At 39.9% G+C, this 72089-nt stretch overlaps 1 long non-coding RNA gene across 1 annotated transcript; it reads right to left on the reverse strand.

Annotated features, from left to right (window-relative positions):
* Positions 1 to 29912: 29912 nt before the first annotated feature.
* On the reverse strand, positions 29913 to 55789 carry LOC138741708 (uncharacterized). The gene is made up of 3 exons (XR_011343688.1): positions 55671 to 55789; positions 35466 to 35522; positions 29913 to 29997 (listed from the first exon to the last, which is right to left on the reverse strand). It is a non-coding gene; the product is annotated as an uncharacterized lncRNA (long non-coding RNA).
* Positions 55790 to 72089: the final 16300 nt, after the last annotated feature.

Genomic DNA, 72089 nt, shown 5'->3' on the forward strand with positions numbered 1-72089 from the left:
GTGAAGAGAAATTACCTTCATGTTGCTGGAAGTCACCCTACAGGATCTATCCAGGAACCAGCACACAGGCAGAATACCAATGCCTCCATGTTCTAATTCTGGAGAGATTCTACAGGTATTGGGTGGAAAGTTTACTGATTGGTTGCATCACTGCATGGTTTGGAAACTTGGGTACAATAGTGACAAATCTAGCCAAGTCTATCATGAGCAGGAAGGCAGCCAACAGCATGAAGAAGTCACATCAGCCTGGTCACAATCTCTTCTCACTCCTACTTTCGGACTGGTTTCCTCCCACCTTTCAAAATGTACAGGGGTCTGTAGGTCAATTGGGTGTATGGGCCAAAATGGCCTATTGCCATCCCTCATGTCTAAATTCACTGATGACACCACAGTAGTTGGCTGGTTTTTTTTATATATAAAAGTTGTGGGGGGGGGCGGAAATAGTCAGCATTCAGGAGGGAGATTGAAAGCCTGGATGAATGCTACACTAACAACCACCTTGTATTCAATTTCACCAAAACCAAAGAGCTGATTGTTGACTTCAGAAAGGGAAAACCAAAGCTGTACAGTCCAGAGATTATTGGGGGAAAATCAGAGGTGGAGAGGGTGAGCAAATTTAAGTTCTTGGCAGTAACTAACCTGAAGGATCTTTTCTTGTCCAAACACATTAATAGCATCATGAAGGAAGCACATCAGTGTCTCTATTTCCTCAAGAATTTGCAGAGGTTTGATATGACAGCTAAGTTTGGCAACCGGCTGCAACATGGTCTGGTATGGGGACACCAATAACACTGAGCAAAAATCCCAGTGAAAGGTAGTGGACACAGCCCAGAATAATGCAGGCAAAACTCTCCCCTCCATCAAGAACATCTGCAGGAGACACTGCTGTCAGAGCTGCAGCAATCAAGGATCCACATGACCCAGCAAAAATTCTGTTCTAACTGCTACCATCAGGAAAGAGTTATAGGTGCCACTGCTCCACAACCGTTCAGGAACGCCTGCTACCCGTCCACTGCTCCACAACCGTTCAGGAACGCCTGCTACCCGTCCACTGCTCCACAACCGTTCAGGAACGCCTGCTACCCGTCCACTGCTCCACAACCGTTCAGGAACGCCTGCTACCTGTCCACTGCTCCACAACCGTTCAGGAACGCCTGCTACCCGTCCACTGCTCCACAACCGTTCAGGAACGCCTGCTACCCGTCCACTGCTCCACAACCGTTCAGGAACGCCTGCTACCCGTCCACTGCTCCACAACCGTTCAGGAACGCCTGCTACCCGTCCACTGCTCCACAACCGTTCAGGAACGGCTGCTACCCGTCTACTGCTCCACAACCTTTTGGAATAACTGCTACCCGGATTCATTTAAGGATTCTTGCACTTTGATTTTTTTTCCTCTCTGCATTCCATAGATGGTTTATATTTATTTGTTTAAATGGGTATGCAACTTCTTGGAGTACAGTTTTTTTTTGCACTACTAATAAGTGGCAAGTCTGGAGTGGACCTGGGCTGAGCAGGGAACAAAGTGTCAGTGCTTCACATGGGGAGCAGTTGCCAGTCCAACTGCAATCAGCTCAGTACAGGCTTTAAACACCATGTTACAAGAGCTGAATCTGGTTTATTTAAAAATCTTGCAACTACAGGGTCTGGCCCAAAATGGCAACATCAGTGATCAGCAACAGCCACAAGGGATATAGATCCAGAGAAGCAGAGGACCAGAAGACTAGGAAATCAAACACCCCCAGCTTTACACCAATGCAAGAGACCAATGAAGCTCAGAGGTTGAAGAACTTGTAGGTTCTTAGTGACTCAAGACACAGTACCTGCTTTGGATGTGGGCTGCTGGAGACTGGCTGGAAGGATAACAGGTATCAGAAATGGATTGCAAGAGGGTACTGGAGGATTCCTAATGCGTCAGAGGTGTGCATCTGAAGTTCAGTTTAATAATGGTTTGGATTGAAAGCTGGGTGGCTGCAGAGACTGTGGGAGAGCTAGAGGTGAATCCATGGACACTCCGTGACCTTTTTGGGGCAGTGGAGGGTGGGGGTGGGGGGTGAAAGAGGAAGAAAGAAAGAGCAAGACACTCTTTTGCTTCTCTCTCTCTCATTGCAAAGAGTGCTGGGCAATTTTTGTTGATAGAAAAAATGTCTGCCTTACAGTAGATAAAAGGAAATTTGATGCAATATCACATTGTTTTATTAAAAATCTTAAATCATTTAAAAAAGAATCTCAGGATTTTACATATTATACATTTACTCTGACAAATCTGAACATGGCTTGGAAGGAGAAAAGAATGTATCAATATGGTCAAATAAAGAAATCCAGAAGGAAGGTTGGTCAGTGAAGAACTGGAGAAAAATTATTCAAGCACTATGTTATATGTCTTTTGCTACAACAAAATGAGGCCATCTTGCTGCAATGTAGAAAGGGTGGCTGTGATTAATGTATACAAGATGGGTAAGCTTTTAAACAAAGCTATTGTGTGCAATTTTCAATTCTGGCTCAAGATGGAAAATCCTGTGATGTTAATTGATAGTGCAGCCAAATTCTGAAACTCACTATTTGCCATTTTGAGCGCAATACAATTTTAGCCATTGACAAAGACCAAATACAGAGGCAATGCCCACTTTTGAAGAATGTTCTCTGGAGAACAAAACATCTTAAGTGATTTACAACAGCCATTGCTCATTCACTCTGTTCAAATGAACAAAAGGTAGCCATGAAGAATAGATTTGAGGTCATTAATACACAACTTATTGGGAATGATATGTTACTGTTTCGTCTGGATTGACAAACAGAATCTATTGTACTTGTGCAATTAAAACCATTTAATGTAAATGATCAGCTTTGATAAATCATATTCCTAAGCATGCTGGTACAGAAGTAAAACAATAATTTAACAAAACACTTCCATAGCACTTTCAATACAAAACATTTCAAAATACTTAATTCAAGTTACAGTTCAAAATTTGAAACAATGCACCAAAAGAGCTATTAGGACAATGATCCAAAGAGAGACTCAGAAGTCAAACCAACTGTAGAGCAATTCCAATAGACCAATCACTTGTATTTGAGATTCTTCAATTAAAATCACAGTACAAGATAAAACTTATCAGATGTTTGCAAAAATGTATAGCTGAATACTTTATATAAAAGAAAACTAAAATAGCTTATTTTTATATAAAAGTTATATAGATCTCCAGCAGGGCCAGAATTTGTTACCCATTTCCAGTACATGAGAACAGGGGCACATCATCTATTTGAACCATCACAATTGGTCCATCTTTAGCAAGCTCTGCAATATTGTGCAGGAAGTTAGATTCAAATCCCAATGATACTGAAGGACCTCTTTTGTATTCTTGCTCCGATGATCTTTCTGCCTTGATTTACTAGGCAGTGATGGTTTAGTGTTCAGCAGACTTTATAAAATAATTTTTTTGTGGGGGGGAAATGGGGAAGTTAGAAGACTTGACAGATGGCACACACTGCAGGTACAGGGTGCTGGGTAGGGAATGCTCAGGATTGTGCAATTGATGCTAATCAAGCAGGTTGCTTTGCCGTGCTGGAGTGGTTGTACCTCCAGTCAGGCAGGAAGGTGGGAACTAAGGCACTTTAAAAAAAAAAAAAAAAAAATGACAAAAACCTCAGGAAAGATAGGCAAGTCCCCATTGTAGATTAGTGAGACTCAGTACAAAGGCTACCTGAAAACTGTGATTTCAGACTTGATAGAAAACTACTGGCCAACCTGTGGAAATAGGTAGGCTTGCTTGCCAATGTTTTTGAGCCCTGGACCACTAACAAACAGCAGCTGAAGGCAAAGAAAAAAAGACTACATAGCTATTAAGTCTTCATTTTCACTGGAAGGAGGGGAAAACCAATATCCATGCCCCATCGTACAACCAGACGTACTCAGACAGCTACATTGGTCAGACCACTTCACTTGCAGGCCTAATACCACACTCCTGAAACAAACACCTGCAACTCCTTATCTTCAACCTACTGGTTACATTTTACTATATCTGCATCAAACTTCTCAATGTTGGAAAATTACAGCTTTGAGGTCTGCAGCTGATACCCTCACTGCATTTATGTTGAGGTCTTGTATGGTATAGTTAAGTCATGAAATTCTTAGCATTGGGCCATGATCTGAAGAAAGCCCATGAGGGAAAATTATAACCTCACTGAAGCAGTGGTTATGGTTGTCTAATAATGACCGATAGCAATGCCACAATATTAGTCTTGCTATGATTGGAATGAGCAAATAAGTTTTGATTCAAACATTGGGAATCTGTTGTTTATTCCAACATTTGCTGCTTTGCATTTCAGTAATATTCAATATTATTTTTTTTAAAACAATATTTAGCTCATGCAAAAATGTTTTCCTTTTTAAAAAAGTTTCATATCTTGTCTATTCTTGGATGTCAATCAATAGGCAGCCATCCAACCAGTTTGATAAAAATAAAATGAATTAATGCAGACTAATCACTGGATATTCCTGGGGTTGGATTAATGGTGATGTAGATTGCAGGTACACATGATTGAACTTTAGAACAAGGTCAGTCTTTTGAGCTAATGTTGAAGTGATAAAAATCCTGCAGGTTCAATGTAATGATTTTAATTTAGAAATCAGTGTGAACTGTTTTGATCAAGGGATTGTATCCAAACAATCTAGACTGGAAGGCTGGCGTTGAAGTGTGTCAGCTCTTGTCTGAGTGGCAACATGGATATATTCCAGCTTGTCTATTATAGCAACAGGTCTACAGTGGATGCAATCTCACCTGGATAGTAAAGATCAGAATGCTCTTCATTGCAAACAGTACAGCATTTAATGCCATCATCCCCTCAAAACTGATCAGCAAACTCCAAGATCAGGGACTCAACACCTCACTGTCTAATTAGATCCTGGATTTCCTCACCTCCAGGCTATAATTAGTGAAGATTGTTAAAAATATCTCCACAATCTCCATCAATACCAAGCTGCATTATTAAGTCCCTACTCTACACCTACAGCTCAGTACGAAATAACACGATCTACAAATTTGCTGGCAATACCATGGTAGTGGGCTCTATAAAAAAGGTGGTGAGCCAACATAGAAGATGGAGATTGAAAACTTGGCTGAATGACACACTAACAACAACCTTGCACTCTATGTCACCCAAACGAAGAAGCTGATTGTTGACTTCGGGAAGAGAAAGCCAGGGGTATACAATCCGGTGATCATTGGGGAATCAGAGATGGACAGGGTAAGCAAATTTAAGCTCTCATGAGTCACTTTTTCCAGGATATTTCCTGGACCCAACACACTAATTGCATTGTGAAGAAACCATGTCAGCACCTTTACTTCCTGAGGAGTTTGCAGAGGTTTAGTATGACACCAGAAACCCTGGCAAATTTTTACAGAAGTGAGGTGGAAAGTGTGCTCTCCTGCTGCATCATACTTTGGTATGGAGACACCAATACCCCTGAGCATAAACCCCCCCAAAAGGGAACAAACACAGCTAGGAAATCACAGGCAAGACCCTGCCCACTACTGAGAATATCTATAGGGAACACTGCTGTAAGAGAGCAGCAGCAATCTTCAAGGATCCACAGCACTCAGCACATGCTGCCACAAGATTTATAGGTGCCACAAGACTCACACCATCAGGTTCAGGAACACCTGCTCCCCCTCCACCATCAGACTCCTTAACAACAAACTCAATAAAAGACTCTTAAGGACTCTTACTTGTTCACTTTCTTTTTATTCTCTCTGTATTGCAGTTTACAGTTCTTTGTTTATATGTATATGCTATGTAGTTTTTTTTGCTCTACCAAAAAGTGGTGATTTCACTTGCCCACGGGGAAAAAAAAAATCCCAGGGTTGTATGTTATGTCAGGAATGTACTCTGTTAATAAATATGAAAAGCCTAATAGCTCAAATACCATGAGATTGTTAGATCTCAGAAGGTCAGCAGCTCAGGCCTGGTCAGTACTTGGAGGGGAGACTGCCTGGGAACATCAGATGATATAGGTTCCTGTGAGGGCCACTGGACAAAGTGGCAACTCTCTCTCAGCCTTATGGTTGGCAAAAGTCAGAATGTCATCCATGTTATATTCTAAATAAAGTATTACATAACTATAATGGAACCTTTACCTCAATCTGAACGTGGAATCAAACAGATTCAAAAAAGCTCAGAACCAACTTCTTGACAAGCTGAAAATTATTTGCTTTTAATCCTTGATTCTTAATCAACCACTGTGGTGATACACCACTAGCCTACTGCAGGAGGTGACAACTGTACCTGCAAAATGATCACTGGAAAACAGACAACACCTGGCCGGCTGTCAATCAGTCGACCTGAATGAACCAAACCCCACCCAGCAAGCTGCCAATCATCCACCCAGGATAATAAGCCACATCTGGCCCCTCTCGAGGTCAGTCACTTGGCAGCAGAGACTTTCAGCTGAATAAAGCCTGTTGTTTAGTCTTTGAATCTTGTATGTTTACTGTCATGACAGTGCATCACAACCACACATTAAAATTTAGCTCAAGCTTGGAGTAATACCTGGAATCATGGAGCTCAGCACTGGCAAGGTAGTTCACAAGTTATCCCAAGTAATTGAATTACACTTGTTCCTCTTCAATCATTCCCCACTATAAAAGTAGAACCCAAGGTTTAAACAGTATTTTTTTCATTTCTATCATTGCAGAAACTTTCAACATTGAAATGCTGAGCTTGTTTCTGTTGCTGTAAGTAATTATCCCTTTGAAATGTAACCATGAAAGCTAATCAAACAAAAGGTCATTGTAATGCAATTAATTCATATCCTGTCACGGAGATGCAAAATATCAAAAAAGGAATTAAACCAATTATTCCTACATTAGTGAACCTTGAAAAGCCAAGAATAGATGATTATAAAATACCAGCAAGATATTAAATCTTCATTTCAATTATTTCAACAGATGTGGGATAAGTTTTGAATTATTCAGGTGGTTGATCACCAACCTATCAGGTCCTTGCATTTTTGGAATTATCTGGACAGGTCTCACTCTGTGGTTCTTTGTCAATTTTAAAAAGCTTCCTTAAAACCGAAAGACACATCTGTTCAGTAACCAAGCATTTTAAAAAAATGAATGTATTTATATAAATATACATACACACATATATAAATATATACACATAAATAAATATACACATAAATACACATATACAAACAAATAAATATTTATAAATACAAATATACACAAATATATGTAACCAAGTGTTTTTTAATTTATTTTGCCATCTCTCGGGACGCATCCAGACATCCAGAGAGAGAATTATTTTTATATATATATATATATATATATATATATATATATATATATATATATAAATAAAAACACACATACACATTTAATTTCAACCCCAATTACTGAACACAATTGCTTAGAAAATTATAGAAATAGTAAAACAATTGAATGCCCCATTTCGTGATCTCACAGCAGTATCTCTTGTTGCAGGAACAAGACTAATGGCAATGCAAAACAAATGAAAATCAATCACTTTTCTTAGGTCTAAAAGATTGATTTATGCCAAGCAGAAAGAGAATAGCAATTGTACACTGCACATTGAGGTTATTTTGGAAATATTAAAACAATGCAAATACATCTGAACATTAGAAATTATACACCATCTGCTAACACATCTCAACTCTCATGCATACATCTTTCAATTTGCCCCAAAAAACCCAGTGCTATATAAATTAATGGTCAATTATTTTGGTCATTCACCACTGGCAAGGTAGTTCAAATAATGTTCTGGAGCTACATGTGGCACATCTTAATGCATACCTCCTTGAGATATTACACCTTGGTGCTAGTATCATCAAGACTTCCATGAAGTAGCAAGATGAAGTGTAGGCATAATGTTATAATCACCATCTCATTTCTTGGAGACAATTTAGGATTATCACAGAACTCAATTTTCCCTTGTCAGTGAGGCTACTCGCATTGTCAGAGGCTCTGGAATATGGACAATTATGAGCTGTTAACCAGGCCACATTTAACCGACTGGAGGACCACAAGGTTGCGCTGTGACCTCATGAATACAATTTCAGGCACCAGTTATGGATTTGAAGCTCAGCATTTCAATGTTGAAAGTTTCTGCAATGATAGGAATGAAAAAAATACTGTTTAAACCTTGGGTTCTACTTTTATACTGGGGAATGATTGAAGAGGAACAAGTGTAATTCAATTACTTGGGATAACTTGTGAACTACCTTGCCAGTGCTGAGTTCCATGATCTATGACCTCTTGTTGGCTAACCTGTCATCCTCCTCCTGCCTCTTCCTCTCCTTCAGCACTTACATATTGTTCTGTAATCACAGCATCTGAAGACACTCCTGTTTAACATGCTGACCAATATTGTTGGGGCAAGGAAAAGTGTGAGCACCATTAAACCTCCTTCACACAACTCATTTCTTGTGTCACAAGATTTTCTAATTTACAAATTGCATATCTACAAGTATATAATTTTGCCATTTCTGATCATCAATCCACACTTCTTGCACTTCTTTCAGATATACACACCCTGATCATCAACCCCCAGTTCTTTCACTTCTGTTCTTTTAGATATCCATACCCTCCTATTATCATAGTATCAAAATGCAATGATTTATCACTCTAAACAGCTGCACTACAAGACCGAACACTATTCCATGCAACAAATCACCATCAATTGTCATCCACAACACTGAATATTTTAATATATGATCATAGACATCAAGCCTGAAGACCCAACCCTTCTTTCAGTTGACTGAAGTAATAGGCACATAATAGGCACAATTTTAAGTCAGTCATAAAATTTAAAATGTGTTGCAAGAATCATGTGGCAGCAGCAAACTGATGGACAAGTACACAAGAAACTAATAAAATGTATTTAAGGAGAAAGTGTCAAATAAAAACACACTACATTCACAGATTCAAGGATGATATTTACAGATAGAGCAAACATTTTAATGAACAGATTTCCAAACATGAAAGCTATTTGTCCTTGCACGTTTTCTGAAAGTAATTGATTTGCTGTATGCCCAAATTTAAGTGTAATAATGTTTGATATCAAACAACACAATAAAGGAACATTATTACACTAAGTTCTCAGCTGTTAACTAAATACAACCAATTAATCACCATGATTGATTCAGCTATATCATCTCAGATAATTTTCTCTATCAAGAGAAAATGAATATCAGTATTAAATTTGACACAACACTTATGCTCAGATTTGGGTTTATACACAGAAAGGTAAAATTGAAATGTTTCTGAATATTTACAAAGTTAAATTGTTGATTTTTTTTTTAAGTTTTTTTTAATTCCTTCCATCAAACTTTCAGAAGCTGTCTGGTCAAAGAAGGGGACTGATCTTTACATTCAATGGCAGATTAATGATTAGACTGAGTAAGCTTAAGTCTAGCAGTCCAGACAGGAGTAGGAACCTCAAGTTCTACAATTCTTTCAACCCCAAAAGTTCAATTCCCTCCCCAGCATTTATTGGCCCCCTTTCAACACCCTGGAATTTTTCAACCTTTGAAAGCCCCATCAACTGTCCCAATACAAGTTATTTTACATCACTTTATTATATTCAACAGTGTGTGTGTTGGAGTTGTGGAAAGCCTTACTAAAGATCAGCCAAAGGGCCAGGTGGTAGTTATCAGAAACAAATCAGCAATACAGATCATGACCTGACCATCCAAGCACAGTATGAAGGCATATTCCAACATTAAAATATATCACAGTATTATCAATGTACCACACTCCTCTATTTAACCTCAGAAACAGAAAACCAGACAACTGAATCAATACACCACTATTTCCATACCTTTTTGGTAGAAGTACAAGGTTGTTGTCAAGTCCAATAAATTTCATCATCTCTGGAGATGATGTTATACATGAAGACTAAACAGAAAACTAAAGAGTAAATCCTACTAATAATAACACACATGGTTCTCATAGCCAATCATTGATTGTGGTCATTGACCAGATTAACTACCCTGCCTTTTGGAATCAGACACTGCAAGGTATAATTATCCTGGCCTTTGACCTTTGTTATCAATAATTGGTTGCAATTTAACAGCATTGATTGCAGCTGCAATTATGGATGGAAAAAAAAACAAGATTGTCATAATGAAGCACTGAGGCAAAATTAACTTTTATTTTTGAAGGCCCCTCACAATTTTCACAATGCTCCTCAGCTGAAGAAGAGAATGACCAAATAACTTTAGCTAGTGATATTAATTGAGGAATTGACTATGAGAAAGACTTGGCTCATTTTCATCAGATTGCAATAAATATTTTCAATCCACCAGACAGAGCAAACATGTCTTCTGATGTCACTCTAATGCCCAGTTCCTCATCAGCCCTGCAGTGAAAGGTCAGCCTCCATTATATAAACAAAGTTAAGAAAGTGTTAAAGATGAGCCAGTATGAACTGGGACAAATCTAGCCAACTCCTTATGGGGATAGTCTTCTAAAGGAAAGATTTCCTAATGTGTTGGCATTCAAAATAAACATGGAATATTACAGCCCTGCTGCCTACAATGTTGTGTTGACCTCTGTAAACCAACTCCACAATAATCTAATCATTCCTTACCTCACAAACATGACCCTCTATATTTTCTAACATCAATGTGCCTATCCAAGAATCTTTTGAATGACCTTATTGTACTATCCACCACCACCAGGCATTTCAGGCACTCATCTCTTTCCATGTTAAAAATCTTCTTACCCTTGATACCTTCTCTGAATTTGCACCCACTCAATTGAATAAATGTCCACTGATATTTGCTATTGTTGCCCTGTCAAAGCCCTTTAGCATTTTAAAAACCTCTATTAATTCACTATTCATCCTTCATCATGCTAAAGAGAAAAACCCTAGCTTTGTTAACCTTGTTTCTTAAGATGTTCTCCAACCCAGGCAACATCCTGGTGAATCTCAGCTGCATTCCCTCAAAAGCATCCATATTCTTACTGCTGAGGTGAACAGAACTGAAGCAATATTCCAAGTGTGGTCTCACCAGTTTTATAGAGATGACTTTTGAATTTAATGCCTTAACTAATGAAAGTCAGCACATCATGTGTCTCCCTAGTCATTTGATAAATTTTGTAGCAACCTTGAGAATCTGTGGAAACAAGATCTCTCTGTTCCTCCATACTGTTGTTAATCCAGCCATTAACCATGTACTCTACCTTCTAGTTGAACCTTCTAAAGTTCATCACTTCACATTCATCCGGATTGATCTCTTTCTACTACTTTTCCATCCAACTCTGCATCCTGTCTTTATCCTGTGGTAACTTATGACTATTTTAATTTATTTTTAATTCATAGACAACTATCATTCATAAACAACTATCCACTACACCTTAAACCTTTGTATCATCTGCAAACTTATTGACTCACACCTATACTTTATCAAAGTCATTGAAAAAAAATCACAAAGAGCAGGGGTCCCAGAACAGATAGATACTTGCAGAATATCACTAGTCACCAACCACTGGCAGAGAACATTTCATCTCCTCCTGCCCTCTGCTTCCTGCAGGAAAGCCAATTCCAAATCTAAGCATCTAAAATTTCATGCAGCCCATGCCTCATAACTTTCTGAATGAGTTGACTATGGGGTACCTTGTCAAATGCTTTACTAAAATCCATCATCTTACCTTCATCAATTTATTTTGTCACCTCGAAAAATTCAGTTAGGTTCGTGATCCACAACCTGCCTCTCACAAAACCATGCTGACTATCCTGGAGAAGGCTACTTTTCCAAATTGTCATAAATCTTGTTCCCAACGATCTTTGCCAATGGTTTGCACACCATTGACGTAAGATTCACTGGTCTATAATTTCCATGGTTCTCCTTCCTATCTTTCCTTAACAAGGGGTCAACATTTCCCACTCTCCAATCTTCCAGTACCTCTCCTGTGACTAGGAGGATGCAAAGATCATTTCCAATGCCCCAGTGATCTCTGCCTTCATTTCCTGTGATGACCTGGGGTCTATTTCATCCGACCCATGGATTTATTTTTCAGAAGATCCAGTACTTCCTCTTTCTTAACTTGAATATGTACCAGCATATTAGCCTGTTCTGCATTGACTTAACATTCACCAGGTTCTCTTTCCCTTGTGAAAAGTGAAGCAAAGTATTCATTGAGGACCTCCCCTACCTCCACTACCTGAAGCACATTTTCTCCCCTTTATCCCTAAATGGTCCAACTTTCACTCTAGTCATTCTTCTTATCTTCACATGCATATAGAACATCTTGGGATTTTCCTTAATCTTACTTGCCATGCTCTTCTCTTGACCCACTTCTATCTCTCCTAAGTGCTTTCTTAAGTTTCTTCCTGGCAACCATATAATTTTTATGCGCTTTCCTGACTTGCATCCCAAACCTTATGTATGTTTCCCTCTTTGTCTTATCTAGCTGTCCCACCTCTCTTGTCAAACATGGCTCCATTACCCCACCATCTTTTCCCTGTCCCAATGGGACAAACCAATTGAGGACCCCATCCCCCCATCCAAGTGGTCCTGAAACATCCTCACATTTCTGCTGTGCATTTCCCTGAGAACGTCTGCTCCCAATTTACTCTCTCAAGTTTCTGTCTAATCCCATTGTAATTAGCCTTTCCCCAATTAAACACTTTTCCATTTTGTCAACTCTTATCCTTGGAGCGGCACAGTTGGTGTAGCAGTTTGTGTAACGCCTTTAGAGCACCAGCAATTGGGACCGGGGTTTGAATCCCGCACTGTCTGTAAGGAGTCGGTACATTCTCCCTGTGTCTGCCTGAGTTTTCCCTAGGGAGATTTTGTTTCCTCCCACCATTCAAGACGTACCGGGGTGCAGGTTAATTGGGTGTAAATTGAGTGGCATGGACACTTGGGCCGAAATGGCCTGTTACAGTGCTGTATATCAAAATTTTATTTTAAATTAAAATTCTCCTTAGCTCTGATAAAGCTCAGAGAGTTATGATCAAATTGCTCACCACTAAGAAGTACATCACCTGACCCTGTTCATTATCCAGTACTAGATCCAGTTAGACCTCTCATTTAGTTGGCTTGTCCACATACTATGTCATGAATTCTTCTTGGACACATCTATCAAATTCTTCCCCATCTGAACCTTTTGCCTTCAGGAGGTACCAGTCAATATTAGGGAAGTAGAAGTCTCCCATAAAAACAGCCTTGTTATTTTTGCACTTTTCCAAAATCTGCCTGCTTATCTGTTCCTCAGTAGCCCAATGGCTATTAGGAGGTCCATAAAATATTCCCATTTGAGTGATTATTCCCTTTCTGTTTCTAACTTCCACCCACAATGACTCAGTAGATGATCCCTCCACAGTGTCCTCCCTTTCAGCAGTTGGGATATTATCCCTGGTCAGTAATGCTACGGCCCCCTCCATCTTTTACCTCCCTTCCAATTGTCATGTTCAGAATAGTTTTGATGGGATCAAAGAGAATCAAGGCTGGACATGTGCTATCTACAAAAAGTGGTCGTTATTTACAAGCAGGAAATAAATAAAGGGAACACACTCATAGACTAGACCAGAATAATACACAAACAACTACACATCGGGTGCAAATAAATCACCATTAAACGTTCTCAACTCCTGATTAGGAACGCAAGGGTTAAGCACAAAATATCAGGCACTCTCTAACTCTAACCATCACTGAACTCTAATAAACAGTAAATTAATTATGACGAACATCAAATAAAACTGGTCTCCAGCATTGTCCACAGCTCATGATCTGGGACAGGCCCATTGCATGTGGCCCTCTGGAGCTGCCTGTGGCCTGCAGCCTGGAGTTCAGTAATGTTCTACATGCAGAAGCAAAAACTCCATGTGCTGCTTTGTCAATGCAGGGCCCTTCCATGAGACAGGCGAGGATCAATCATGAGTCGGCATCACCCATGGGCAGATCTATCTATTGATTGGCAGTGGAGATGACTGTGAACTTGGTTCCAGCCAGAGAGGTCATGTTACCTCCGCAATCCACATTCCAACCACCTTCCAGATGGAGAGGTCACATGACTCCTCTCCACAATCCACACTACACCAATCCATTTTGAGCCAATCCTGTCCTTGCATCTTTCAAGACTTTGTAATGGCCACATCGTAATTCCATTTACTGATTCATCCTGTAAGATCATCATATTTTTTTTTAAATAATTCTTGAATTCAAGTACACACATTTCAACCAATCCTACTGACTGCTCCAGCCGCAGCGTTCCTTCCTCACAGTCTCACTATATGTAGCATCTACCTTTTCACCAAATGCTCCATCATCTGACCAAATACTTTTGTTCCCCTCCCTCTGCTTAGAAAGTTTAAACCCGCTTCAACAGCTCTAGTGAATTTGCCACAAGGATATTAGTCCCTTTCAGTTCAGGTGCAACTTTCAGTGTTAATGGCCAGAAGGGTCAGCTCATTAGTGTCACTTCTTTGAATACCACAGCTATCAATTTAAATCCAAAACTTAAAAATAACACTTTAAACTTTCAATCGCATCAGAGACATCTTTCCATTTTTCATGACTTTTATTGGGCAATGAACAATCAAAAGTTATTATTTCCTACTTGAATCTTTTCACTCATTCATGGGATGGAGACACTTATTGCCCATTCTGAATTATCTTTGAAAAGTAGTTTTCATGATCAGAATACAAATGGAAAAGTTCCGACTGCTGGTTCAATGCTGGTGTTAGACTTTCATAGAGGTGGCTTACGAGAGGCATGAAGGCATGAAGCCATGAAGCACTCTAGCTGAGCCTTTGCCCAGATCCGCAGCCATTGGTCCATCCAGTGGATTTGTTTCTTTTTCTTAATATCGATGAGAATAAATTAAATTAATTAAAGATTCACTTTTCGTTCCATTCAGAACTTTAAGAGACCAAGGCAAGTCATCAAGGCAGTGTTTTTAATAATAAACATATCTTTAACTTTGTTTTTCAATGCACTTCCTGACCTCCATCATCTCAGATACCAAAATCTCTTCACATCATTAACTGTTTAAACAGTAAAACAAGTTATACACCCCACCTTTTTTTAATTCAGGTACATGTTTGTTTTTACTTATACCTGACAAAGGGCCCAGGCCTGAAACATTAGTTATTCTTTACATCCAACAGATACTGCATACCTGCCGAGTTTTTCCTGTTGATCCATATTTTTCAGAGCATTTATTTAATGTCTGTCATTTGGGTTGTTATTTTTCCATCTAAATTTTATTTTAAGCTTTAATCTTTCGTCATGCTCTCCTTTTTTAAAAAAAAAATTCCTTGATCCGGCATTTGTATTCTTTTTACTCTTCTCAAAATATCTGCATAATTTCTGAATTCTTGTGTTTATATTTTTTCTTCCCTGACCTGTGGCTGTGTACCAATCAAATACAAGAAGAATCCCCCTACTCTGAAATGCAGTGAGAGGCAGGTCATGCAATAGATTCAATATACCAGTAGCTGACCCCCTGCAGTGTGCTACTACTCCTGAAAAGTCACCTGCTGGATTAATAACTGGTCACAGCTCATGTATAATCCAAGAAGTCACACATATTGGCAAGATGTCAGGGCACAAGTGAGTTACCTCAATTTTAAAGTAATAATTGCATGGTTTGTGTTGAATGTGTTGACAAATACAGGCCATTCTGATAATGTCAATTTTGAAAACGCTTTAAAGAGTTTTACATCCTTCTGGAATTATGAAACATCAAAGACGAGCCAATAAGCAGGGATGAAAACTATCTTTCCTTCTTCCACCTTTCGAAATGGTCATCAAAATTTCAGGTCTGTTCATATCGTTGCTGCCCTGGAGAGATCTGCCACTCGGTTTCTTTTGGTGCATTTGCCTCTCATACTTTGTTCAAGTAAGAAGTTAAATTATGTTTCTGCAGAAGGCAATCCTAAAATGTCTTAGCAAAGGCAACAAAGATGATTTGAGTTTAAAACACAAAGGCATCCGGAGTAGAATTTTTTTTTTAAGTCTTCCATTTCAGCATGGTCCACGGAGCTAATAAATTAATAAATTAGTTCTGCATTTAAATCATAGAAACTTATCTCGGGTAAGAACAAACTTATACAAAAATACAATAAAACAAATTGTCACAAGTCAGTAGTTTCAAAACAATCCACATAAATGCTCATTCTGGTCTCTTGTCCATTCTAGAGTGCAAGAGTAATATGTAATCAAGTTATTTCCATTACTGATCTCCAAAGAAACACTTCAGAGAATAAATCTCCTGAGTCTTTTCAATTGATCTTACTTCACCAGATGATGCATTGGAGACAAATTGTTTCAGCAATTCAATAGCTTTTTTGCTAAGCTTACATCAATTAGTTGGGAGAACCTATAAGAATTAATGGCATAAAATGAATTTTGTGTAATCAAAAATTGTTTCTACAATCTAATGTATTGAAGCATGAAATATTACCATATGGCAACAATTGAACAAGACAAAATAATGGTTAACGTTTCCCTTCAAAATGTTCAGTGTTCGATATCTGATTTCAATTTTATCAAATTTTGGACTATTTTCTTTTGAGCCTTTTGAGAAATTATGAGGGGTGTGGATAGAGAAAATGGAAATAGGCTTTTTACACTGAAGTTAGTTGTGATATAAATCAGAGGATTTGGGTTAAGGATGCTAGGAGAAAAGTTTAAGAGGAATGAATGAAAGAATAGGTACATGCAAAAGAAGAGAGAAAGTGAGGTAATGTCTGGGGTTAATTGTCCATTCAGAAATCTGATGAGAGAGGGAAAGAAGCTGTTTTTGTACCATTAGGTGTTTGTCTTTTAGACTTCGGTACTTCCTTCCTGATAGTAGTAGTGTGAAGAAGGCATGGCCTGGGTTGTGGGGGGTCCTTGAGGATAGAGGCTCAATAAGACACCACCTCTTATAGATGCCCCTCGATGGAAGGAAGGCTAATCCCCTTGATGATGCTGGCCAGTGTTGATGAGATTCGTCCTCCTCCTGAATATTTGTTCAGCCAAGTAGGATGAGGAGACAAAAGTAATCAGAGAATTCAGCCAAGAATTGCAAAACTGACATCAAATCCATGTAGTCTACAAAGGAGCTAGAGAAACTCAGTAGGTCATGCAGCATTCTTGGAAAGCAAAAGACAGTCGACATTTCAGACCTGAAGCTTTCTTCAGAGGTGCCAAGTATCAGGCAGGTACCCGAATAAGATGGTGGGGTCGTAGGGCTGGAGCATAGGCTAGTAAGTAGTACAGGTGGGAAGGGGAATAAGAGAAAGCAGTTTAGGGGTGAAAGGAGGAGGGGGCAGATACTGAGAGGGATAGTTCACTGATTGGAGAAAAATACAAAGGGGCTAGGGAGCTCAAAAATGTCAGAAGGATGAAGGGGTTTATGGAAGTCCGAGGTCGATACTGATGCTGCTTTATTAGAGACTGCTGAGATAGAATATCAAGTGTAATTTCTCCAATTTAAAAGTGGCCTCAACCTGCAGGACATGAGGCCGTGGACAGACATGTTATTATGGCCATGAGGTGTGGAACTGAAGTGATTGCCCATTAGGATGTCTTTGCTTTTGCAGTGAACAGAAGATGGTGTTCAATGAAGCGATATCCATTCTGCATGCAGCCTCTCTGAGGTCAAGAAGGCCACAACAGGAGCACAAACTAGACAGAGTTAATGACCCCCCCCCCCCATGGATTTGCAGGTGGTGTTGCTTCATTCAGAAGGACAGTTTTGGGTCCCAAATAGTGGTGAGGGAGGAAGTTTAGGTGTAATTGTAGCACTTCTTGTGGTCACAGGAGTAAGCACTAAGAGAGATTGGTGGGAAATGATGGGTGGAGAAAGTAAGGAGAAGATGAGAACGATGTGTCTGGTGGTGGGACCACATTGTAGATGGCGGAAATTATAGAGAACAATATGTTGGATATACAGTTTAGTGGGATGGGAGAAACCCTGTCCTTGTGAATTCTGAGTGGAGGTGGAGGGGGGGAGGAAGGGTCAAGGGCAGGTGTGGAATATAGCAGTGATGCAGGTAAGGGCTGAGTTAATAGCAGTGGAGTAGAAGCCTCATTTTCTGAACAAGGAGATCATAGCAGGTGTCCTGGAATGGAAGGCCTCATTCTGAGAAACAGTAGAATTGAGAGAAATGAATAGAATTCTTACAGGAGACAGGATGGGAAGAGGTGCAGTCAAGGTAACTGTGGGAGTCAATGGGTTTATTGAATATGTCTGCAATTTAGGACATTCAACTCAGTGTTACAGCCCAATAGATCTTTATGCTCGTGATGGAAAGTGGCTTTGTGTACATATGCATTGACTGATTTGACGACCAACACAATTCAACCCTATTGTTCAGAAGATACACCACATATCCCATGTTGGTGTGCTTTAGGATACACATGCTGCAGATATTCATGATCCCAATTTTACCAGAGGCCCCTCCAGCCACCATGTCACCGCTGATTGCACTGGCCCCATTAGTCTACATGAAATGCCCACAGAAAATGCAGCAGAAGCTGTGTTTCTCTTATATTTGCACGTGCAGTGAAGTGGCTAACTTATCATTTTGTTAACACCCATGTGATTAAGGTCGCATATGACATCTGCAAGTCATAAGCTTTGAAGATTGATGCAAAAATTGAGCTGATAGTCATCTGAATGAATGGAGTGTTTGTAATAAAATTGATGAATTGACTGCTTTGGCATTCAAGCAGAATATTGTTCAAATGGCAAGGCTGGACAACTCCTCCAGCTCTGCTATTCACTTCCCCCACAGTCTTTTGTCTCACCCTCACACTACTCACATTGACCAGGTAACCTTGTTGACAGCTTATTCCATAGTTCCCCCCCCCCCATTTAACCCTGTGAGAGATTTCCATCTTCCCCCACCATCCATGCAAGCTTCTTTTCATTTCCTACAGAGTGATTGACATCTTGAATCTGTTTTCCTTCCCATAAATATGTCTTGACTATTTCCAGACTTTTCTTTGTTTTAGACTTCTAGCATCAATATTTGTTTTATTTTCTCTCATCTGAGAAAATGCAGGACCATTCACCATTATAACGTCCAGCCCTGTGTGTTTATCAGAATAATATAATTGAGCCTCGACATGTGTCCTTCTGCCAGATCTGCAGGCCTCCATATCTTCTTGAGGTGAGCTTTCAATCATTTGTTTCATATTTCTTGTGCATTGGCCCAGGAATTCAATATTCTATGTTCAGAGACAGTTATCAGTTAAAATGAGTTGTCATCGTCAATGACTTTGCAGAGGTTACCACAAGAATAGCTGACATTAAAGCTATTCCATCCCTTGTTATGGATTGTGTAATGAAACTGTTCCTCTAGCGGGTTCATGCGAGACATTGTTCACATCCTCTTCTTTTCCTTACCCCTCTAACTTTCAACCTCATCCAACATCTTCAGGATAAATGTATTGCCTTTCAAGTGAACTTTTAGCAGATATGTTAGGAAATTGAACACTAACTCAAGTCAGCAAAATGAATTCAACAGGCCACTTTCCCACAGCCTTTTCCATCAACCTTTCTGTGAGTATGCATTATAAACCTCCTGGTTTAGTTTTAAAACAATTTTAGTGATATGATATTCCAAGATGTCCCTCTTTATTTAGGTAATAAATGAGTGTTCTCAGAGGTTTGCTGCTTCACTCCATGTTTCCATGACTCCACTATCTCTGGAGTGTTGCACTGTCAAGGATTAAGGTGAAATTGGGCTGCCTGTCAGCTCGATATAAAACATGTTATGACAGGATTTTAGAAAGCTTCTCTGTTCCTTCAATTCCCAGTCAATATTTAATCCAGCCCAGGATCACATTGCTCTTTTGGAAATTATGCTACATATTGCTTATTTCCACTTTTCATCCTTTAACCACAGGGAGTATTGCTCAAGTGTTTCCTGTAAAATGCTCGTCTTTCTGCTGTGGTGTCAACAAGACTTGGTATTAATTGCCTTCATTCATAAAACTGAGTATCCAACATTTCTAAAGCGATCACTAGCTGAATAACCAAATATTTGGACATGGTTTTATTTATTCCAGTTTTATTTAGAACATGAGGTCTAATTCAGGGCTGCGTTCTTAACCCCCTGCTCTACTCCCTTTTCACCTACATCTGTGTGGCTTGGTACGACAATAACACCATCTACAAATTTACAATGATACCAAGGTGAGTGGTTTGTATAAAGGAAGGGGATGAGTCACCATATAGAATGGAGATTGAGAACTTGGCTGAATGGTGCACCAACCTTGCACTTAATGTCTCCAAAATGAAGGTAAAGGTAAAGGTTTCATTATTCTCATGTAATAACTTTAGAATGTAATATACATGAAATTCCTTAACTTTTTTTCTACCATAAGACAGACAGAGAGTCTCCACTTTGTTCAACATCCCTCACAGAAACCTACAGCACTTGCTGTTCCTAAGCAGTCTCTCCAAGTACTGACTGCTTAGCTTCTGAGATCAGGTGTATTCAGACTATTAGGTGCTAGGAGCTGATTGTTGACTTCAGGAAAGGAAACCCAGAAGAATCCAGTGGTCATTGGGGAATCAGAGGTGGAGAGAGTGAGCAATTTTAAGTTCTTGGGAGTCACTATCTCAGAGGATTTTCCTGGAATCAAAAAAAAGAATGGCATCATGAAGAAAGCATATTAGTGCTTCTACTTCGTCAGGTGTTTGTGGAGGTTTGGTGTGACGGTGATGCAGCCGGTCAGCACACTTTCCACCACACATCTATGGAAATTTGCAAGGGTTTCTGGTGTCACACCAAACCCCCACAAACACCTAATGAAGTAGAAGCACTAATATGCTTTCTTCATGATGCCATTCATTTTTTTTATTCCAGGAAAATACCCCTGAGCATAAAGCCCTCCAAAAGGTAGTGAACACAGCCCAGGACACCATAGACAATACCCTCCCCACTATTGAGTACATCTATAGCGAATAGTGCCATCGGAGAGCAGCAGCAATCATCAAAAACCCACACCACCCAGCACACACACTGTTCTCGCTGCTGCCATCAGGAAAGAGGTACAGATGCCACAAGACTCACAACCATCAGTTCAAGAATAGCTGATACTCCTCCACCGTCTGACTCCTCAATGACAAACTCAATCAGAGATTCATTTAAGGACTCTTACTTGTGCACTTTATTGATTTTCTTTTTGTTCTCTCTGTATTGCACAGTATACATTCGTTATCTTTTTACAGTTCTTTGTTAGTTTATAAGTTTATGTGGTGTACTTTTTTTTGCACTGTGGTAATTCTGCTATACCCACAGAAAAAAAAAAATTCTCAGGGTTGTTTGTGATGTCTGACAATAAATCTAAAATCTGAATTCAAGAATTAATTCATCTACCATTGGCAATGGGCATTGACTGTATATAAATATATATTATATTTTCTTCAGTTGACTTTTCTATCTGTGAAAGGCAAGTTGATGCCCAACTTTTCCTTCTCAACAGGGTTGCTTTTCCTCATACCTAATGCCCAACTGGTCTATTTATCAACCATGTCAGAATGATGTTACATTTGATATTTTCAATTGTAATAATTAGTTACAGACATACAAACAAAACAGCAATTTCATTTGGTATAGTATGATGATAAATTGTTCCATTATTATATTTGAAAAAAACTTGCTCATTTTCAGTTAGTGAGGAGCAGGCTGCACGTTTATCCACTTTGGAAAAAAACCTCCCAACCATGGACTGATGTAACAGAATAATTGATGACAGCTGGTATGGGAAGAAACAGCATTCATGACATACTGTTTTAATTTCTTAATGATGTGGAACACAATGGTGTTTCCAAAATCAGAGCACTTCGCACAATCGTCACAAAAAAATATTTTTGCGCTAAACAAAGTCAATGGAATTTACTAAATATGAATTGAATTGCCTTGATTTTCTGTAAAAGTACTGGAAGGCAGTTTTTACTTGACAAAAAAAAAAATAAATCTGCATGTTCTAGCAATTTCCACATTATATCACGTCCATTTTTCACTTCAAAAATTAAACATCATCTTATCTGGGAGAAGTTTATGATGAGGTTTCCTTGCTTGAAGAACATTTTTAATTATTTGATCTTTGCAGGTATACATTTGTACTCTGCATATTTATGTTGTTCTACTTTCCATAGTTATAGAGTAAATTTCAGTTCTACAGTATTTATTTCAAAAAAGAGTAAATAATGCACATAAATGTCATGCTCAACCAATGCATATCGGAATTACAAGAAAGCAACAGTGAGGTAGTTATCGAATACAATTATTAAACTACTTCCAAATAATAATGATTGTCTTATAATTCATAAACAGATACAATTAAAATGCATTTAGTCCTTCATTTAAGACTCCAGGTTCCTTTTATTGCCACATGATTATACATAAAAATGTATAATACATGATATAGTTCAACATTTCTCTACTCTGCAAGGCAAACAAAGAATTGCCAGACCCCTGCAGATGGACGGACCCCTGTTCAAAACATTGGCAGCCTCAGATCCAAGTTCAAACCTCTGATATGATCAAGAATCTTTCAGCGCCTGAGGCTCATCGGGAACTGTTTCATGCCCCAACATCCTATCGATTCCCGGTTCCAAGATCTGGTCCCAAGGAGCCAGTCTCCATCAGCCTGCAGCCTGTGTGGGACCCTCGACCGCAAGTCACCAGCAGCCAGCAGCCTGTGCGGGTCCTTCAGATGCTGAGCCCCTGCTGGTCCGCTACTGTGGTCACCTTCCTGAAGGGTTGCCTCCCATGCTTTTCCTTCTCAACAGGTTGCTTTTCCCCATATCTAGTGCCCTGTGCCGGTCCATTGCTCTCCCAGCGTCTCCACCGTTCCTGGTACGCTGTCCACTACTAGTGCTGCCATTTTGGACAGAGACCTCCATTGTTGTAGGATCTTAAAGCAAAACACTGTCAGTTCCTTTAACAAGCTGTTAAGAGCCTATATGGATCCATAATTTACTTGACTGGGCAGCAGGACCCTGCAGAGCAGTGCTGTGTCTCCACTTCCAGCCCTCCAGTGGCAGCACTGTCTTTTTAGTAGCCATCATTTATTTTTACTTATGCAGATGAGCTTATGGTTTAATCTCCTACCTCCAGGAGAGCACTTTTTTGGGCCAATGCTGCTCAAGCTTCATCAATCTTGACAAACTACTTCCAAACAATTTTCCCAGTGTTATCCATGACATTACTTGCTGTTAAATAGCCCTTGATAAAATCAACATCTTTCACACATCCTTTTTCTTGTACGTTCCCCTGATCAAAAATAACTAATTGTGCCATTAGCAGAAATATAATAGCACTTCAGGAGTGCATGAAATGACAAATTGTTTCAGGACACATACACAGGGGTTGATCGTCTCACAAAGCTGGTCTGATTGTCCTTTCCATCACAAAATAGATTGAGTGTCAGTTCAGGACTGCTTGATTAATTTTTTGTGATATGGGGTATAGTAGTGCTTTTGAGAATTTGGTCTGGCACATGATTTAAGAGAGAGAATTATTGTTGAAATGACTGATGTGTTCAGTTTGACATTGCCATTACTAACATGACATGCCATTGTTGGTGAGAATTAAATACTGAGTCTGAAATAACAACTGAGATCCTCTCATTTTCCGTGTGTGTTAAGCAAGTTTATGCCAATTCAGAAGGTAAAAAAAAATACTGTGTTGAATGAAAATCTAAAATTCCTTTGGCAAGTCAAGTTTATTGTCATCTGATTGATTGTTCAAGTACAACCCAATTAAAACAGCTTTCTCTGGTTCTCAGGGCAAAACATGCAAACACGAACACACAGAAAAATTATACCTATGCTGGGCCTGTACATATATACACAAATAAATAATCCTTCATAAATATAGGAGTTTTGGATGGTTAGTATGAGCAGTTCCTTTGGTCGTTCAGCATTCTCACTGCCCCTGGGAAGAAGTTGTTCCTTTGCCTAGCAGTGCTGGGCCCTGATACGCCTGTATCTCCTTCCCAACAGGAACAGCTTCAGACAACGATTCCAGTGGGGAGGGGGAGGGGGGCGGAAACTCCAGTGATCCTCTCTGCCTCTCTTATGGTCGTGTGGATTGTCCTCCGATCCATTTCTCTAAAGCAACCTAATGTCTTGTGGAAACCAAATGAATACAGGTGAATGAAAGGAATTTCTCCTTCACATTTATTCTCTAGATGTTGGTTGAAACAAATGCAATTCTCACAGTGTTAAAAGAAATAAACTTCTCACATGGTGGATGGAGAGGTCATGCTCTCCTGGGCTGAGTTACACATGGTCACAATCTTAGAATAAGAATTGCTGAGGCAGATCACAGATTAGAATTTTTTTTTGCAGAGAAATTTGTGATATTTTTTGTGATTCTCTGCCCAAAAGAGGCTGTGGAGGCTCATTTACTCGGTAAATTTGTGACATAAATTGATAAACCTTTGATAAATTAAAAAAAAAATGCAAAAGCAGGAAATAAAAAAAAACAGGAAATGTTAGAAATACTCAGCAGGTCAGACAGCATCTGTGGAAAGAGAAAAGGTTTATATTTCAGCTCCAATACCCTTCATCAGAACTGGGAAATAGATTGAGTTTGGGAAGCAGTGTGGGAAGAAATGCTGGAACAAAAGGAATATGCTTTCCAGAATGAGACCAAATGATTTAATGTGCCCAACATCAATGGTTAATTTGTAGCAGGCTGGACCACACACAAAATAATGAACCAAGATGGCAACAGAGAGAAATTATCAATTTGGATTTGGACACAAAGGAAGAGTGAGTTATTGAGAGTTGGAACATTCAAAATTGAGTTCAAAAGGGCATAACGTGTCCAGATGGAAGTTGATGCGCCACTCCACAAGCACGGTTCGAGACTTGTATTAGCCGTGCAGGAGTCAAAATGAGACAGGGTTGGTGAATTAAAGTGCAGGCAACCAGAACCTCGGGGTTTCTTTTGCAGACTGAACGCTGATACTCGGCAAACCAACCGTCCAATCCTTGTTCTATTTCTCCAACATAGAGGAGGACACAATATGAACACTGAGCAAGGCACATTCAATCTTTAAGAAATGTAAGTGAATTGCAGTATAAATTGATAGATTTTTAGATATTGAGAAAATGAAAGTGACACCAATGTGAATAATCAGCCAACATTTGAGGAAGCACAAGGGACCAAATGGCTTACTCCTGCCATTATCTCCAGCACTTTTTGTCACATTTGGTCAGCAGCTGAAGTTCCCATGAAATTTCAGCTCCAAATATGTCAATTTAATCTTTGTTTTAATTTTCATTTTAGCATGTTGTGTGTGAGGCGTATAATGCACTTGTAAGCAACCCCATTTGACAATTTCCTGCATTCACTACTCACAATTATTTAGTTGTCTATGTTGCTCTAAGGGAGGAAACTTCACTGGTGAAAGGACTTGAAAAGAAAACAATTTCAATATCACTTAGGGGTGATGAAAGAAATCATGTGACTATTATTTGTGGAAAATATATATAGCTGAATATGAAGGAAGAGACCATAAATAATTAATCAGGATTTCAAATGTGGCAGTGTCTCTTTATTTGTATCTGGCAAATAATTATGTAGCTTTTTATAATGAATGCCAAAATTATATATTTTTTTATTATTGAGGAGTACCTCTCCCTGGTATATCTTTCGAACCATACTAATTCCTCAAATTTCAGACAGCAGAATTATCTGTTATTTGGGACAGATGCTTTTTGACTTCAAAAGGCATCAGTGGCATGCAGTACACATTTCTGGGCTTGATACTATAAGCCACCATCTGAATGAACATGGTGCAACCTGATGGAGGCACTTCGTGACCTCAGTGGCCAGCAGTGATTTGGCAGCAACCATTGCTCAAGCTAACACTCCGTATCAACACTTCACAGGTGAGTAATACTCAACAACTGGAATCATCAGCTCAGAGATTAGTGGTCGGTCTCTTCCTTTTGGCTCTTGTTAGGTGTCTCCGAGATTATAACTTTTTTTGTTGTTTTGTTTTAAATTCTTCGATGGAGTTCAATGAAAGCATTGCTAAATTCCTACTTCTGTACAAACCATCTTCCACCGATAATGAAACGGGAAGTCTGTGCATTGGATGTGCAGTGGAGAAAAAAACTCCTGGAAGAAGCAAGAGGGCAATGGTAAATATCACTCAATCAGAAGCCATAACCATAAGGAAGTAAGTTCCCAACCTTGACCTCTCTGGGACAATGTGTGAAATGTTGTTGCTTTAATGAACACATCCTCAGAAAAAAAACTGCCACCTGCTTCTAGTTTGAACTCAGAAAACCCCCACAACTATAATCTCAGTCTGGAGTCAAGACCGTATTGCTCATGATGGTCGTCATCATGAACTTCTGCATGACCCGGTCCTTCCAGGTTGGTGTTAAACAGAAGGAATATGTCCATGGTCTTTCTACCATTGTTCCTCATTGGAAAGTTGTCAGAAAGAAATATTGCACTGCAAGCCTCTCAAAATATTTAAAGCTACATTCCTGGCATCAACTTCTCTTTCTATTGTCTTCAGAGATTGTGTAAGGTTTTGCATCTCCCATGTAAATCAGATACCTTCTTCTCTCCATTTCCTCCCAGTCTGCTGGTGCTGAGATTCTTTTGAGCTTACACAGTGCATCTGTCACAATTTTCTGGTTACTTAAGCCAGATGAAGCAACTCACTATAATGACCTCCTGAGGTGGGGCTCAGCCAGTGAACATCACAACTGGGCAGGTTGGGAAGTAACAAAATGGAAATGAAGAAGCAGGAAAAGGCAGCTTGATGTGGGAAGCAACTTGACATTGGAGGTTGGAGAGTACTCCCTGATCCATGTTGCACAAACGTTCATTACACAGGTCAATCTAAAATCCTGACTCAGCTCTTTGTTGGCCACTTTTTTCTCAGCTAATCACACTTCTTTTTTCCTTTGAAAGATACATTTCATTCAATTGTAAACTTCATTCTTTACCTTGCAACTGTTTAACTATGTGAACTCCTTTCTCTGCTTTACTGTGTGGATGCAGAGGACTTGAAGTCACATGTCGAAAATCATACACTTCTGCAAAATTCTGGAATTCTCTACAGCTGTAGCATGATCCATTGTCACTGTAGACCATTTGAAGAATTCCATGTCTTCCAAAGATTGATTTCATATATTTGATCACACAAGCAGCAGACATGTTAGGAAGCAGCACAATCTCCAGATAGTCCGATTGGTAGTCAATAACAAGCAAGTAATTATTTTCATTCACTTGGAATAGATCAATCCTTTCTGCCATGGTTCTGCTGGTAAGTCAGTTTTGATCATGGATTCTTTTATCTGCTTTGCGTGATATTTCAAACAGGTCCCACAAGTTCAGACTTTTCAACCAATGTCAGAATTGATTCCTGGTCAATAAACAGCAGTTCTGGCCCTCATCTTGATTTTTTCCATTTCAAGGAGCCTCTCTTATACCCTTATCAGGATCTCTTGTCGCAGTGATTGAGGAATGACAATTCTGCTCTGTCTGAGAAGAAGCCCATTGACAACTCTGCTCACCTCTGATGTTGTAGTATGGCTGACATTCTGATTCTTAATGACCTTCTGTAGATCTGTGTCCTTCTCTGTTTCAGCTGTGCACTGCTTGGATTTCATATCAGATACAGGAAGAGATTCAATGATCAGGTTCACATGGAGATTCACATCTGTCTCTGTGGAACTCTCATTGTGTGCTTCACTCTCCATTGTTGCCCTGGATAATGCATCAGCTAACACAATATGTTTTCCTGGTGTGTGCACTAATTCAAAGTCATACAGGTTCATCTTAAGTCTTTGGATTTGTGACGACATTGCACTGAGATTTTTCTTGATTATGACTATTAATGGCTTGTGGTTTGTCTCTGCCATGAATGTTGGTAGACCATACACATAAATGTGGAATTTTTAGAGTCCATAGACCAGACCTAGACAGTCTTTCTTTATCTGTGCATATCAACATTTAGAGGTTATCGTCATTCTTGATGTATATGCTACTGGCCTCCAATCTTATCCCACAGCCTGAAGTAGTATAGCACCTATTCCATCTTTTGATGTGTCTGCAGATATTTTCATCCTCATGGATGCATCAAAGAACATCAAAAGCACTGGTTCTGCAGTTAGAATGGTCTTTAGTCATCCCCATTCTACCTTGTGGTAGGCTGTCCACTTGAATTGACATTTGTTCTGTAACAACATCAATTTGGTATGAATTTACCAATGAAATTGATCATTCCCAGAACTCTCAATATGCCTTTTTTTTTTTGTCAGTGGGTCTGGGAATCTCTAAAATTGTTTTCACCTTGCTCTGTTCTGGCTCCACACCTGCCTCTGCCAGTTTATCACCCAGCAAGGTGATTTCCTTCAAAGCAAATGGACATTTTTCTCTGTTTAACTTTAATCCCTATGTCTGGATATGTGGTAGCACTTTGATGAGCCTCTTCTTGTGTTATTCTTGTGTGGATCCTCATAGGATCATGTTATTCATGTACAAATGTACCCGATTCATGTCTCTGTGATTTACTCCATTGTCCTGTGGAACACTTCAAGCATCCTTACACAGGAGTATTGGCCAATTGGTGTCTTATATGTAGAGTATTTTGTGCTATCTTCATGCAGCTTTATTTGCCAGAAGCCCTGTGATGCATCCAATTTAGTGAAAAACTTTGCACTAATCATCTCACTTGGAACTTCATCCCTGGTTGGAATCTGAAAATGTTCCCTCTTCATATTGGCCTTCAGGTTTTTTGGATCCATGCACACATGAAGGTAACCATTCTTCTTTTTGACACACACCATTGAATTCACACATTCTGTGGGGTACTCCACTTTATTTATGACCCTTAGTAACTTTATTCAGTTGAGTTCTTGCTTGAGCTTTTCTTTTAGTGGCATTGAACCTGCCTCGGGGCATGCACTACTGGCTTTGTGACCTCTTTTAACTATATATTAAAGGTGAATGATAGAACTCCAAACCCCTTGAAGATTTCTGGATATTGATCCAGTATTTCCTCTATGCTGATATAGGTCTATAAGATGAATGTTTCAAAGGATCACTTATTTTATATGGAATCACAGTAATTATTGCTGTCAAAAATGATCCTGGAAATCCATGAGTTATTGATCCCTGATCTAACATTTCCATAAGATTAGGAATTAATAAATCTTTAAATTATTTATAAAATTCAGGTGGAAAACCATCTTCTCCCAGTGATTTATAACTTTGGAGTGAAATCATTGCTTCCCTTACTTCCAACTATGTAATTGGGGTATTTGGTTCCAGCTGCTCCTCTGCTCTTAATCTTGGTAAATTTATCTGAGATAAATATCTCTCTATCTATTTTACTGTCATCTTTAAAAGATTCTGACATATAATTTAGAATAAAATCTCTTAAAAGATTCATTTATTTCTTGAGGTTTATAACTAATAATATTAGAATAATTTTTGATTGCATTAATTGTTCTTGAAACTTGTTATGTTTTTAATTGTGGCGTTAGAACTTCATGCGGTCATTCACCTAATTCATAATATCTTTGTTTAGTTCTAATAATTGCTTTCTCTGTTTGATAAGTCTGCAATGTGTTATATTGAAGGTTTTTTTTTTATTAATCAAATACCTTCTCTTATCTACAGAACTCTTCTGAAGGTCTTTTTATAAGATTACAATATCTTTTTCTAGCTTGTCTAACTCTTTCATATATCCCTTTTTAATCTTAGAAGTAAAACTTATAATTTGTCCTCTTAAATATGCTTTCAATGCACCTCACATTACAAACTGTAATCACTGTTTGTTTCAGAGAAAATTTGAGTATGTTCTCTAATTAAAAAAAAATCACAAAAATCAGTTCTCTTTAATAAAGATGTATTCAATCTGAATCTATTTATTGATTTCTCTTTATCAGGCATTACAATAGTCATCGATGAAGATGAATGATCAGACAAAATTCTTGCTTTATATTCTGCTTCCAATATTTTATCCTATATCTGTGCTGAAATAAAAAAAAATAGATCAATTCTAGAATAAGAATCATCTTTATTCAAATAAAAAAGAATAATCCTTTCTCTAGGATGATACCTCCTGTATATATCCACTAAATTTAAATCCTTCATCAAAACTAATATTGCTTTAGCCGTTATAGTTCTTTACACTGCTTTAATTGATCTATCTAATAATGGATCTAAACAAAAATAGTCTCCTCCAACTAAAATATTTTCATACACTTCTGCTAAGTTAATAAAAGTTTCATGAATAAATCTCTCAACATCCACATTAGGGGCAGACAATTTTAAAAGTGTCCATAATTCCAAATATTTTTGGCAATTTACCATCACATATCTTCCTACTGTATCAGCCACAACATTATGAATTTTAATAGGTTAATTCTTTTTTTAAAATCAAAATTACTACTCCAATTTTGTCTTTAATCTGGACAGGAACATACAAACTCATTACTCTCAAAATTTCACCTTTGATGGTCTTCCACTTACTTCGCACATCTTTACCTGAAAAGAACTTATCCAAATCCATACATTCTAGATCCTTTCTCATTTCCTCAAAATTGGTCTTTCTCCAATTTAGAATCTCAACCCAAGGCCCAGACTTATCCTTCTCCATAATTCACTTAAAACTAATGGCATTATGATCGCTGGACCCCAAATGTTCCCCTACACAAACTTCTGAACACTTATCCTGACTTGTTTCCTAATAGGAGATCCATTATTGCACACTCTCTGGTTCATACGACTATATATTAATTTAGAAAACTTTCCTGAACACATTTGACAAACTCCAAGACATCTAGCCCTTTTATTGTATGGGAGTCTCAGTCAATATGTGGAAAGTTAAAATCCCTCTATCACAACTTATGTTTTCTATAGCTCTCAGCTATCTCTCTACAAATTTCCTCCTGCAATTTTCATGGTTATTGTACAGTCTTATAATACAACTCATTGAGTGTGGTCATACATTTTCCATTCCTCAGCTCCACCACATAGCCTCAGCTGATGAGCCCTCTTATCTGTCATACTTGAGCACGCTGTATTTTTCCTGAAGAGAAATGCCACTCATCCCCCTTTCATCCTCCCCCCCCCCCCCCCCCCCCCACTGTTCTATTGCATTTGATAGCATTTGTCAGCCCTGTCCCTCTTGTAAACAGGTTTTACTTATGGCCACAATGTCATAATTGACGTGACTCCAATCCTCTCAGGACATGGAACATATTTTTCTTCTTAACTTTTTTATGCTGTAAAAATGTAGCAAGTTCATCCATCAAAGAGCACGCCCAAATTTAAAAAAAAAGTAATGTTTGAAGGGAAATGTTAATGATATGTTTTGATGAGTTTTCATTTCATCTGAGTGAAGAAAAGTGCAGCCAACAATTTCAGGGGAAATCTTAACACTTTTGTTCCAGCTGTTTGTTAAACGGATGGTGTTCCATTGTGATTGCAACAAGTGCTTAGAAAGGCATCCTGATAAATTACCACATGCTCAGTGATGTGTTGGGAAGTGATGTACCAGCTTCCACCTATGTACAGTTCTCGTTTTATAACAGAATGTTCCATTCATACTTTGATATAGGGTGTCATGTTAAATTCATACTCAGACCCAATTCACATCTATACACATAACTGTAGCAACACTAACATCATAACCCCGTTTATCTGGTAGAAATGACACAGTAGATGTGTTTAATTACAGACCATGAGAATTAAGTGGTTGTTTCAATTCAATCCTAATTTTATAAAGTGTGGTTTTGCACAATAAAATACTTTATTAAATGAAGACAAATATCTAAAGACTGATGTTACACTGATGTCAGATGAAAACACAAAACACTGAAAATGCTGGAATCGAGAGCTAAAAACGAACCTGCTGGAGCAACTCAATGGGTCAGGCAACATCTGTGAAGGGAAATGGCTAGTTGAAGTTTCAGATTAAAACTTTGCTTCAGGACTTAAAGGTTTTTGTCCCAAAATATCAAACCATCCATGGTTGCCTGATTCACTGAGTTAAATGGCAGGTTTTTTTTAATTTTAAATGTTATCTTTATTAATTTTGAATCCTTTGGAAATAAAACAGGTTGGCATAGTTAACATAGTGGCTCGTGCAATGCTGTTTTAGTGCCAGCGCCCCCCAGGTTGTCCAGTGTGCTTTGTGAGACGATGGTTCATTCTTCCTGTGTCTGCGTGGGTTTTCTCCAAGTGCTCTGGTTCCCTCCCACCCTCCAAAACATTTGGGGTCATAAGTTTGTAATTGGATGACATGGGCTTGTGGGCCAGAAGGGCCTTTTAATGGCCTGTAGGTCTAAATACAAATCCCATCCAGTTGCAAGCATTCATCCAACTATGGTCCTGATTGATAAAAATGATTTATTAGGTACAATGTAAAGACAAGCTTGAGAGCAAAGTAACATTTGAAATAGATGAGAACAAGACCAGCAGAAACAATGGCTGTCTGTACCTATAGTGACAAGACTGTAAGGCAGATGCATCACAGCGCAGCATCTGGGAATATGTCAAGAATTGTCCTTCCCCTTATGGTTTGCGGAAACCAAGTTCCTGATAACAAGGAATGCAGGCTGAAGTCTTTCAGAGAGAGTATAGCAGAACAGAGTGAATAAGTTTTACAATTTGGGTGTCTGTGTGATCAAGAAACGACTTAACAAAGAATGATTAACTCAACGGATAAGAAAAAATCCAGGGATAGGAAATGTCTGCGGACATTTGGAGTCAGGACAACTTTAAAAATGATGTGATATTATGTATTTCAAGGGAGAAAGAGTCTGGATGAGGCACCAAGAAGAAGTTGGATATTTGTCCCAAAGAGGTGAGAGGCGGAGATCCAGGTGGAGGAAGAGATCACAAGGAAGGGAAGGGGATGAAATATACAGAAACAGGTAAAGAAAAGATGGAAACAATGTCCTGGATTGGGGTGGAGTTAACTAAAATTGGGGTGGGGGGGGGGAGAGTGATATCATACCATCTGGTTTAAGTCTGACCAGGAACAATATGATGTTTTGTTTCTCAAGTTTACTTTTAGCCTCTCCTTCTCAATAGATGAAGATAAGGAGAGATGTATCTGTGTAGGAATGGTTGGGGGAGTTAAAGTGGTTGGCTGCAGGAAGCTCATGTTTAGACCCACAAACAGTGCAGAGGTCTTTGGTGAAGAGGTCACTCAATCTAAGTTTGGTCGCACTGATGAAGAGAAGCCAAACTGGGTGCACAGAATGCAGTCGGCTGGGTGGGACAATGTGCACGTAAAGCTCTGTCCAACCTGGGTGGAGATGAGGGGGGCAGATGTTGGAACATGATTTTATGTTTAGAGTTGGAAGTGACTTTTTGGGTGAAAGAGTGGGCTGGAAGGGTGATGGGTGAAGAAGGTGAGATGTGGCTGATACTGGGATGATGCTGAATTTGGTAGAATGGTCAAACGATAATACATTGAATGCAGAGGTTAGAAGTGGGGGGGCAGGGGGGAAGAATGAGGACCAGAGAAACTCAGTTTTTTTTCTGCCTAGAGGGAAATGGGTAATGGTAGATGTATGAGAAATAAAGGAGATATGGATGCTGAAATTATCAGTAATAGTAAGGGGAAATCTAAGTTTATTAAATAAAGAGGACATTTTGGATGTATTGGAGTAGAAGGGTTCATTCTGGGAACAGATACAGTTGGGGCAGAGAAATTAGGAGAAAGGGATGGTGTCCTTGAAAGAGATGGAAGGGGGGAGAGATGTATAATTAAGGTCACTGCAATAAACTAAATTCTTAGCAAGAACAACAAGCTCGAATTGTTTTGTTTGAAAAATAATGTTCACAGTGGCCTTGAACTTCTTTGCCTCCTGATAAATCCAAACATTAATGGCTGATGCAAACCACATCTTGGATTAAAAGTCATTACTGCACTCGTGATGTGATGAAGCCTCTTCACTCAGTATTTGGATTTGACATCTTCCTTCTGGATTAGAGAATGTCAGGCACTTCAGACAGGTTGGTGTTGTCACAGAGTAAACTCACTGTAAATTCTGAAAAACTGCACATCTCTTGAATGACAAAAATGAACTAATTTGACTCGGAACCTCCTGCAACTGATTTCTGTCTCATTGCATTAGATCTCATTTCTTTCTCACATTTACTTCCATTAATTGAATTTATATCTTTGCATGTTTTACTGTTTGCTGATCCTCATTTTTAAAAAAACTTACCATATCATCTGAAGAATAACTTTTCATGAACACCTCTCTATATGAGTAGATTTTTTTTATTTGATTCTCTTTTCATTAATCCTTTAGTCCTGATAGTGTTAGGTCTGCTTTGTTCATGAATGAGTGAGACAAACACCAGACTGAGTCGAAATCAGGGTTCTTTGTTCTTTATTACCGGATTGTAACACTTGCGACTAACAATGTTAGTCGGAGAATGCATTCTGCCGTTATCAGCAAAATGGTGATTTTTTATACCCTTGGATACGTGCTTAGAACATCATCATATCATTACTTGTCCAATGACTAAAACTGTTGCTATCCTTTCCCTGCTAGCTTCCTGCCTCTCAATCCATCAATGTCTCTCTTATCTTGTAAGTACAAGGATGCATTCACATCTTGTTACAGCCCTGCCCAGGGTAACTCCTTACACATTCCCATCTCATGATGTTTTACCTTACAATAGGCACAGGAATTTTTCATTCACAGATGCTGACTGGGCTGCAGCGCATTCCAAAAAGATACATGATTTTATATTTTCACTTGCTCTGGTTGATTGAAACAAATCAATTAAATTTATCATGAATGTTTCAGTTGCAATAATGATTCACATTAGGAAGACTTCATGGATCTGCATTGCAGATGAGTCTAGATGCTATTTCCCAGATGAAACATCATCACCAGACAGTTGTAGCTCCTTCATCATGGCATTATGGAATTATGTTTGCAATATTCTTGATTCAATAAATGGCCCTCAAAATGGCACAAGATGGTCTCATTCAATAGGTTTTTTGACAAAGTTGACTGAACAATGTCAGTACTGATGACAAAATTACTTCAGAATATTTCAGGATTCATGCTTAATATCAAAAGGAGGGCAAATATTGAGTATAATATGAGTGTTGTCTGCCTCTCCATGGAAACTAGATTAAATATTGCTCTTGATATTACTGTCCCCACTATTATGTTGCCTGTTGTTAGCCTTCCCTCCATGCAAAGCAATGCAATTTTATCTCACTTCTGATCCATTCTTCAAGTACATTTGAAATGGCAAGTGCCCACAAGTGATGCCCTTCTCTTTGTAAGTTATGTCATTCTTCGTCTTCTGAAAGGATTCGAACAGAAGTGAATATTCATTCCACAATGAACCTCTAGTCGGTTTATGTGGTGTTATTGTCAAAGACAAGTTTGTACTTGGTGTTAAATCCACATTGGTTCCCCACAGATAAATGTCAGTGCAGCGTGACATGAGTTTTTACCTTAAGTGTCAGTGAAGGATTCTGAAAGGAAGCTGCATTGTTTTCTATTCACGGCTTCTGCAATCAACAAGAAATCATTAACCAATGTGTACAGTACAGATATAAAGCATTGTGTTACTTGCATTCTCCACTGATAATGTATATTTTGTTTCTGCATGGTTGGTATTGATACATTCATGTCTGTATGAAATTTTCTTAAGCAAAGAGGATTCAAGGTCTTGGTCTCTGTATGTAGAAATATGGTATGAGTAGGTTAGTAAAATGTAATGACACTCTAAATGACAATGAGATTTCATTTCAGGAAAGTCAGATTATGTAGTATAAAATTAATTAGAAGAAAACTTGCAGTATTTAAATGTTTGGAAGAAATAAACATAATTCAAATGGGTATTGATTCTTTATGATGATTGTGAATCTAAAGCCCTTTTTATGGAATGACACTGCATTGAAGCCAGCTCAATGACGAAAAAAAAGGCAGTCTTACCTTTTATGGAGAAGGCCTATAAGGCTGTTCCAGTGTTACTTTTATGGAGACTGCTGTCGGGAACCATCCGTCGGAGCTAAGGCAGGAGGGGTAAGTGGTGTAGTAGCACTGCCCGTCGCCACGAGGTCAAACATACACACTGAGCAATGGCCATCTTGTTACCCATAAGGCCCCACACAGCTGGAACCACTCCGGGAAACACAGAGCAGTTCCAGCTGCATGGGGGTTTGTAGGCAAAGATGATGGTCAGTGATCCCGCATGAAAACAGACATTCGCATTACAAAACCTGAGACTCCTTCTTCCAGCTCTTATGCTTCTGGAACGCCGAGCCTGGCTCTTCGCTTCTCTCTTTCATCCATCGGACTCCCCGGCTCTGCGTCTCTGTGTCCACTCCTCAGCATTCCTTCTCCTTCCTCCACCCTCTGGCCCCAGTAGGCTCCAACTCCCCTTGCCCTTGCTGGGCCTCCCTGCTCTTTGGCCCAGACTCCCTCCACTCCCACTCACCTTGCACGTCCATTCCCGCTCCTCACTGCCCTCCTGCTCTTCAGTCTCTGTGGTGAAGGAACGAGGGGCGAACAGGAAGAGGACATTTCCAAGTGGCAGGAGGGAGCCCTAACCCCAGAACCAATCACCATGGGATCCCTGGTGGTGGCTCCTGGGTCACAGGCTGATGGCATCATAAGCCTGCCCCTAAGCAGCTACATTCAGCGGCATTGCCTCTATGGAATGACTCGCTTCACCTCTGAGACGACTCCTCGCACCGTTCAGATCAGAATCCACATCCAACTTCCTAGGTCACCATTTTTATAAAGGTAGTTGATTTGATCCACCTTTACATTTGCTTTTATTCCCCCTCAAAGAGGTCAAAGCTGACATCTTGTTCATTGATAATGAGCCATACTCCCAGACGGAGGAGCTGCAGGTGGGTTTTTTCTGTCAGAAGCAGCATGAGGAGTTTCCCACCCCCCCCCCCCCCATTTTGTACAATTCAACTGTTAATCAAAGGACACAATGATGAATCCATGACAAGATTTTCCTTTTCAGCTTGTTTTCGAACAATTAATTTAATACAGTTTGATTTAGATCACTTACATTTGTGCCTTAATATTCCCTGCCCCGAGCAAGTTTCTGTTCCAATTAATTTGGAAACATGTACTACACCAGGCCAACATTTGGGGACAATGAATGTGTTATCAACCAAAGATCAATTTTTACCTCGTCATGTTTTTTTTTTAAAGTAATTGCACAAAGCCAAAAGGCTATCAGTATCAATAAAAAGTAATAACACAATGTCTACTTGAGTTATTTTTTAAATTTTGCATTACTGGAAAAGAGCATGAAATATATTTATTGTTGATAAATACTAACATTATTTATATTTTGTTAGTTCAGAATGAACAATGAAAATAGCTGAATTTGATCGAGTCCACCAAATGTTCAGTTGTTAATATCAGTAAAGTGTTTGTTATTTTCACAAAGGGAACCAATTGAAATGAATGCAGTTAATTCCAGTGGGAAAGGGGATTTGTACAACCAAGTGCTCAGTGTTAGAGACATGTTTTCAAGTGTTTTTCCAGGACAGCTAATAGGTTATTTCCAGGTTTCTGTTATTTGTTCTTTTATCTCCCATGAAAGATTATTGGACTTTCAATTCAGCAATATAACTAGGAAAGTAAAGCCCCTTGAATGCTTGTGATGCATTGTGGATTATTTTAAAAACATCACAAGCATTTTACACTTAATGGAGTGGTGACAAAAGGTAGCCAACAGTTTTCTCAGAAATACCATTTTCAGACATCCATGTATAAATGCTAGAGGGCTCAACTGGTCTTATGGCAACCATAGGAGGTAAAAATATATTACTGACATTTTGGGCCTGAGCCTTTCTTCAAGGTATAATCAAAAAGAAGGCTGGCATAGAGAAAGGTGGAAGAATAGCAGGGGGAAGAGTCCAGACCCACAAGATGTTTAATTGGATATGATGAGGAATGGTGAGCAATGATTTTGGCTTTGTGAAAGGAGACAGAGTTAAAAGAGAAGAGAAAGAAAGATAGAACTAGATGAAAGAAAACAGGAGGATAAAGATGGGGGGGGGGGGTGGTTTAACAGAAGCCAGGGAAGTCTATGTTAATGCCATCCAATTGAAGGGTGCCCAGACAGAAGATGAGGTGTTGTTCCGCCAATGTTCAGGTGGTCTCAGTCTGGCATGGACATGGACAGACATGTCAACAAGGGAGTAGGACAGGGAATTGAAATGGGTAGCCTTACGAGCCCAAAGGACCCCAAAACTCAGCAGCAATAGATATTCACCATGACAAATGGTTACTTAAACAAAAGTTTTTAATTATCTTTAAACATGAAAACAGAATCAAACTTTAAATTATCACTATTAACTCAATTAACCTAAATTAATCCCCTTCTAATTCTAAGCACACGTGCATGTAAATGTGTGTAAATTTAAGAAACTTCTTTGGTTCACAGTTCATTCTCACTTCTCATTCTTCCAAGTTCAATGGTTGCAGACAATTTTTATACTATACACAGAATTTAGCATGTATAAAGTTCAGCAGGCTTTTGTGCTTGAAAAGAAAAGTTTACCACCCAGGAAGGTTCTTGTAGATTTGCAGAGAGAGATGTGTGGTTTCAGGATTTCCACAACTGAGGTACCACCATTAGTCAGCTCAGTATCTTGCTAATGAAACTTGCCCCATCAGGGTTCTCCAGATGATAACCTCTTTCTTTCAGACTACTACAGAGTTCCTTTCTGTTCCACTTATTCCAATAGAAGCATCAGACAGATAGCACTTCCAACCATCTGCCACTCTGGAGTTTCTGTTTCAGTTCCAACAAGCTGCTCCTGCTCGTTACAACAGTGTTTGTCACACACAGTCAAAGATTCCCTTCTGTCTGTCTGTCTCTCACTCTCTGAGACTCAAAACTGCCAGACAGTATGTCCTTCTCTCTCTCACTTGCAGAACCCCTGTCCTTCTCCAGCAAACAATTGGAGTTTGTCTTTTGGTCAATCTGTTGTTTTAGGTAAACAATAACCTCTCAATGACTTTTCTGTGAAGAGGTATTTGGAGACAGTCTGTCTCTTGCTGTGACTTTTAAAGATAATAGTCCATCTATTCAATTCAATTAACAGCCACTTGTGAAATCTCCATAGCATTCTCCATAACTTCTGTAAAGTCACTGAATATGAATTCTTCAGTATTTCAAATATGATCTGTTTTAAAGTGTGTGTATGTATGTATGTATGTAACATTCTCTAATTTTACTAATTTATCTCCCAAAAACATTCCAAATATTCCATCACAGCAACAACTGTGAGATCCACGATATTGCAGTTTACAGAGCTGAGATGCTCAATGAAGTGATCTCACATTCACTGTGTGTTTTTACAATCACAAAGTCTGCAGACTTTCATGGTTCACCTCATTTTAAGAGATCCTGCAACCCTATTCAACAAATGTAAAAATGCAATTGCCGATTTCAATGCATTCCTGACAATCATTTTTTGTAGTTAATATCTGATATAATTATAGAAAATAGCTATCTAATTCATTGGAAACTCCTTCAAGCCCTTGAGAAAACAAATGCAATATATCAAATGAAATGGGCAGAGATGGATGTAAACAAAAGTGATAGAAAGCATGATGTACTTCGATAACATTTCAGAATACTGACCTAGCATGTAAGTGTGAGGCCAAGATCATTTTGAATGGTGACTCTGGGAGCCTGCCCAGAGTGTTCCCAACCTCTTTAATTCCAGCCATCCCAAAAATGTGCAGAATTAAAGCAACACATAAACATGCTGGAGAAACTTAGGTCATGCAGCATCCAGAGAAAGAAAAGGGTTACCAATGTTTGGGGCTTGAGCCCTTTGTCAGGCATGAGTTGAGATTTAAATTCAACTTTTCTTCTCATTATCTAATTTCATTAACTCATAAACTGACATTGCTGACATTCATGTTTCCTGCAGGAGAAATTGGACAGCTCATGATCAACTGACCATTGAATTAACTGACTGGAAATTCCTGGACAGTGGACATAATTTACTGAAAGATACACCCAGAAGATATTTGTCCCAGAAGGTATTTGAAAAGCATTGTCATTGATTGCAAGCCTGTATTGCTTAAACATAGACGGCAGGAGGAAGTTTGATCTTTTCTTTACATTCCCTAGCATGAAAAGCAAAACATGGAAAAGTATGGTTAATGATCATCAGTTTTGGACCAAGCTGCACATTCCTCAAAGCAAATAAAACTCAGTTCAGGCAATGAATGTAGAAATTAAATATTAAGTATCATCCTCCTGTGTTAACTGCCATATTGAAGTTTGGTCGTGGTACCATTATTTCTGAAAGAATTTAGATTAACTTTTTAAAATTTAAATTTAGACATGCAGCATAGGCTATTTCATCTACGAGCCCGTGCTGCGCAATTACACCAATTAACTTACAACCCCCAGTACATTTCAAATAGCAGGAGGAAACAGGAGAGCCGGGGAAACCCATGCAAACAAACTCCTTACAGACAGTGCGGGATTCAAACCTGGGTCCTGATCGCTGGCGCTGTAACTGTGTTGTGCTAACCACTACACCAACTGTGCTGTTCAATAATGGAGAAAAATAGCTTTTGTTTATAGTGTTTTACATCCATGGCTGTAGCCACACCTCAGAATGTCACAAGATTAACTATAAATGTCTCAGAGGTGTGGCTACAGCCATGGATGTAAAAGGCTGGAGCTGGTTTCCAGCCTTTCCCATCCATTTGCACTAAAGGTGGTGTAGCAACAAGGAAATAGACAGTTTTTAAAAAAAATGATAATGCTTACTTCTGAGCTAATAGTTGGCCGATTGAGACAGACATCAAGAGTTGATAGAAGATAATCAATTTGGAGAAAGATGCCCATTTGTCTGTCCAAAACCATCTAGCACACTGAGATGTCAGTGAGGGAATGCTGCCGATTGACAAATTGCAAGCTGTCGAAGGACACATTGAGGCTTGGCATAGCCAATGAGAAAGCTCTGTGGGGAAGGACCATCATCTCACGTCCTTCCGCCACTGGATATTGAAGGGCTGAGAACAGAGGGGAAGGTCCTCAAACAGCGGACAGGGCTATAGGACTGGCAGCATTGCTACATAGAAAATTAGAGGATGAATGTAACAATGTACAGCAAAGGAATGTATGAAAGTGACATTAGAGGGGTGCAAAAAGACTGCACATTTTTCTTTCTGACTTAATTTCATTATGAATAAAATTTATTTTTGGAAAAAAAATTGTTGACCAATTAATAACATCAACAAGCTTGAGAAATATTAGTTGTGGACATTTGCAGAAAAGTTTAAAGTAAAATGTAGATGTGAGGTAAGTTTAAGGGATAGTGGATACTTGGAAAAGTTATGCAACTTGCAGATTTAAACCAGGCAAGTACAATACTTATTTCAGCAAAACTGATTGAAAAAAGTGATAATTTATTAATGTTGACTCATGTCTGGCAAACTAAGTTCTGACCAAAGAAAGCCTTTTATATCAGACAGGTGCAGAAACCTACATTACCTCCGTTTACAGCTAGCTCTCTTTGAACCTATGACACTAATATGAACACTGGATTCAGTTTCCTTATTGGAGACAGAATAGCTATCTGTCCAACAAGCCACAAGGGGAAGACAAAATCACCATTTAAAGAAACCCTATCTCCATGCATGTATCTGCACACCAATTACAGGGAAAAGATTCGCCATGTGTAAGATTGGAGTTTTAACTTCACTTTTACAATTCACATTTAACACAAGAGTGGATAAAACCAACTGTAGAGTTACAGATGAACTCATCGTCATTTGACTGCTGAGTTTGTACCACTTTTTCAAAGATCCTCTTTAATTCTGCAGTTTCTCGGTCATCCTTTCACCTCCAGTTAACCGGCTCCTCAACTTTTTTGGCAACCGTTAACTTTAATCTTGCACCTGTACTAAGAGATACTGAAAGATTTTTTAGCTTACACACAAGATTGCTTTCAAGTGCAAAGAGATGGGATATAACTGCCAAAAGGGATCCAATCAACTGCCTCTGTCTGTTTTCCTTCACGCCTTTCTAGTTCAATAATCCCCTCATGGTCCACATCCAATCTTTTTCACCCAGTTCTATGTTCTACTAGCTGTCTGCCCTCTGCCTTCTCAGGCTTGATGAAAAGTTCTGGCCCAAAACATTGACCACTTCTTTTGTACCAGTGATGCTTCTCAACTCGCTGTGTTCGTCCACTAGATTGTTTTTTGATGCAACTAATTTGATGGTTCCAGCCATTTCTAAAGCATTGATCTTGCAAACAAGTGAAACTTCAATGAAGTTGACATCAAACAAAATTCTGGACCCCAACGTTTTGAGGAAAGATTTTAAAAGCACGATGTTAGGGTTGAATTAATTTCTAACCTTTGACAGATTGCATTGGAAAACTACATTTCTGGGGTCCAAATTATAAAATATATCAAGAATCACTGGTAATATTTTAGGACATCACAGAAGCATTCCAGACAATGGAGCTGCCACACAACTCTAGCAAGCCTGACTGTGAACTGACCTCTAATGTCGTGTACATGGAGTTCACCTATTGTCCTAGTGACCACGAGTTTCCTCCGGCTACTCTGGTTTCTTCCACACGCCAAAAATATGGGAGTCAATCAGTTAAGTTAAATTATATCATGATAAAATTTGGGGAAGAATAAGAATGTTGAATTAGTGGAACTGTGTACTTGATTACTGGAATGAACTTAAAAGTGTAATTATGAGAATGTGACATTATATTTCTGAATAAAGACTGAGGTGCTGACCTCATAAAAAGAGAAGTGCTTCCTACTGTTTTAATCTAACAGCAGTAAATGGAAACATTGGATGAATTTTAATACCGTACAAGTGAAAGTTTTCATCTGGGGCAATGACACTGTAAATATGACAGGTTGAGTTTCTTTTTAATGCCTTATTTGTTATTTCTTCCACAGGGATACTTGTTGTCTTATTCAGGATTTTGTTTACATTTAGTGATAGAGGAATCTGTCGAGCCCACCCCCCGTCATTCAGTATTGAAAAACTATTTTGTATTCAGTTGCAATCATGCTATTTGAAATAAGTCTGACCACTTCAATCATAAACATGACATGAGTAAAATAAAAACATCTTAAATTATTTGAAAGTGATTCATTAATATCCATTGGGACTGTTGTGTCCACTTGAAGAATCCATTATGTTCAGGAAATGAGGCATAAAAGACATAACATTTTACTGTTCAGTCACAGTGTGATACATCACTTTCAGACCACTGGCCTCTCTTGATGTTAATTATATTTCAAATTAATGCAAAGGTTAATTGCTTTTAAGGCCAGTGATGTTAATAGTAACAACAAAGGGCAAACAAATAGGTTGCTTTCCTCACAAGAGGAACATGATTAAAAGAGGAAATTCAATTCATATGAATACAAGAGAAGAACATCTGAAAGTTGCATACAAAGTGGACTTTTATGTAAGAGAATGTAATTGAGGCAGAGAACACCAAACGATTGGGAAACCCAAGACAAAATAGCAGTCAACAATGTGCAGCACTGAGGAAAAGGAGAGACTGGTCCATGAAGAGCATTTTTAATTACACATTGTTAATTGTGGGAACTGTGACTATATAATTTCAGAAACTGTGAACAATTGAGATTTTTTTGAACATTTTATTTAAGAATTTTAAAACCACATCCATGTATACATGTTCAATAAAGCTCCCTTCTCCCCTTCACCCACCTTTCCCCTCAGAATATATCATAAGAACAAAAAAGTAAAGAAAAAGGTTGGGAGAATGTCAAAAATATAAAGAATTAATACTATTAATAAGAGGGATTACCAACAGGCTGGGCTTTCAGAGAGTCCTTCAAATTTTCAAGCCAACGTAATGTGATTGTATTTTTGGATATCTCACAAAGCTATTGTTCATTATTACATGCTGAATAATTAGCTGAGTCAGCAGATGAGGTGAACCAAACAACTTTTCTGTACCAATCAAAGAGAGGGGGGAAGAGAGAGCCCATAGCATGGTGTCTGCTCCCTGCTAGTATTCAATTCAACCAGTGCACCCTTGTGGATCTCACGCATACGCAGGGAGCTGTTGCGAGTACGGTGGCTGCAATGTGATTGTAGTGGGTGCAGAGCAGCCAGTGGTAACGGCTGCCTACATCCCCTTTCTTGAGCAACCCCTCACATACCATAGTATGAGACAATTATAACATTTTAAACATTGCATGGGTAACATTCGAATATCATACAACCAAGCCAGTTCATTCCCGATATTTTGGGTTGGGTTTGCAGATGTGCCTAGCGCATGTCCTATAACAGCACTCTATGGATCTGAAGGCTTCGGGTACCTCATCCTGAAGGTTTGTATTGTCCATTGATTCATGAGTACTGTCCATTGTCTCATTAGTGGTTGCTGGGGGACCTCTACCTGTAGACAGCCGCTGGCATTGGCTGTCTACAGCTATCTTTATTTCTCCCACACCAGTCTATCTTGGAAATATTTGTGATGAAGATCCAGAGCATGGCCAACACTACTTCAAATGATGTTGTAAATATTGTGCCAATCACACAATAAGGAAATTGTGAAAGCCTGTACTTGTCAGAACTTTAGTAGAATGGAACTGTGAAAACAAAGTGGTCCACTACTACTCTGTTTTTCATCCAATGATTACTATGACATGATTTCTGATCATTGAATCATTCTTCACCGTAACACTGAACTGGAGAAGGTACTGAAGAAACCTGAAATATTGTCTCCTGCTAAAGCAACATTATAATGATGGGCATTTCTCTGAACCCTCAATCGTCCCAATTGCTGGCACTATAACAGCATTGCACTAACCACGAGGCCAACCGTGCTGCCCCCTATGCTAACTGTGTCACCCGACACTAACCGTGCCACTCCCAGTTTAGAAAGTAAAAGACATGCATCACATGTCATTACAAAGGTAATAATATAAGACTGAAACAAAACTTTGTAAACTCTCAGCAACTTCTGTGGAAAGAGTAACAGTTAGTATTTCAACTCAAATGCTAGCTGACCTACTGAGTGTTCCTTGCAATTTTTTGTTTTGTTTCAGATGTCCAATATCTTCAGGATTTTTTTTGTGTTTTGTTTTTCAATAAGGTTAGGCAAACTAGCATCAATCTCTAGAAGCACAAGTTAGATTTATCATGATAGGAATTCAATTGCTATTGGTTTTCATTTTGGATTGACAGAATATCAAATAATGAAAAATCCCAATTTATTATTTATTTTTTTGCCAAAAATGACAATGGCTCATTGAAATTGATGGAGACGCTGACAAAATTTAAAAAAAAAAAGTATATTGTGCTATTCCTATACCAGAATCACTAAAACAATGAAATATTGTGATTGACATTATATATGTCAGAAACTGAGGATTATTGAATGCCTAAATATAGGTAAAACCTTTTGCAGGAGTGCTCTTTGGTTTCATTTTTGTTGCCTATTCCTTGAAGAAGAACTCAGGCCCAAAACATCGGCAATATATATTTGTCTCCAAGGGACAGTGAAAGACTGGCTGAGTTCGTCCAGGCTTTTGGTGTGTGTTTTACTAGTGCTCTTTGATTTTGACTATTTGAGATTTTTTTTTAAATGTTGCTAGTAAAACAAATTATTGTTTTAATTATTGATGATAATATGATTTTTATCCATTGTTATTTAAATTATTTTTCTAATTTTTTTTGATAATTGTTTTGATTCTTTTTGTTTGTTTTCCATTTATTCCCACCACCTTTCTTATTCTTTAACCCACCGTATCAGGTGGTTATATATTTATACTGTAAAAGGCTTTTGTGAATGGTTATACTGCCATCTCCTGTTCCACAGTAAAGATGGAGCAATATTCTCAGATGTTGTGATTTCCTAGGAGACAAGATTTTTTTTGTGCAAAGTTCTAAGTCAACAAAATGCAATCCATTTGTCTTTCAGATACAATTCTGATTGACCAATATGATAAGAGAATGTGCAATGATTAGACAGGAAAATCATCCAAATCAATGTTTTCTGAATCTGAATTCAATAAAGACATTCCTTCTTTTCACTTATTTTACTTATTAATTTAAAGTGAAATTGTCACAATTTATATTATGCACCTTTTTCTAGCAAATTTAACATGGTTGTGGTAATGCTTTAACTTGGACTTTCTCCCCAAACACAATCCTAATGCTGGTCAGCATTTCCCTCATAGTAGTTTGGAGCCATGAAATCGATATCAGTCCATATCAACTCTGATTAATTATTTACTCCAGAAATGTTATGATAATTGAGGAAAATAAAACCCTTGACCCTGTAAGAACTTTGTGTTCGGAGATCAAGAGAGGAAGGAAAGGAAAATGATATGGTTCTAAATCTTGATAAGTTGCTCCAGACGCTTGCAGTTACCATCACAGTACTGTCCCGCATCGGACTTGTCAGCCACAAACGAGCCTGCAGCTGACGTGGACTTTTACCCCCTCCATAAATCTTCGTTCGCGAAGCCAAGCCAAAGAAAAAAAAACTTTCCATTGGAGTTTGGTGTCTTTTCGTAGGGAGGCTTTGTTCAATAATTATAATTAACTTGTATTGGACCCATGAACTCTATGTGCCACCTGGACTCTTATTGATGCCATGTTACTTTGCATAGGTACCAACCTTTGAGTGAGATATCTGTCTCAAGTCACATGAACATATCAAAATCATATATATGCAATTATTAAGTACATGTGTATGAATGCACCATGATCGAGAGAAATGCTGTTTTGTAAGAGTGTATACGTGCAGTCAGATGATAATAAATTTAATTTAGAATTGAATATATGGAGACAATCTCAAGGTGTAGCCAATTTTCATGAATGTACTTCCCTTTAGTAACCAAAGGTACACTCCTCTCTCTTGAGTAATGTGCTTTTCATAACATTTTTTCCTCTCTCTGTTCGTGGAACTGAAAGAAAATGGATGGGTCAGAAGGATGCAATTTGACCCATCAGCTTTGTGCTGCTCAACAGAAAGCAGTAAAGACCCTCAACCACAATCCCTCATTCTACAGGTCAGAGATCTTCAAGAAAACATTCATCCACTTTTGATGCAATGACATATTTTTGCCTCTACCATCCTTTTACACAATGTGTTTCAGACTTGTTAGTTTTTTTTTCTCTTTTCTCGCCTTTCATCTACCCTTTTACCAATTACTTTAAATCTTTCATCCTTAAATTTTGACCACTCAGCAATAGGTAATAGATCCCTTCCGATATACCTGAATTTGTTATAATACATACACATCAACTGAGTTTTCACTCAGCCTCCTGGCTTAGAAAAAAGGCCTCATCAGTGTTCATTGTGATTTTATTTTAATGATACAATGTCTGTTTGTGTGTGTGTTCAAAAGCAGTTACCCCTCAGGATGGTTGATTTCCCCTAACACTGCAGTGACATTTTGATCCATATCTCTAAAACTGTTTAGATGCAGCTCAACTTTGTGCCCAAATATGAAGCTACATTAAGTGTTGCAAAGCTGGCCTCCACAGAATACATTTGAAAAGTTGATGAATAATTTGGAAGATGATTCAATTCACATTAAGCTTCAAGATTTGCTCAAGAACCGAGATGCCAAAAATAAGCTTCCAAAATACTGCATATCAGTTAATCACCAAGGCACATAATATTTCAAACAAAAACAATTCTGTGCAAATCTGGAAAACAGAAAACATTGAAAATGCACCCCTCCCTCTCGCCACCCCTCCCTCTCGCCACCCCTCCCTCTCGCCACCCCTCCCTCTCGCCACCCCTCCCTCTCGCCACCCCTCCCTCTCGCCACCCCTCCCTCTCGCCACCCCTCCCTCTCGCCACCCCTCCCTCTCGCCACCCCTCCCTCTCGCCACCCCTCCCTCTCGCCACCCCTCCCTCTCGCCACCCCTCCCTCTCGCCACCCCTCCCTCTCGCCACCCCTCCCTCTCGCCACCCCTCCCTCTCGCCACCCCTCCCTCTCGCCACCCCTCCCTCTCGCCACCCCTCCCTCTCGCCACCCCTCCCTCTCGCCACCCCTCCCTCTCGCCACCCCTCCCTCTCGCCACCCCTCCCTCTCGCCACCCCTCCCTCTCGCCACCCCTCCCTCTCGCCACCCCTCCCTCTCGCCACCCCTCCCTCTCGCCACCCCTCCCTCTCGCCACCCCTCCCTCTCGCCACCCCTCCCTCTCGCCACCCCTCCCTCTCGCCACCCCCTCCCTCTCGCCACCCCCCTCCCTCTCGCCACCCCTCCCTCTCGCCACCCCCTCCCTCTCGCCACCCCTCCCTCTCGCCACCCCTCCCTCTCGCCACCCTCCTCCTCTCGCCACCCCTCCCTCTCGCCACCCCTCCCTCTCGCCACCCCTCCCTCTCGCCACCCCTCCCTCTCGCCACCCCTCCCTCTCGCCACCCCTCCCTCTCGCCACCCCTCCCTCTCGCCACCCCTCCCTCTCGCCACCCCTCCCTCTCGCCACCCCTCCCTCTCGCCACCCCCTCCCTCTCGCCACCCCTCCCTCTCGCCACCCCTCCCTCTCGCCACCCCTCCCTCTCGCCACCCCTCCCTCTCGCCACCCCTCCCTCTCGCCACCCCTCCCTCTCGCCACCCCTCCCTCTCGCCACCCCTCCCTCTCGCCACCCCTCCCTCTCGCCACCCCTCCCTCTCGCCACCCCTCCCTCTCGCCACCCCTCCCTCTCGCCACCCCTCCCTCTCGCCACCCCTCCCTCTCGCCACCCCTCCCTCTCGCCACCCCTCCCTCTCGCCACCCCTCCCTCTCGCCACCCCTCCCTCTCGCCACCCCTCCCTCTCGCCACCCCTCCCTCTCGCCACCCCTCCCTCTCGCCACCCCTCCCTCTCGCCACCCCTCCCTCTCGCCACCCCTCCCTCTCGCCACCCCTCCCTCTCGCCACCCCTCCCTCTCGCCACCCCTCCCTCTCGCCACCCCTCCCTCTCGCCACCCCTCCCTCTCGCCACCCCTCCCTCTCGCCACCCCTCCCTCTCGCCACCCCTCCCTCTCGCCACCCCTCCCTCTCGCCACCCCTCCCTCTCGCCACCCCTCCCTCTCGCCACCCCTCCCTCTCGCCACCCCCTCCCTCTCGCCACCCCTCCCTCTCGCCACCCCTCCCTCTCGCCACCCCTCCCTCTCGCCACCCCTCCCTCTCGCCACCCCTCCCTCTCGCCACCCTCGCCCGCCCCGCACCCTCCCCCTCCCGCTCTCCGTCTCCCTCCCGCTCTCCGTCTCCCTCCCGCTCTCCGTCTCCCTCCCGCTCTCCGTCTCCCTCCCGCTCTCCGTCTCCCTCCCTCTCTCCGTCTCTCTCCCTCTCTCCGTCTCTCTCCCTCTCTCCGTATCTCTCTCTCTCCGTATCTCTCTCTCTCCGTATCTCTCTCTCTCCGTATCTCTCTCTCTCCGTATCTCTCTCTCTCCGTATCTCTCTCTCCGTATCTCTCTCTCTCTCTGTATCTCTCTCTCTCTGTATCTCTCTCTCTCTGTATCTCTCTCTCTCTGTATCTCTCTCTCTCTGTATCTCTCTCTCTCTGTATCTCTCTCTCTCTGTATCTCTCTCTCTGTATCTCTCTCTCTGTATCTCTCTCTCTCTGTATCTCTCTCTCTCTGTATCTCTCTCTCTCTGTATCTCTCTCTCTCTGTATCTCTCTCTCTGTATCTCTCTCTCTCTGTATCTCTCTCTCTGTATCTCTCTCTCTGTATCTCTCTCTCTCTGTATCTCTCTCTCTCTCTGTATCTCTCTCTCTCTGTATCTCTGTATCTCTCTCTCTCTGTATCTCTCTCTCTGTATCTCTCTCTCTGTATCTCTCTCTCTGTATCTCTCTCTCTGTATCTCTCTCTCTGTATCTCTCTCTCTGTATCTCTCTCTCTGTATCTCTCTCTCTGTATCTCTCTCTCTGTATCTCTCTCTCTGTATCTCTCTCTGTATCTCTCTCTCTGTATCTCTCTCTCTGTATCTCTGTATCTCTGTATCTCTCTCTCTGTATCTCTCTCTCTGTATCTCTGTATCTCTGTATCTCTCTCTCTGTATCTCTCTCTCTGTATCTCTCTCTCTGTATCTCTCTCTCTGTATCTCTCTCTCTGTATCTCTCTCTCTGTATCTCTCTCTCTGTATCTCTCTCTCTGTATCTCTCTCTCTGTATCTCTCTCTCTGTATCTCTCTCTCTGTATCTCTCTCTGTATCTCTCTCTCTGTATCTCTCTCTCTGTATCTCTCTCTCTGTATCTCTCTCTCTGTATCTCTCTCTCTGTATCTCTCTCTCTGTATCTCTCTCTCTGTATCTCTCTCTCTGTATCTCTCTCTCTGTATCTCTCTCTCTGTATCTCTCTCTCTGTATCTCTCTCTCTGTATCTCTCTCTCTGTATCTCTCTCTCTGTATCTCTCTCTCTGTATCTCTCTCTCTGTATCTCTCTCTCTGTATCTCTCTCTCTGTATCTCTCTCTCTGTATCTCTCTCTCTGTATCTCTCTCTCTGTATCTCTCTCTCTGTATCTCTCTCTCTGTATCTCTCTCTCTGTATCTCTCTCTCTGAATCTCTCTCTCTGTATCTCTCTCTCTGTATCTCTCTCTCTGTATCTCTCTCTCTGTATCTCTCTCTCTGTATCTCTCTCTCTCTGTATCTCTCTCTCTCTGTATCTCTCTCTCTCTGTATCTCTCTCTCTCTGTATCTCTCTCTCTCTGTATCTCTCTCTCTCTGTATCTCTCTCTCTCTGTATCTCTCTCTCTCTGTATCTCTCTCTCTCTGTATCTCTCTCTCTCTGTATCTCTCTCTCTCTGTATCTCTCTCTCTCTGTATCTCTCTCTCTCTGTATCTCTCTCTCTCTGTATCTCTCTCTCTCTGTATCTCTCTCTCTCTGTATCTCTCTCTCTCTGTATCTCTCTCTCTCTGTATCTCTCTCTCTCTGTATCTCTCTCTCTCTGTATCTCTCTCTCTCTGTATCTCTCTCTCTCTGTATCTCTCTCTCTCTGTATCTCTCTCTCTCTGTATCTCTCTCTCTCTGTATCTCTCTCTCTCTGTATCTCTCTCTCTCTGTATCTCTCTCTCTCTGTATCTCTCTCTCTCTGTATCTCTCTCTCTTGAAAGCTGTTCACTGATCTACATAGACCTTCTGATGATAATTCAGGTACTGATAACAATCTCTTGTAATTTATTTAATTAACAATAATTAACAGCTTCTCTTGTCATTATTAATATTCCAAGTAAATATTATTTCTGAAATAACTGACTTGAAATGTTAATCATGAACCTATCCTAATTAAAAATAATATTGACTGACCTTGAACATAGAGCATAGTACAGGCCATTCAGCCCTAATATTTTGCTGACCCATGTTTACATACAAAACAAACCTTCCCAACTTCATAATGCTCTTATTTTCTTTCATCCATGTACCTGTCAAAGAGTCCCCATAGATCCAGCCTCTACTACCACACATGGCAATGCATTCTAAACACCCACCACTCTGTAAAAACTTACCTTTGATGTCTCCCCTAAACGTTGCTCTCTTCACTTTGTACAGATGTCCTCTGGTGCTTGCTACTCCTGCCCTGTGAAAATGGTGATGATTGAGTACCTTATATATGCCTGTCAAAATCTTGTAGTCCTCTATTAAGTCACCCCTCATCCTTCTTCACTCCAATAAAAAAAAACCCTGATAACCTTGCCTCATTAGATAGATTTTCCAATCCAGGCCACATCCTGGTAAATCTTCTCTGCACTCTCTCCATGGCTTTGACATCTTTTGTGTAATGAGGTGACCAGAACTGAACACAATATTATAAGTGGGTCCTCACCAGAGATTTTTATAACTCTAACATTGCATCATAACTCTTGAACTCAATCCCCTGATAAATGAAGCCAGCATCCCATAGGCCTTTTTAACTGTCCTATCAAACTGCAGGTGATTTCTCACACACTTCCTTCAGGGTCTTTTGAGTCGGTAGGGGGTTGGACTGTTTGGGTTACAACCATCATCCAGCACAAATTTGTCTACTTATATATTCATATTTTTAAATTTTGTATTTGACTACATGTCTGGTCTAAAACATTTTAAATAAAATATTCAACAAAAATCCTGCAAGGTGACCTTATGAGATCTATGGATTTGGACCCCAAAGTCCCTCTGTTCATCCATACTATAAAATATCCTACCATTAACCATGAACTCTGCCTTCGTTAGACTGCCAAAATTCAGCACCTCACACTCCAGATTGAACTCCATCTGCCACATTTCTGCCCAAATCTGCATCCTTTCAATATCCTGTTGTAACCTATGAGAGCCTTCAGCATTATCCACAACACTTCCAGCCTTTGTATCACCTGCAAACCTACTGACGCATCCTCTACTTCTAAAGCAGCAGGGTTCTTGAACAGATCCCTGAACAACTCCATTCGTCACTGCCCTCCAGGAAGAATACATATCATCTACTACTACCCTCTGCTTTCAGCAGACAAGCCAATTTTGAATCCACAAGCCAAGATTCCATAGATCCCATGACTCAAGACTTTCTGAATGAGTCTACCATGGGGGACCTTATCAAATGCCTTCCTAAAATCCACATACACCACATCTTCTGCCCCTACTTTCAAAAGAGATTGGAAGTTGCAAAAGAAATTGATGAATCTTTCCACATTTTCTTGCTTTTATTATAATTACCTAAACCCCTGAGTTCAAGAAAGTATCATTTTAAGTTCAGGACAATAGCAAAGAGTTAATTAATATCAATGATATGCAGATGTTGATCTGTAATTCCTTGAATAAATAATAGAGGTTGTTCATTTTGCTCTGTTTTAGGAATTAAATTACATTGAAATGAATGAAACTACATTTTCCAAGTAGCAGCCACAATTAATTTTTATGTTCAGAAAACATGCAAGGATGAATTTCTAACCAGAAGGGTTTCCCTGATGAATGAAGCTTGATATGAGTAAATTAAGACTGACATGAAAGTTAAGCAAATGAGATTCTTTTTTTTTTTAATATCTGCAGATGCTGGATAACAGAAATAAAAATAAAAGATAGATCTGAACAGTACAGGAACAGCCCCTTTGGTCTACAGAGTCTGCAAAGCCAAAATTGAACTCAATTTCTTCTGCCTGCAAATGAATTATTAACATCCCATACTTGGAGTCATTCCCCCCCCCCCCCCCCACTTCCTATCCCATCTGCAACCCGGTTATGAAGAACAACAACACAGAGAATGCTTGAATTCTGTCTCTCAGGTCCTCTGTGTGATGTATCTTTTATTATAATAAAGTATCACGGGTTCTTTTAAAAAAATATATATTTAGCTAAAGAACTCACTCAGGATTATGTGGAGGCATCCATCTTGAATCCAACTGAAAATGTCCACCAAGCCATCTCTGACTCCCTCTAGTGGTCAGGATGATCTCCATCACTACATCCCCTTTCTTTGAGATGTTTAATCTAACAACATGACACACTAACACAGAATTCAATTCAATTTAAAGTTCAACACAAGAGTAAACACAACATCAGCAGCACTACTTATTATGGGTACAGTTTTTTTTCCTTTAGAGATTCAGCCTATTAGGTGCTTTGATAACACATGTGGATCTTCTTAACACAGGTGCTTGCATCAGCTCCACTGGTCCACTACAGTCTAGCACTGGTGGTGTTTCCTCTGTTGCTGTGCAGGCTGGATCTTCTGCATTTGCTTGTTCCTGCAATGTCTCTTGCATTTTCACCAGGCTCTTTTGATTTCTCCTCAGAATTTGACCGTTCTCTGTTCAACCTCAAGTTGATCCTCTGACACAGTGGAGGATCTTGGATTTACTTCCTCCAGAACAGTGGCATTTTTGTCCCAAGTGTTGGAATCTCTGAGTCTCACTGTGTACATGCTGTGCCAGTGGCTTTAAGTTTCTTACTGACTTGTTATAGTTTGCTTTTTTTGTCACCATTGCAGATGCTTTTTTTTCCCATTTGACACCCATGTTCTTCTTTGGGTCTGCAGAGATTGGAAGTGTGGTGCATAGTCTACCACTCATTAGAAGCTCAGCAGGTGACATGCCATGTTCAATAGCGAAGCTCTGTAACTGAGTAGAGCCAGATACAGATCTGAATCACTGTTTAGTGCCTTCTTGAGCAAGTGTTTAACTATGAATTCCTTTCTCTGCTTTACCGTTTGACTGTGGATGCAGAGGACGAAGTCACATGGTGAAAATTATACTCCTGCAAAGTTCTGGAATTCTTTACAGCTGTAGCATGGTCCATTGTCACTGTAGACAATTTGAGGAATTCTATGTCTTCCAAAGATCAATTTCATATTTATTCACATAAGCAGCTGACACGTCAGGAAGCAAAGCACAAAATTCTGTAGACAAAGTTAATCTGTGATCCCCTGTCACATTGTGATATTCTAAAATGATTCACTGGGCTAAAAGGAGACAGGCAAAAAGGTAGAGGATTGACAGGAAAGCTTTGAAAATCAATGACATGAGGCAGTTTCGGCCAAAGTTCTCAGCTCTGATCTGGCCCAGGAATGAATAATTGAAATTATAAACTCTGGAAATAAAATGATTGGCAACAACCTCAATTTGTTTTCCAACATGATACAAATGTTCAGTAAATGTGTCCAAATTATATTTTTAAAATCTTGTTGGCCTAATTTCAAGATATTGAATCTGTTCTCCCTCATTGCCATGAATACGTTACTTTAGCATGCTAATTCAAATATTTTTCACCTCTTGTTATTTGCCCAACATTTCTGATTGGTTTCAGCTCACATGTACAGCTTCTGTTTACAAACAACACATTGTGTTTTCAACAAGAACTGTGCAAATAAATATTTTGTTTGGAATTTGAATCATTTCTAAGGAGGAAGCAGTTAACTGAATTACATTGAAATACAAGTATTGGATTACGATGGGTCTGGAAATGATTTTCAGTGTTTGGAGCATGAATACTCAGTGATGTACCCATTGAATTATTCTACCTCCAACTGATATCAAAGCAAGCAGACCCAAAGAAACTCTTTGATCTGTCATGGGACACATGTTGATCCTGGTGTTCTCTGCAGGAAGGGCTACAAGAGATGTTGTCTAGGGAAGAGTCAGTGCTTCCCACTTCTCTGATTCGAATCTGAACATCTGCTGCATGAATTAGTATGGAGGAAATTCAAGGGGCATCAAACAGAAATGAAGCCATGGAAGGAAATACTTCCTGTGCAGGTTTGACAACAGACAATGATGAAGACATTCAGAACCACTGAAGACATTCAGAACCACTGAAGATGATCTCTACATGGTAAGGATTATGCACCAACTTCTCAGCATGAACTCTGCCACATGAAAGATGGTTGGTGTGATAGCAGACCATCTATTCTGCACTTATTTCCCCTCTACCTGAAATGGGATCCTCAGGTAAACAATTTGGTCCTGACAATGTTTCCTTTGCCACCTGTAATGGGTCTGTGTTAATATTAACACTAGTTTTAGGTTAAGCTATATTTCTTATAAATATGTCTTAAGTAATGTCGTGGATTTGGAACAGGGTTACACACACCCAGACAATACATGCAATAGTGATGTCATCTTTCAGACTCGTGGCATCTACAAGTCAGGGGTATGAAGATTACATGATTTCCTATAAACTTTTGCGAACAGTAAATGGTCACATGATTTCAAAAAAATTGGAACTAACCTCATTGATAATGAAAATGTCAAGATTTGAAGAAATATATTGTCAAATTCAAACATTTTGAATCAGAAGGCTGCTGGAAGTGAAAAGTCAAGACCCTGGAGCACACACAGGAGTACGACTGTAGTCTCTAGAAGGAAAGGGAGATATTGGTCTGTACTCTATTATCATTATCATAGGAGATATCCTGGAAAGACAGAAGTAAAACAATAATCTCCTGAAAGAGAGGGAGATACTGGTATGTACCATATCATAGTAGCCAGAACACCAGTGTTGGACCCTTGTGAAACAAGGGGTTGAATTACAGTAGCTGGAATAGGAGAGGGAGAGTTCCTGTGGGATACATCAGTGTTGGACCTTTCTGAAACAAAAGTTTGAATTACAGTACTCACAATAGGTGGCTATGTGACTCCTAATAAAAGGGGACTACTGAAATAAGTGGATTTCAAAAGGGAGACCACTTCTTCACTGCTCTTTTTGAAAATAAAGGGTGCAGCCTCATCATGGTAAGAAACTTCAGAACTCTTAAGAAGCTTTGAGGAAGTTGAAGATCATCACCTGGGGACAAAAAAGCTTAATGAGATTTATGAGTTTGAACAGTCTAAGGACTGAATCCATATTAACAAACATTTCATTACTGCTTTAAGCAACAATGTAAAAGAACTTGATGTTTCATAATCAAACTACAATTTAAGTAGTCTACTAAGTTGAGCCGGACTTTAAAATACAAGGCCTTAAAACTAACTTTTCAGGCTCAGGTTTAAACTGAAATAGTTTGGACTTTAATATACATAAACCCAACACCCAACCCCAACCAACCAATTTTCCCCTGCAACCGCTGCAACCGTGTCTGCCTGTCCCGCATCGGACTTGTCAGCCACAAACAAGCCTGCAGCTGACGTGGACATTTACCCCCTCCATAAATCTTTGTCCGCGAAGCCAAGCCAAAAAATATAAAAATATATATATATATATATGCATGCGCGCGCACACACACACACACACACACACACACACACACACACACACACACACACACACAATTATACATTTGTGCATAGTGGGGTTTAAGCTTAGAGTTAAGAGGGAATTGTTATGTGATTAATAGTTTAATAAAAACTCTTATCTTGAATTTACCATTGTTTGGAGAATCTTTCATTGATGTTCCTTTGTTAGTATGAAGAGGGATCGGTTAGTTTGTAACACACCAAAACACAAATGCTGGAGGAATTCAGATGGTCGCACAGCATTCATTCAAGGTAAAGATATATAACCAATGTTTCAGGTCTGAGGGGTATAACCTTCAGGAAGAGGTCAGGCCTGAAACGTCACTTATACATCTTTACCTCCTATGGGCGCTGCATGGCCTGCTGAGCTCCTCCAGCATTTCTGTGCTTTGACTACAATCACAGTGCCTGCAGACTTGCATGTTTCTTCCCCCTGCCACTATCTACCGACGTATTTTTTCCTGCTGCCACCTCTCCTGTCACCATCCCCATGTCCCTACCCAAACCCTTTCATCTCAAACTCTTCATCTACCTCTTTCTGCTGCAGGGCCACAGAAAAACGCTGATCCTTTATAAATCTGAGTTTATGCAAGGAACACACTGCGTACAAGAACACTTCTAATGCTTTCTGGAGAATATTTCAGGAGCACCTTAGGCAGAGAAGACAAGAGAGAGACACCTTGGGCTTCGGGTTATCATTATCCATCAGGAGGGATGCTGATAATGCTGCGCAGTGACTGGGAATTAATGAGCCCACTCAGGTGAGTGCAAGTGAGAGACAAGCAGCCAAACAATGAAGGGATTCCCTCTCATCTCACAAGATCCAGCCCTTCGTTCAAACTGACAGAGCAATGTGACTGCCTGAAAACAAAAGAACTCCTCAACATGGTTAATGTTTTGTCAAGGTAAACCTCAAGTTGAGCATTCAGCAATTGAGAGTCCTTGTGTTGAATGTAGAGCTGAAGATCCCGATGGGGCTTGAGGATGGTCCATTGTTGACTCCCAAATGTTTGTACTTGTTCAGCCTGTTGCCTCTCTTCCCTCGAGCACAGGGCAACATCCCTTTTCCTTGAGCAGAGAGTTTCTGAATATTACACTCTGCATCAAGCATGGAATTAGAGACGAACCATTGCCTGAAATGAAGTCTAGTGTGATTGCAACCTTAACATCATCAGTCTTGGCTGCATGCTGTGTCTGTGCAAAACCAATGAAACCTGTCACCAGTGACTTTAAAAACCTTTACCTTGAGATACTTTATTCTTTGGTGAGCAGGATGTAGGAATAGCACCCATAAGCTCTCTTGGGGGCAGTGTAATTTGGCATGACTCTTTCTTCCCCTCTTCACAGGGTTCCCCAGGCTTGTCCTACCTCTGTGACGTGCATAGGACCAACATGGACCATTTACTTGGCAGAAGGGAAATGTAAAATTGCCTACACACCCTTCCTCGAGTTACAGTGGAAACTCGCAACATCGTCCTGATTGTTTGACCAACCTTAAGCTTGAAGTGGTGTTTCCCTTTAAAGAGTGGCGTTGCACAACATGGTATGCAATGATTTTGTAGGTGATTATGCAACAGGTTTTCTAGATCAGAGAAAGATGCTATTTCAGTTGGTAATGTTTGGAACAACACTTCACAGTGAAGGACATGTGCCTAGCAATATCTCATGATTTCTGACAGGTGCTGGCATACATTGCATTCAGAAGTGCCAGATCTGATCCTTTAAACTTCATAATTTCAACTCACGAGTGACAGCATTTTTGTAATATCAGTGATCAGATGATTGTATTTAGGATCAAAATGCTGCTTGATTCTTTCAAGATGAAGAAATATATGTTTATATCGGATAAAAATGAAAAATATATTTTTTTAAAACTGCTGCTTGATTCAGCTTCCAGGTCTTTGGCTCATAATTGTTTCAGGAATTAACATTGCTTATTCTTCAAGCAAAAATATAGAAGGGAGGCGACAGATTTAAAATTTAGTTTTACATGTAGCTCAAGCAAGTTCAACTTGATTAACGTACTACACATTTAAAAGGCTTTTGAATTTACTATCTATATTTGTCTACAGACAATAGCAATATTTAACAAATAAAATTAAACAACATGTACTTCTGGGTTTTTTTAAATGATACTATATCCTTATTTTCTTCTTATACTAACCCCTCCACCTTTACTCTTCCCCTACGTATTGCATGATGTATAGGTTGACTTGTCTGGAACACAGGCAAAGCAAATTTACTATATCTTGCTACAGGTGACAACAAACAATTTGATACAATACCTGTACAGCAAATAAATATCAATTGCATAATTTGTTTAAACTTAGTTGGTTTGGTGCTGGTGGATGTACAACTTTTCTATCCACCACCCTTTCGCAAATCAGGTTGCTTCAATATGTGCCACAGTGTCAAAGAAATTTAGTCTTCAGGTGGATAAAACACCCCTAGACTTTATGTGCAAAGCATTATTTCATGATATCATGGAAAGGAACAGGACTTCTAGACTCAACCAATGGTGCTCTGAAGAACAATTTTGTTCAGCTATGAATACCACTATTCTATAATACAAATGTATTAGCATTGATAAGCAGATGCCATCAAGGACAGGAGGTATGTTCTATGCTTCAATTGAAACTGATTGGCAGGTAAGTCAAGGCTAAAATTTAGCAACTCCTGGTTCTTCCTCCTAAATACATGGTAGGTTTGTCAATCTTAGTGACTTTCTGCTGTGTTCAGTATTTTTCCACTTTCTATCAGCTATTTTAACTTTTTCCACACAAATATATGAAATTTGAGTACAAACTAAGCCAAAATTAAGCCTCACTCACTTCCCCCAAAGGGCAATGTTAACTCCTGATTTAATTTCAATCCATAAGGTTTAATTTGATGGTAGTATCAATGATGTCAAGCTCAGTCATTGGATGAGTAATTAAAAGGCTTAACATTGAAACTGTGTTGCATTCCATGAATGAAGAAGTACATGCAGTTCACTCTGAGGAATCCCTAAAGTTGGACCACGAAGTGTTCATAGAGAGGCCAAGAAGAAAGTCAATGCACATCTTGGCTCTTGTGATTGACTTCAGAAAGTGGGGTTGATAGATGACTTTTATTTAAATTTAGACATGCAGCATGGTAACAGGCCATTTCAGCCCATCGTCCATACATTTTGAATCGTGGGAGGAAACTGGTGTCCCTGGGGGAAAACCCACTCAGACATGAGGAGAACATATACACTCCTTAAAGACAGCGCAGGATTCGAAACCCTGGTCCCGATCGCTGGCACTGTATCAGCATTTCAATAACTGCTTTGCTAAGCATAATCTTTGCCACCTGCTTGCATTTGATCATAGGACTTGACTTAATAGAACGTTCAGCGACAAGAGGAGGCTTAATGCATACAAATAAACTTGTATAAAATCTGGAATGTGCACTTGAATTGTTCGATTACAAATTTAAAACTGGAGCACAGGGGTAAATAAAGGTAAATAATGTGTCTTTGTCCCAAAAATTATGGATAAATATTGTTAATAAGTAATAGCATCTCAAAGGATTTGTCTGAGCAGTTCAGCAGACATTTGGCACTCAAAGCCCATGGGAAGCTATTTCTCAGCCTGGTGGTTCTGGCTCTGATACTTCGGAATCTCTTACCTGTATGCGAGATGATAAGAGTCAACAATGATTTTTCAAGCCCTTTTGAAACAATGATCCCAGTAGATCACATCGATGACAGGGAGACCCCAAGAGATCCTCTCTGCCATTTTTATGGTCCTGTGGATTGACCTCTGATTGAATGCTCTACGGCAATTATACCACATGTGTGCAGACAGCCAGGATGCTCATGTAGAGCGCCTGCAGAAATTTGGCAGGATGGTGGCCAGAAGCTTTGCCCACCTCAGTCTACTCAGGAAGCAGTCATTGTTGCACCTTCCTGACAAGCAATGAGATAAGTCACAGCTTAAGTGGACTATGATGTAATTGGTGCTCTCAACTCTTTCCATTACAAGCTATTAATGTGTAGTGGAAGATGGTCAACCCTGCTCCTCGAAGTTCAGTCATCTTCGTTTTGTCCACTGTGAGCCTCAGGTTGTTATTCTTGCAACATTTCAGGAGATTTTCCATCCCTAGTTAAGTGGTCGATCATGGACACAACATCTTCTCATACAGAGTTATAGTTGAGGTATTGGTTCCGAGTCCTCCTGAAGTTCTTCTCCTTTGTCTTGTCCACATTGAGACTCAGGTTGTTACTCTCTTGCACCGTATTGTGGGATTTTCCACCTCTTTGCTGTAGTGCCACTCATCATTGTTGCTGATGAGGCCCAATGACTATTATGACTCTGTTGGGAGTTGGATCTGGCAATGCAGTCGGAGGTCAACAATGTGAACAGCAGTGGGCTGAGCACACAGCCCCGAGGTGGATCAATGTTCAGCATGATGGCGCTTGATACTCTGCAGCCAAACTGGACAGACTGTGATCTCTCCATTAGAAAGTCCAGAATCCAGTTACAGAGAGGGATGTTGAGCCCTAGCGAGGAAAGCTTCTCCACCCACCTCTGGGGAATGAATGAACAACAGCCTAGTATGAGGCATCATTCACCAGGACAGAGTGGAGGGTCAAGGCTATATCATCATCAGTGCAAGGGTTCCATCTGTAGATGAATTGAAATGAATCCAGTGTCTCTTGGAGTTGTGCTTTGTTGTGTACAATCACGAGATAAATGCTCGATGCATTTCAAAATGGTGGTGATTAATGTCACTGTGTGGTAGTTATTGAGATGTCACCCTCTTTGGTACCAGCATGATGGTTGGCCATCTTGAAACCAATGGGAACAATGGACTGCTGCAGTGAGCATTGAAGATTTCAGTGAAGACCTCCATCAGTTAGTCTGTACAGTCCTTCAATACCCAACCAGGTATGTTACTAGTCCCATTGCCTTGTGTGGGTGGGTTCATCTTGGATAGGTTTCTCCTCACTTCAGCCACAGCTATGTAAGGGGTCCATTCATCTGGTAGGGGGAGGGGGGCTTACTTTGGCATCAGCCTGTTCTTCTCATCAAACTGAGCATAGAAAATGTTCAGTCTATCTGGAAGGGAGGCTCCATTATTTTTGACATGCAAGGTTGTCTTTTAATGCCTTGATAAGTGTAAATGGAAAACAGAAGAAATAGCTGGAGTGCTGCTCGACCATCTTCCTCTTTCCACTCGCCTCCTCTTTTCCCAATTCCCAGAGTCACTGTTCCCTTGTATCATCTTCCTTTCAATTTCACCAACGTTTACCAGTGTTCCATATAAAAATACACCCCCTTCCTCCCACTTCAAGGAACCATGATGGTGGTGCCCATGCTCAGCAACGAGTCCACAGAGCAGCGCAGGGCACCAGAGTAAAGGAAATCATTCCTTTCAGAGAAGGAGAAGCTGTGAAAGGGAGCTATTCAGAGGACCACAGCAATGGACCAGCATTGAGCTCGGCAGCCAAAGAGTTTATAACAGGCTGCAGGTAACTGAGAACCAGATATCAGGATCGAGATTCATGAAGGTCCTAATAGCAAGCAGTGCTCTTGAGAAGCTTTGGGTGTTAACAGCTTCTTAATCACTCATTGCATTGGGGGTTCAGAGCCAGGGGCAGGGGAGGGTGCTTTGAGCTCAGGTCCATCACTGGAATGGATAGGAGGCAGAGCAGCTATGGAGATAATGGGAGTGCAAGAGATAGTGGCATCAGAGGAGGTGGAAGGATCCAGGGTCTTGGTTCTCTTTCACACTTTGAGTGAAGCTGGATTAGTGGCACCTCTTGGTGTTTCTTTGCGGGGTAAACAAAAGTCACAAATGTGTATTTTGTGCAAATGACAATAAATTAACCTTATTGTTACTTTCACGTTAAGACAGAGATCAAAATTGCTCCAAAATAAAATTCCTCCCAGAATTATCATACGAATGATACAATATTCAGACTATTTTTCACACTGCAAGCTATTATAATAAAGTCTGGACTTGAATTAACATGGGTGCTTATCCAAATTCTGTCCCATCTTATTTTCTAAATTTTTTTAAAAGGTAAAAAGTGTATTTTGATTTTTATTTTAACTACAGATAGTGGTAGAGGAAATAAATCAAAGTACAACAGAGAACCGCTAAACATTTTCTCCAATTTCATTGTGTAATTGAAGTGCTCCATTCACATTACCACACATTAATATGCTATTTAAATCAGAATCAGAATTTATTGTCAAGAAATTTGATGTTTGATGGCAGCGTCATTGTGCAAATATTTATAAAAACCACCTTATAAACTGAATAACTAAAGTGCAAGAAAAAGTCAAGGTAAGGCATTGTCTGTGGTTCATTTTTCATTCAGGAATCTGATGACAGCAGGGAAGAAGCTGTCCTTGTGTGACTGAGTGCTATCTTCAGGCTAATTTACCTTTTCCCCTATGGTGGCAGGGTATGGCCTGGGTGGTGCGGGTCCTTGAGGATAGAGGCTGCTTTCTTAAGAAACCATCTCTAGCAGATGTCCTTGATGGAGTGAAGACTAGTGCCCATGATGTCACAGACTGAGTTAACATCCCTCTGTCTTTGTCTTTACCAGATAGCAATACTACCAGGCAGAATGCTCTCCATGGTACACCTGTAGAGGTTTTTGAGTGTCTTCGGTGACATTCGAAATCTCCTCAAACTTCTCACAAAGACTGACAAGCCTCCTTTGTGATTGCATTGACATGGAGGCTCCACGACAGATCCTCAGGGATGTTAACACTGAGAAATTTAAACTTCTGACCCTCTCCACTAGAGAATGACCTACTCCTGCTCCTATCTTCTATGTTTCTATGTGCCCATGATGAGGACTGATTCACATTCTCCTGAATTTATCCTGGTCCACCATCATCTCCTTGGTTTTGTTAACATTGAGTGCAAGGTTGTTAGTATGACACGACTCAACCAGCTGATCAATCTCCCCTCTTTGCACTTCTTCATTACTGTCTGTTATTCTGCCAAAAGCCGTGATATCATCAACAAATTTGTAGATAGCATTGGAATTTTAAAAGGGGAAAAATCCACTTGAATGTTTTTATTGGCCAATTTCTTTATTGAATATTGAAATGAAGATCTTAAGTATTGGCCCATGGACTGGAAAATATATAACCATTAATTATTTCTGATGATCAGACTGGCTTCATTAAAATAGTTATTCTCATTTTAACACATGTCATTTATTGAACATTTTATATTTACTCCCCACTCCTGTCCCTGAATGTTTCCTTTTGTTAGATGCAGAGAAAGCATTTGATCGAGTGGAGTGGTGTTATATATTTGCTATCCTGAAAAAATAAATTTTGGACCATGTTTTGTTAAATGGATTAAATTATCACTTTTTCACTGGCATAGGTATTTCACTGGCATGGCACATCTTCACAGCTTCAGCTAAGGTAAGGTCTGTCCTTCGCAGCAACCTCTCACTTGCTTATCAATGATCCCAAACAATTTGATCACGGATTATTGAATCTTGCAGTGATTCAAAATTGCATGTTCTTGCTTTTAATTTCAAGTCTATTAAAAAAGTATCAAAGCTCTCTCCCTACAGCTGCGTCATGAGTTAAGCACATACCTATCAAATGTTTCAATTTTTTTGGGTGAACAGTGTTCATTAAACATCTCCATAACCTTGTCAAACTTCCTTGGCAAAAGCAAATGTGTTGAAAACCTCTAGTGCTGGAGATCTGTCATGGTAATTAGCAGTGAAATCTTCCTTGCATCACATTTGCTATTGATTCCAGTGGCTTGAAGGTACAGCATATTTTTTGAACAACCTTCACTTGTAGTCAACATTTCCAGTCCAATTTACAGCATCAGAAACTTTTACACTTTCCATATCTCTGCTGATAATGACTGGTACACTTCTGGTGTTTCTTCCACTCCTTTTAACATTGTAATTAAGAAACTTGGGTTCCTTTAAAACAACTGTACTTTATTGGCTAAAGAATGCACTCATGACCATGTGGAGGCATCCATCTTGAATCCAATTGAAGCCGGCACAAACTAGTCCCTGATACCCTCCAGTAGTCAGGAGGATCACTAGCACTCTAACACTACAGTGGAGCTGCTGTAACGACAGTGCTGCCACAGGTGTAGTCCCATGGAGAGCAGGGAGTGGAGGAATAATGTACCCGTGGGGTCTAACCACCTAGTCTGACTGCTGTCAGCTCCATACAGGTTTTGAACAGCCTCAAAAAGCAGCCAATGGTAGTTTTATTTAAAAACCCTTAACTACTGAATCTGGACCCAAGATGACTGCACCTCTGATTAGCAGCAACGATGAGGGATTGCAAACTCCAGGGAAGTGGAGAACTGGTACAGAAAAAGAGGCCACACCTCTCTCAGTCTGAAAAAGAGAATCAGAGAAGATAACTCACAGGATGGTGACCACAGTGGTGGACCAGTGAGGGATTATGTTGCTAAAGATAACTAAAGGTGGCAGGCTGCAGGAGACTCAAGGCCATTAACCTATAAAGGCTGTGGGCTGCTGTAGACTGCAGTCAAGGGAGTCATACCAAGCTGTGGACTGCTGGAGTTTGGCTTTAAACTGGCTGAATGGGTACCAAGTATCAGATCCAGGATGTGAGAGGGTATCAAGGGTGCTGAAGGCTTCTCTATCGTATCGTAAGATCAGATCTGGGTCTTTGTTTGCTGATGGTTTGGACTACTTTGTATGGCTGCTGGAGTACTGGAGGTGAATCCATGGACACTCAATGTCTCTTGAGGGAACTCATTTTCTGTTTCTTTTTTTTCCTGACTAAGACGTGCTTCAGGCAATTTCTGCTAATGGTGAATCTGTCTGCTTTACAGCAGACAATAAAAAATTGTGCCATATGATACTGTTTTTAATTACATGACACAAAATTGAATCTCATGTATCTCAAGTCTTGAATCTTGAAGCTGTAGTCCTTAGTCTCTGCTTGAGCATCGAGTAGAAGTACAGCCTACACTTGCTGAAGTGCACTCATGGGAAAGCTTGTTAGGTGTTCTTCATGGTGGTGTTGCAGTGGTCAAACATGTTGGCTCCTCTAGTCTCACAGGTGATGTGTTCGTGGTAGTATGATGGCAAGTTCTTCAAGATGGCCTGATTGAAGATCAGGAAGGCATCAGGATGTGCTGTCTCGTAATTTGTGCATTCACTTCCCTCATTGTCCCAGAGAAGTGCATTGTTACCTACTTTGTTGCCAGAATGCTGCAGTTTTAAAAGAACAATCTCGTGTAGTTTTTTGATCCCTACAGCAACTAAAATAATTTAGTTAGATACCATTAATTTTATTGTCAAATGACGTACATTATATTAAATAAATTCTAATTAGTTTTATTAATGATCTGAGTCACATATGCTTCCAATTGTATTTTTTTTTCTCTAAGCAGTGCTCTGATATCATCACCCAGATCTTTCCAAAAGATTAAGAACATAAGAAAAACAAGTGCATTCCATGCAGCTGTTCCTGATGGCCCCACAATTCAATAAGATAATGTTTGATGTTTTAAGTCTGGGCCATTTTTCTGGATTAAAATGATTCACTTACAATCTAACCGTCTATTTTCCTATTCTTGAATAGCCTCCTTGAATGAGCTGCACAGGTCTCTTGGGTAGATTCACCACTATTTGAGCGAAGACATTTCTTGCCATCTCTCTTCTCATTCGTTAACTCTTTACTGAAAGACCATAATTCCTGGTCTCGATGCTCCAGATGGAAATTGTAAATCCACGTCTACCTTGTAAAACCATCCAAGATTTTTGGATATCTTGATTATATTACCAGCTTTTAAATACCCTTAATGACATTTACAAGTATATAATTAATGTGAATCATATTAATTAATTGCCAGCAATGACACATAATCAATACCATGACCATTTCAAAGGTTGAAAGCTGTCATACATTCACAACTTCACTAGTACCTGTGGAAATCGATTCACGCTCCCAGAGGTTGACAGAGATTAATCCGACAAGCACACGACAATTATGTGATTAAGTTAGTCATTAAGCCTGCGAAACTTGTCCGTGAACTACTCTTTGCAGACGATGCCGCTTTAGTTGCCCATTCAGAGCCAGCTCTTCAGCCCTTGACGTCCTGCTTTGCGGAAACTGCCAAAATGTTTGGCCTGGAAGTCAGCCTGAAGAAAACTGAGGTCCTCCATCAGCCAGCTCCCCACCATGACTACCAGCCCCCCCACATCTCCATCGGGCACACAAAACTCAAAACGGTCAACCAGTTTACCTATCTCGGCTGCACCATTTCATCAGATGCAAGGATCGACAATGAGATAGACAACAGACTCGCCAAGGCAAATAGCGCCTTTAGAAGACTACACAAAAGAGTCTGGAAAAACAACCAACTGAAAAACCTCACAAAGATAAGCGTATACAGAGCCGTTGTCATACCCACACTCCTGTTCGGCTCCGAATCATGGGTCCTCTACCGGCACCACCTACGGCTCCTAGAACACTTCCACCAGCGTTGTCTCCGCTCCATCCTCAACATCCATTGGAGCGCTTTCATGCCTAACGTCAAAGTACTCGAAATGGCAGAGGTCGACAGCATCGAGTCCACGCTGCTGAAGATCCAGCTGCGCTGGATGGGTCACGTCTCCAGAATGGAGGACCATCGCCTTCCCAAGATCGTGTTATATAGCGAGCTCTCCACTGGCCACCGTGACAGAGGTGCACCAAAGAAAAGGTACAAGGACTGCCTAAAGAAATCTCTTGGTGCCTGCCACATTGACCACTGCCAGTGGGCTGATAACGCCTCAAACCGTGCATCTTGGCGCCTCACAGTTTGGCGGGCAGCAACCTCCTTTGAAGAAGACCGCAGAGCCCACCTCACTGACAAAAGGCAAAGGAGGAAAAACCCAACACCCAACCCCAACCAACCAATTTTCCCCTGCAACCGCTGCAACCGTGTCTGCCTGTCCCGCATCGGACTTGTCAGCCACAAAGGAGCCTGCAGCTGACGTGGACTTTTTACCCCCTCCATAAATCTTCGTCCGCGAAGCCAAGCCAAAGAAGAAGAAGCCTGCTTTTTAACTATCAACTATTTTAAAATATGCAAAGAAATGAACACTTTCTGAAAATACCTTTTTTTTGTGAAGAAATTGGATAATTGGAGAATGACAAACAATCTTATTGAAACACAAAATATCCTTTGGGAACAGGAATAGGTAGAAGTCAAAATATTTCCATCAGTGAGCAAATCTCAAATGAGGGGATACTAACAAAGTTAAGGAGCAGTCATTTAACACAAAGGTGTACAAGAACTTTATCTTGCAAAGATAGTGCCTCTCTGAATTCTCTTCCCTCAAGGGTTGTGAAGGTAAGAACCATGATCTGATAGATTAAACAAGAAGCTGATAAATTGCTAAAATAGAATATGGGATCCCGGCACAGAGGAGCTGTTGACGCTTGGAGCTGATACATGATGATTGTACTTATGCAGCAGGGTAGGTTTGATGGACCAAGTAGACCACTTTTGCTCCATGTTCTTATATATTTAATGTTCATTTTCAGCCATTGCATTAAAACTATATCAGTTACAACTCTTGAAAAAAATTAATAAGTTTTTATGATGAGGAAATAGAAATTTCAAAGTAACTTGTGTAACTTGAGGTTGAGGATGGCAGAGGACATCTTCAAGAAGAGATTAAGCTTACGGTTTAGATTTTGGAAGAATGAGAGGTGATCTTAAGAAAATTAAGAATATTATGATGGTCTTGATGAAGTAGACCCACGGGTGATGTTACTCCTGCCTGGAAAGTTCAGAAACACAGGCTGCAGTCTCAAAATAAAGAGTGAGCCATTCAGGATCAAAATAAGGAGAAATTCCTTTAATCCAGAGAACAGTCTAACCAAGAGGGCTGAGTAACCCCAATCATTCAGGAGGGATAGACCGATGATTTGATATGGAGGGAATCATGGGATAGATAGTTTGTGAACATCTTGATCTCATTGATTGATAGGATAGATGTGAGGGGGGAAAAAGGGCCAACTTTGGTTTACATTTATAAAATGTAATGGACTAAATAGGCTTTATTGTCATGTACAATTATGCTGAAAAAAACAAAAGCTTTGGAATCCAAGTGCTGAGGACATTTCCTTCTATCATAACACCAAAATCATTCAATAAAGGAAACATTAATTATGCTCAGAAAGATGTGGCTAAAATTAAGTTAAGAGACCAAAGTTAACAAACTGATAATGGCAGTTCATTGAAAAAAGGTAAAGCTAAACTTTCTTTTCAAACATTGGTCTTGGCCCTTCAAGAAAACATGACTTTCCCAAAGAAGCAATGAATTTTCTCTTTGTCTGCAAGACATACAACAACATGCTCATGCTGGTCAAACAGGAATGAATGACTATGCAAAATAGAATTAGGATATTAGTTTTAAAATGTGAATGAAAATTTAAGCATTTTTTCCCAAATTCTTTGGTGAGAGATTTTATGTATTTGATACAATAAAAATGTTTAATTTAAATGTCTACATTTATATTCTTACTGCATAAAATTGTACCCTGCATGCAAGATCTATTTTTCGTTAATGAGAAACAATCTGAATTAGCAACAGAATAAAACATCCTTTGTAGATCCACTATTTATCATTAACTGGATGGGTCAGTCCATGTATTCAGAGAACATTAAATGGAATTTCACTGCATATGTTCCTGATCAAATGAATGCATTCAGCTGCTACCTAATCAGAGCCAAATTTTGGAGAATTAGATCAATTTTTAAAAATGCCCAATATTTGGCAAACTGAAATGCAAAGGAGAGTTCTTGTGGGGGGGGGGGGGAGGTGGGAAGTGCTGGAGGATCTTAGTGGGTCAGCCTGCATTCATAGAGGGAAGTGGGCAGTTGATGTTTTGGATCCAAGCCCTGCATCAATTACAGAATCTGCAGCTTGTGCCATCATCTTCCTCTTTCATGCAGGCATTACCTTTTTAAATTTTAATGCTATTACAGTAAAATCTCAATATCCAGTACATGATGTGGGATGAAAGATGCCAAATATGTGAATTTTCCAATTGACTGAGACACAATGTCTAAATAATATGCCAGCATTAAGAATAAACAGTTTAAAAGATTAAATGCAAAATACTTTGAAAAATAAATCAATACTGTAGTCCTTATTTAAAGTTCACCTTAATCATGTAATTCCTGTAACTTACAAAATTTAACCCCGGTCATTGGCATTGTAACTGCATTGCTATGCCAACCATGCCACCATCATAATTAACTCCCCCTCTCCCAAGTTTACAGATAAAGCTTAACTGATATACTCAATAAACATGCTAATTAAGATAAAGATTCACAAGGGATAGGGAGAGTTGCCCCAGTGGCAAGCAGTATTGGCTGGCTCTTCATCCTGGGCACCAGGATTTTATTCAAACACAACTTTATTGAAACTTTGTTCAAACAGCTTCTGCAGGCAGCTCCATTGGCTGAATGTTTGCTCCCTTTTTAATCAAGCGGTTGTGTGTTGCTTCAGAGAACATTTAACTTTACAATTTTAAATTTATTTAAATGTTTATCAATTTTAAATGTATTTATTTCCTCAATTTTTTTGCCCGTGGCTTGATTTCCACAATATTTTTACAATATTTCTTCCATTCACCAAGTTAGTTTGTGTTTTTTTTGTATGCTATTGACAGATTTCAATTATTCCCACTTTGCGCTGTAAATTTAATGAAACGCCACTTTGTTTGAATTGTCCCTTCACTTCAGCAACACATGAACCTCTGATTTCCTGAACTTGTGTCCCAAAAATAAGCTGTTTCATTTCATTTCAGCACACACACTATTGTTGACTGAAAAATAAATCCTCTGTAAAACAACTTACAGTTGCAATATCAATTAATTTTTTCTGGTTTGTCCCAAGGTATGTCAAATTGAAGCTTTGGACTCTGTGTCCGAGTTTTCAGGGACTACCAAGAAGTGATTATGGTCTGTGCCCCAGTTTTCTAGGATTGTTTTTATACCTAAACTACAGTATGAACCAGCCAGTAGTTATCCATGGACCCAGTCTAGGTCCATATTATGAAAGGTTAAAAATGGCTAGAATCCAAAGGCTTAAAATATGATTTAAAGAAACACAAAAGTTTTTATACAATGCCTTAGTAAATCACAATGAGATCTTCTATGAAGAGCTTGAATTTCTCAGCTCCATTTGGAAACCATTTTCGGTCTTAAAACTGAGAATTGAAGCTGTCCCATCAGGTTCCAGTTTATTGCCACATGTCCAAGAGTGCAGTGAGAACATTTGTTTTGCATACAATCCCACTAGTCAACCTATATATGGGAAAGGAATGAAAGTGTAGCACAAAGTATAGGGTTACAGAGAGAGATCAGTTAGAACAGAGCAAGGGAAATATGAATTTAGTTGTGTGAGGTTCCTTCCAGAGTCTCATTGCAGCAGGATGGTAATTGTCCTTTAATCTGGTGGGACATGATCACACTTTTGTGAACCAAAAAGAGGAGAGATAAGAGAATGTAGGGTGAAACATTTAATAAATTGGCTACTTTTCTGAGGCAGTGGGAAATGTAGATGGAGTCAGTGGAGGCGAGGGAGGTTTGTGTTCTTTGTTAAGTAATGGCAGGCAATGCAACAATTATTGGGTCTATTATCTTTTGAATATTTATTCAGATTTATTGTCAGAGTATTAACATGACATCACATGCAACTCTAAGTTATTTTTTCAGTGGGCGAGGGAGAATGACCACATATTGGCAGTGCAAAAAACTGTACATAGTGTATACACGTAAACAAAAAATTGTAAACCGATAACAAATGTAAACAAACTGACCATGCAATGCAGAGAGAATTTTTAAAACAATCAATGAAGTGCACAAGTAAGAGTCCAATAAATGAATCCCTGATTTGAGTTTGTCGTTGAGGAGTCTGATGGTGGCAGGGAAACAGCTGTTCCTGAACCTGGTGGTGAGAGTCTTGTGGCACCTAGACCTCTTTCCTGATGGCAGCAGCGAGAACAGAGCGTGTTGAGTGGTGTGGATCCTTGATGATTGCTGCGGCTCTCTGACGGTAGTATTCCCTATAGTTTATTTAACAGTAATTATGAAAATAACAATCATGGCAAGAAATGAAATCTGTAAAACGCTTGCACTTTCGAATAAAAGTTTTGAATGGAGTAAAATGAGTTGTCACAATTTGTGTATTTATTACTGACCAGATTATAAATTCTTACTGTGGTTCTGACAAAATGTACATTATTATTTTACATAAATTATCTTTCTATTTTCATTGCAGAAACATGTCAAATTAGCTCCTTAATGATACTGAATTTTTTAATGTCAATTGTAAAGTGATGTCTCATATGATCAGAATTGTTAACAAGAAAATAATAATGTTTCAAACACATTTTCAAAT

Source organism: Narcine bancroftii, chromosome 8, assembly GCF_036971445.1.
Source record: "Narcine bancroftii isolate sNarBan1 chromosome 8, sNarBan1.hap1, whole genome shotgun sequence".
Classification (NCBI taxonomy): Eukaryota; Metazoa; Chordata; class Chondrichthyes; order Torpediniformes; family Narcinidae; genus Narcine; species Narcine bancroftii.